Source organism: Taudactylus pleione, unplaced genomic scaffold (assembly GCF_031769625.1).
Source record: "Taudactylus pleione unplaced genomic scaffold, aTauple2 ptg000573l, whole genome shotgun sequence".
Taxonomy (NCBI): Eukaryota; Metazoa; Chordata; class Amphibia; order Anura; family Myobatrachidae; genus Taudactylus; species Taudactylus pleione.
The window spans coordinates 867,495-939,583 of NW_028284975.1; the positions used below are offsets into that span (position 1 = coordinate 867,495).

At 44.0% G+C, this 72,089-nt stretch overlaps 1 protein-coding gene across 1 annotated transcript; it reads right to left on the minus strand.

Annotated features, from left to right (window-relative positions):
- Positions 1-6,452: 6,452 nt before the first annotated feature.
- On the minus strand, positions 6,453-35,458 carry LOC148481556 (alcohol dehydrogenase 1-like). The gene is made up of 9 exons (XM_088453204.1): positions 35,330-35,458; positions 27,257-27,358; positions 24,763-24,904; positions 17,752-17,839; positions 15,213-15,432; positions 13,393-13,653; positions 9,863-9,998; positions 8,708-8,846; positions 6,453-6,823 (listed from the first exon to the last, which is right to left on the minus strand). Exons 1-9 carry the CDS (start codon positions 35,345-35,347, stop codon positions 6,799-6,801), a joined length of 1,131 nt encoding a protein of 376 aa, XP_088309330.1. The 5' UTR covers positions 35,348-35,458; the 3' UTR covers positions 6,453-6,798.
- Between the last annotated feature and the right edge of the window lie 36,631 nt (positions 35,459-72,089).

Below are 72,089 nucleotides of genomic sequence, written 5' to 3' on the forward strand. Positions count from 1 at the left end.
GACATTTTTATTCATACAATAAGGTGTTAGTAACAGTATAACTCAGTCTTGCAACAGTATCAGGACTCCAGACTCTAAAGGTGCCTACACACTTACCAATTTTTTACACAATCACCGGAACAACAGATCGTATAAAAAATGCCCAAATCGTGAGTCCACACTCACGATCACGATGCGTTGCGCGTCCCCGCTGGTCGCACATCGCATCATCAGATCTGCCGTGCTGTAGGGCAGATCTGGCAATCTGGGAAACAATGCACTGGAAAAAACTTATTCATGCAGGATAGATCGTTTGAAGATGGACCAAATCTTGTGCAGGACTGCCGGGGAGGAGTTTCAAGGGAAATCGTACACGATGTCGGATCATGTGCAGATTGGTAAGTGTGTAGTCACCTTAAGTTAGGGGTGAGCCGCTAATTGCCCACCCTTGCTCTAAGTAGATACAATGTTGCATACATGCAATGCAGCATATTGATTTTCATGCACAGCAAAGTGCAGTAAAGTAGTGTGTTTGTATAGTTTGTAAGTACACCAGTGTGTCAGCAAAAACAATGGGCCTGATTCAGAGCCGGTCGCTATTTGCGCTCGCTCGTCCAGAAAATAGGGGTGGCTATTCAAATGAACCGTTCGCTGTTTGCGGTCTGTTCACGCCTCTAGGTCTGAACGAGCGAACAAAACTTGCGGTCATTTTTTGGGAAACTACGCCCCCTGGCCGCTCGCATCCTACGTCATGTCCGCTATTTATTAGATTAATCGAGTACATCGAACAGGGTATGAGCTGCTCGCTATTCTTGTGGTTGGTTTTTGCTACCACAATTTTACGAGCAGTTCTGGCTAAAAAATAACCCAGTGACGTGGTCAATGACGCTGCTGTTTTAATTATGCACACCCATAAAACGCTCCTTTTTGACCTTTAAGCACGCCTGCGATCGGATCTCCACTCCCCGTTTTCAAGCACCTTCCCCTGTTACCACCCACATACGCCTCATCCTGTCACTCAAATTATCAGGCATTCGCTATTTTGCGAGCACATGAATTTCGGCCGCACTGACTGGTTCGCGCATGCGTATAACGATCTGTACGCATGCGCAGTTGGGCAAACATCGCTCGGAGCGAACGAGCGGCCGCTTACGAGCGGCTCTGAATCAGGCCCAATATGTGCTGCATGGGTAGACATCACAAATGCCTTGAGGCAATGGGGTTTACTTTGATGGTAAAAAATGTTTTGACACTGTTGTAGGAGCTTCAAAATTTTTTCTGATGAGCTTCTCCATTTCTTCTGGTACCTACTGTATATGTACAAGCAGTCATTGCATGAGAAGTCTGCTGGTCATTCCAATGTATCTAAGGTCACATGGACATATGAGGCAGTATATGACTTCCTAAGAGATAAAATTTAGTATTATTATTATTATCCTTTATTTATATGGCGCCACAAGTGTTCCGCAGTGCCTTACATAGTACATAAAACTACTAAGTGAACAAGAAACAAGTAACTTACAGTACATTACAGTGCAGGACAAGATTTATGTACATTGCTGCAATAGCGATTAAAGCACTCACAGTAAGCAGCAGGGAGTTGGCAGTCACGTGTTAGGTGCCCTTATGGGGAGTAAAGAGTAGAAGAAAATGTAAAGAGAATCACATGACAAAAGAGGTCCCTGCTCGTGAGAGCTTACATTCTAAAGGGGAGGGGCAGACAGACAGGCATGACACAGAAGGGGAAGATAGTGAGGAAAGAGCATGAAGTGGGTTAGGATGAGAGCTGGAAGGTCTTGATGAAGTAGTGGGTCTTGAGAACCCGTTTGAAGGTATGATTAAAGCTGTCCTCAAATTCTTCAGTTTTCATTGTACTGTATCAGTGATTTTTGTCATCTGGGGCAATACAGTAATGCCCCTTATAACACATTATGCCACACATTAATGATCTTTATAACACATTATGCACAGTAATGCCCCTTACAATACATTATGCCACAGTAATGCCCCTTACAACATATTATGCCACATAAATGCCCCTTATACATTAAGCCACAGTAATGCCCCTTAAACATTATGTCACAGTAATGCCCCTTATACATTTATGCCACAGTAATGCCCCACATACATTATACCACAGTAAGGCCCCCTTTACAATATGCCACAGTAAGGTTCCTTACACATTATGCCACAGTAAGGCCTCTTTTAAATTAAGCCACAGTAAGGCCACCATCTCCCTTCCTTACCTGCCAGGGCCTTGCAGTGGGTGAGCTCGGGCTGGCACTGGATGGGGCTGCCACATGCTTTGGAACTGTCCGTACTGCCGTCATTGTAATGTGGCACCGCTCATGAACCAATTGGAGCTCACGGACCGGTAGCCTCTGCTGATTGGCTGCCGGACCACGAGTACTGATTGGCTTGCGACCGGCACCACATTAGACTGACAGTATCTCACTGCCTCTCAAGGAGAGGATGTGTCTCCAAACTCACAAGAGCAGCAACCTAGCCTCCCGGCAGCCTCTCTCTGGCACCCCCTCAAGTCCGGTACCCGTGTCACATGCCCCCTTTGCCCCCCCTAGTTGCTCACCTGACTGTATTTTGGCACGACTTGCAGTGGACACAGCTTAGAAAAACTTTGAGTACAGTAGGTTGTCTAATGATTGAGTCTGATATGAAGTGACTATGGACAAGAATGTCCTTCACATAACACACCCATAAGACTGACCATCTATGTGCATCTAATTAAGCCATGTCCTAGTAATGCCCAGCACTTTCCAAGACATTTCTGATACCGTGCACCCATAGGCATGTGCAGAGCCAGCACAGGGGGTGCTGCTTTGTTACTTCCTCTTCAGTCGGGTCATGGTCTTCCCCGTCTCCCCCTCCCTTCGTGACATACACTACTCACCTGGACTCACCTGCACTGTAGGAGTTATTAGGGATTTTAATGCATCTGCAGTAGCAAAAAATCGCTAAACTCAATGAACAGTGGCATTGTGTGCAGCTCTGAATGAGACCCATCGTGTCTTGCAGTGATCATGGGCTAAGCTCATTTGCTCATTTGGTTTAGGTGGGACAATGGGCTGGCTTATGTATAAACATGCTGTGTTAGGCCAGGGCCACAACTAGGGGGGGGCTGGAGGTGCACGTGCACCGGGTGAGCCGCTGTACCTGGTGCCAGTGACCTCCAGCCCGGCGCTGCAGAGAGGCTCCAAGCCGGACGTCCGCTGGTAATATTTATTACCAGCGGGCGCCCGGCTCCTTCTCTGCAGCGACGCGGTGTAGCCGGAGGCTGGAGTTCTCTCCCGAACTCCAGCTTCCGGCTCTCCCCACGGGCACTATGGGGGAGACGTCATGACATCTCCCCCATAGTTCCAAGGAGCAGCCGGCGGACCGGACGCGACGCTGGATGCAGGAGCGGGGTTCAAGGTAAGTATTTTTTTTTTTTAATAAGCTGCACTACAGGGGCATTATTATGGGGGCAGGGGCATTACCACAGGGGCATTACTATGGGGGCATAGGCAATAAGGGGCATTAATAATGGGGCATGAGCACTACAGGGGCATTACTATTGGGGCATGGGCACTACAGGGCATTACCACAGGGGCATTACTGTGGGGGCATGAGCACTACAGGGGCATTACTGTAAGGGCACTACAGGGATATTACTATGGGGGCATGGGCAATACAGGGGCATTACTATGAGAGCATGGGCACTACAGGGGCATTACTATGAAAGCATGGGCACTACAGGGGCATTAATATGGGAGCATGGGCACTACAGGGGCATTACTGTATGGTGGGCACTACAGGGGCATTACTACATTACTATGGGGGTATTAACATATGGGCATTACTATGGGGGCATTACAATATGGGCACTACTGCAGGGGGAATTACATGGGGGGCGCCAAATTACTGTCTTGCCCCTGGTGACAAAAATCCTAGTTTCGGCCCTGGTTAGGCCTAAAAATTTATTTTATTTTCAAAACTGCATCGTAAAAATTGTTTTAACAGCAGACTTTGGTCTTAAGTTTTCCCAGCATTACTCCAGCTCCACCCTAAAATGAATTGATCATCATCATCCTAGTGTTATTCATTCTGCACAATATGTATTTACAAATGCAGATCAGAATGGTGAAGCAAAAGTTAAACTTGCAGATTGTAACACTGGAACTTTTCACTTGTGTAGTGGTCTGTACCACGAAACTCAAGTGGTCCAAAATTCTGCTCCAAATTTCACTCATCTTTAGTTGTCTTAATAAAAAGGTTGTGTCCTTAGTGGTGACGTCATCAGCAGGAGCAGCGGCTGGGGAGATCGTAGAGGTGATGGACACATTGGATGAGTAACATGATATTTAAACTGCACATTTTTATTATTTGCATGTCTTGATAAAAGCATTAATTTGCTGAAACGTTGATAGAAACACCGGCTCCATCTGGTTTATTTCTTCAAGCTGTACAAGTCCCGATGAGTGCCCTCCACTATTCCTGTATATCAACTCCTCGTTTGATGTGGCACCCGGGCAGGTTTGATATTTTTTGGAGAGTGTCAAACTCTGCTACTCTGCTACTTTTGTATATATGTATGTATATATACATATATATATATATATATATACTGTGATAGACAATGGCACACTTTAACTTTAGTCATGAATATATGCTGTGATTGTGGGTTATTTATGAGTTGGTGTGTACAGGATTGTGATTGTGGTTACCTACAAGGGCTTTGTGTACTGAGTGAAAAAAAGGACTGGAAAGGGCAGTTGTGTAAATAGCACAAATAAAATTGTACTTCCTAACATCATGTTAACATTACACAGTTTAGACTAAATATACTTTACATTATACTAAACACAATTATAATATGTATTTCATGTACACTTTGCAATACATTTCTTTATCAGTTACCCTGCCCTCCTGCACACATTTTCCCCTGTATACCAACATGACCCATTCATATATTATCCCCAGCACAACAAAATTCCGTCCCTGTGCAACAGCATGAGTCAGGCCTACCCCTACACAATAGTATGACCCCCTCTGCACACCAACATATGCCCCCCACTGTACACCAAACTGCCCCAACCTGCACCAACATGTCTCCCCTGCACACCACACAAGTCCCCCTGCCCTGCACAACAACTTGCCCCCCTACTGTACACCACACATGTACCCCTGCACAACAACATGCCCTCCCTGTGCAACAGCATGAGTCAGGCCAACCCCTGCACGACAGTATGAACCTCTCTGCATACCAACATATGCCCCCACTGTACACCAATCTGTCCCAACCTGCACACCAACATGTCTCCCCTGCACACCACACAAGCCCCCCTGCCCTGCACAACAACATGCCGCCCTACTGCACACCACACATGTCCCCCTCCTTTTGACCAACATGCCCCCCTCCTGCACAACAACATGCCCCCTTCTGCACAACAACAACAATCCCCCTTTCTGCGCAACAACAAAATGCCCCCTATGCAGCAACATGCCACCACTGCCCACCAGATTAGTCCCCACATCTTCTTGAGTGCTGTCAGAAGTTGAACCTGTCTAGAACACCAGAAGCTCTCTGTGCAGTGTGACTGCAGCGGTCACATGGCAATACCAGCAGGAAGTCTTCTGATCTGGGACTACTACACTAGTTCCCATCCGGCAGTCTATTAACAACAAGAGTGGGTCACCTGCTCCACCCACTCTATGCCCCTGAATGTACATTAGTGCAACAGCATCTGAGATATGTATTATATACCAGGGACATGGGTCTGTATTATACACTTTTATATACATATTCTACTGTATATACTTAATTGTCCACTTTGTCACAAGGGATTGATATGCACCACGCCACCAATAACCATGTTGTGTATTGTACACTTGGCTACCATAAACCAGGCATTATACTGCACATTAGCCATTAGGGATTTAACTATGTATTGTATATCTATCACCAGAAAATTGGCTCTACATTGCACACTGGCCACCAGGGAATGAGATTTTTCTTAGGATATGGCCATATGACTACATTATGTGCCATATATTATGCACTAGCCACTGACATTTGGCATTGCACTACATTGTATGCTGTTGGTCACTACCCTATGGGTTGTGTACTGTATGTTACTTACCAGTCAGTGGGTTTGCTTTGTATATTAGCCATGGTGCAATGGACATTGTGGTACACTAGCTAACAAGAAATAAGTGCAGTATTGTATACTAACCAAAAGTCAATAGGGTTTTTGCTGGTACTGTATACTTAGTGAGACATAACACTGTTCTGTTACACTGTGTGTGGGTTACTTTGGTATAATATTCAGAGTCACGTTTAATGGTAAATGGAGGCTGAGCAGGGGTTGACAACTTTTAGCAATTCTGCCCTGTGTAAGAGGCAGGACTACGCTTTATATATAGCAATGTTTTCCTGCTAGCAATTGTGCACAAATAATTTCACAATAAAGGAAAGATGTGTTATGTGGTTTCTTTATTACATGACAAATAATATTTCAGACTTTCAGAAGTGCATTCGTCTTGTTCAGGTGAAGATCTGCAGCGCTGACGTTTCAGCTTTCATACAGTGAAAAACCAAGATGCCCATTAGCCATGAGGTCTGCTCAATCCATAGAAGTCATCCATGATTACATTTTGGTTTCAATTTAAACAAAAAAGTTATAAAAAGCTAGCACCATTTATACAATAATTCAAGGTACATCAGCAGTATGAATCGTAGAAAAATAATTCAGTTTAAGTTTCTCCAGTTCCAAACACCACAAGGAAAATTATACAAATAGGAGCTTCCCCTGGGGATCTAAACTATAATTGCAAAATGGTCCGAATGCTGGAAAAAAGACAAAGTTTCAGCATGAGAAAGGAAATGTTCTGTAATACTGACATAACAAGGTAAAAATACTAATACTAATATAAACAACTTATTAAATACACTATATTGTAATATTTACAAAGGTTGGGGGCAAAATGTAGTTTATAGCACAGGATATAAATTTGCTTTAGATACCTCTGGAGGACATTACAGGAGCTGGTTAATTTCATTTATATTACTTTTTATATCCAGTTCTGCAAGTTGTGACATTTCTAAATAAAACCAGACATAATCAGCCTGCAAAGCAAATTCAGCCTGTTGTATCACAAACATAGTTAGAGACACAGACTTACAAATTTCTTACTTCATCAAACATGAAATTCTTAGTACTATTACACCCACTGATATACTGCTCAGCTACCTTATCTCCTCTTGCTCCCAAATGTCATCTCTTCCCTGACTTATGACCATGCCCCTTTCTTTACCCCCAACTGCATCCATTAGCCATTTCTTCAAACATTCATTTTCTTGCATATTTTGTGTGTGATGTATTAAATATGAATCACATTAAACTAGCCATCAGCTATGGCATGGCATATTAGACTTAGCACAAGTTATGGTTAACAGAATTATAAGGGGTATATTTACTAAAGTGCTGGATTTTAAAAGTGGAGTTGTTGCCTATAGCAACCAATCAGATTATAGTTATTATCTTCTAGAAAGTGTTAGATAAATATAAGTAGAATTTGATTGGTTTCTATGGGCAACATCTCTCGCTTCTAAAAACCTGCACTTTACTAAATATACCCCTAAGTGTATTGTAATTATGTCATAGTTTATTTTTTCAATAATATCTTTAGTATTCTAATATACAATACACGCCATACATATTTATTAACAGTTTAGTTTAATTTAATTTCTAGCTATTTTTTTTAATTTTAGCAATAATTATTATTGTAATTATGGTATGCTAGCCTAGGCAACAGATACTGTAATGTTTGCTGTACTTTTATGTATGTGGCACCAGATATAGATTAGACTGTTATACAGTACAGTATCTGACACCTAGATTTTGGACATATGTTTCTAGATCTCTTCCTACTGCTATTGACTTTCAAGCCTAGCTGTTTACTGATCTGAGGCTGAGCAAGCAAACGGCTGCTCATAGTGAGATTATAATAAGTGTAGTTTGGGTGGCCCAGAGCCGTAACTAGACTTTTTGGTGCCCTGTGCCAGAGAGAGCATTGACGCTCCACCACCCCAGTTTTTAAATATCAACATAAGATTCTGCACCTGAAAAAGGACCGTGGCCTTATGGGGAAGGGCCAGGGGAAGGGCCAGGGACGAGATAGGGGGGGACGGGGCAGGAGATGCCGGGGATAAAAGAAGAGAAAGATACAAGTGAGAATAATAATGAACAGGAAAATTGACAGACCCAAACAGTGCCCCCTGCCCTGCGGTGCCCTTGGCACTGGTTGCACTGCCATAGTTATGGCACTGGGGTGGCCAGTTTGTATTAGGTGCTCCAGATGACCCAATTTGCACCTAATTGAATCAACCCCAAAAAGAGAAAGATGCCAGGTGGAGCTCACAGCTACATCTGATGTGGATACTTTGTATACAGTATTGACAGGCACAAACATTCCTTTTCCACTGCTAAATGTTGTATGTACAATGATCATGTCCTGCACTCTGCCTGACCCTACAGCTTGTAGCTAAAATTCAGAAAAAAATATTATGAAAAGAATCTGTTTCCCTTGCATTTAAATAGCAATTTCAAAATCTTATTTACATTACTGTTTGAGTAAACCAATGAGAAAATGCTGGCCTTTGTTCCCTCTCATACATATGATATAGGATATTGCTCTTATCAACAGGACATATTACAGAAACAATACATACCTTTTTCCAGTGCGCATAAGATCAAAACCTTCATTAATTTTATCTAAAGGCAGTTTATGTGTGACCAGTGCGTCCAAGTCAATCTTTTTTGCATTGTAATCTGAAACCAGCTTTGGTACATACTCTTTGCTCTTCAGACCTGAAAATCACCTCAGATTTAGTTACACATCCATAGAACAGGTATAAAAGGGCCCAATACATCAGCAATCACAAAAGAATGATTCACAGATTCTGTGATTTCTTTCCCTAATCTACCAATCTGTGCCAATACATTACAGGTATTTTTTAGTGATTTAAAGATCATTTCACTAAGGACATCATCTGGCAATCATGAAAAGCTCATCATGTTACTGGTACCAGTCGGCAAATCGGCTGATCATTACCATAAACCAGCAATCTACAGCCCTGATTGGTCTGTGACAACTAACATTTTGTACAACCTGATTTACCGATTCCAATCACTTTTTGATCAGAGTAGGCGATTAGTGTACCCCATAACTTGGAAATTTTTCCCCCAATCATCTGCAAGACAGGGAATTTCCCCAATCCATCGCAGATTGGGCCTTTAAATATCTAGATGTTCAGCTGCCTATATGAATAATTACAAAATGTATGTTCCATTTCCAGGTCAAACCATTTCAGTGAAGTAATTGAACTACATAACATTAGAGCTCATGTGTCCTAGTTTTCCCAGGACAGGGGTCTTTGTCCACCCCAAATTCATTAGACACTCTTGCCTTACAATGTCTTTTTGTGGCCCTATTATTGGGCTCTGACACTGAAAGATAGTCTATGGTATTTATTAGTAACCAACTAATTTGAATCCTGACCTCTAAATATGAATGGGAGCATTGTGTTCACAATGCAGAAAAACCTGAGTATTAGCTCAGGTGGGTTATTGGAAAATCTGTGACATTACTATGTTACTATGTTTGCAGAACCCATAAATACCATGCAGAAGGTCCATATTGGATCTCCCCTAACACTATCAAGTTTTGCTATGATCTCATAGCATTTTACATGTACGCCACAATAAGACCCTTGTAACTTTACTGTGCAAGGAAAATCTACAGCTGTAAGTATTGTATTTATGTATGGCTTGCAGCCAATGTTGTTACCATAGGAGACCTGTATGCAGATCATAGATTACATTACCTCCAAAGATTGAGCTTTTCAGTGTGCGTCCAGTCATCAGTATCATTGGGTCATAGGTGATGGTTTTTGTTTTTCCTGAAATTCCAACTAGTATTGTAGTTCCATAGGCAACATGACTTGAATATATGGCAGAAAGCTGTGTAACACAAGCAAAGTAACAATTTTCAGACACTTATGTTTTGAAATTATTAGCATCAGTCTGGATTGGAGCTTTCAGCAACTCACAACTTATGCTGGGCATACACGGCAAGATAAAATGTCTGTCAGACCGACAGACATTTTATCTGGACGGCTGCCAGCCGCAGATGTCCGCGGCATACACTGTGAGAGAAATCTCACAGTGTATAGCCCGACATCTGCGCTCCGCCCCCGGGGGTGGAGACATTTCCCTGTTCCTTCCGTAGGAAGGAACACAGGAAATGTCTGTCTGTCGGCCGCGCTGGGCATACACTGCCCGATGCGGCCGACAGTTACCGGGTAAATATCGCATCGGACGGGCATGCTGGACAATCCAGCATGCCCGACCGAGCAATATTTAACCCTCGGTCACCCCCCCACGCTACAATTATCGCGGCGATCCGCCGATATCGGGCAGATCGTCCCGATAATTGCAGCGTGTATGGCCAGCATAAGTAACACAAATTCAACAATTGATTCAATAAATTGGCATACTATTGTATATATATATGGATATTTGTATAATATAGCAGATATAAAACGTGTAACCAATACTCTCACATTAAAAAAATATATAATTTAAACAGTGAACCAGTTGAAATAATTGCTTTCATTGGAATATTATACTTTTTCATTTGTGACAAAACAATTGTCTATTAGGATATATGGATAAAGTGTTAAGGAGCTTGCAATCATCACAGCTACAAGAAACACATTGGCGCACAATACATAGGAGTTATATGGTACAAGGCCAACGTAAGTATATGGTTCCAGAAGAAACAGGGAAATGTTCCAAGTGTCAAAACTTAAATGTATCATTTTACCATCATTTCTGGCAGTGTCCAAAAATCACAAAATTTTGGAATAAATTGATATCTTTTTTAAATAGAATATTTAAGATTAGGCTCAAGTTGGACATGGTGGCTTTAATATGCGCAAATTTTAAGCATAGGGGAATAGAGTTAATGGAAAAATATTTGGCACCTGTGCTGACTGTAATAGTGACAATAGCTAAAAAGTGATAGTTAGTAAATGGATTGAAAGATCATTTTTGATTACATCCGCTATAATGCAGACAATCGATTTAGAGAGACAGGCCACATGTACACATCTGAAAATAGGAGTAGAAAGGTTTTATAGGAAATAATGGGACACCTATATTAAGACCTTGAATGTATCCTCTCAGAAACAGATAATGAGTTTCTTTGAATCTACCAACTGGTATTTAGTTCATAAAATTAAAACATTTATGAAGTGGTAGTGGAATATAGGAATGATAGAGGAAGTTGTACGATAATGTTGGGGTGTGAATGTATTGTGATTAGGGATGTTAATGAGGCTTGAAAGAGTATAAGAGATTAATATTCTGATGTCAGAAGGGGAAGAGGAATGTTGATGGATAATAGCATTTCTTTAGTTCCCTGAGATAGTATTTATGTATAGGAAAAGGAATTGCAATAATATTTGTGGGTTGTAAAGATGTGAATATGTACAAGTTATGTCTAAAACTCTTTCAAGCTGATTATGCGTTATATGATATTGGAAAACAATAAAAAAGATTGAACACAAAACAATTGTGCTTTATTTGGCAACAGGAAAAGAGTTCAAAGCTAAGTATGTCATGCAGGAGCTTAATTAGTGGAGGGCGCATGCCCATAAGTGATTGCGGATGGAGGTGCCAGCAGAGGAGTCAGAGCCACACCAGTGATCCCGAGTGATTTAGGAACCAGTATTTTAAAATCATCTGGGAGTGGGGTGAGCACAGAGGAGGGCAGTTGGCTGCATTATTTATCCCCTCCTAGGGGGGTGGGTGTGATCAACAGGAAGATAATGAAGGGGGTTAATTACTACTCTATGTATAGTATAGTAATCACTTATACTATGTTATTAGTATGACAGTCAATGGTGCTCCCTGTATTGTATGGCAGTCACTGATGCTCTCTGTATTGTAAAGTGGTCCTGGATGCTCTCTGTATTATGTGGCAGTCACTAATGTGCTCCATATTGAATGGTGGCCACTGATGCTCACTGTATTGTATGGTAGTCACTAATGCTCCCTGAATTGTATGATGGTCACTGATGTTCTCATTTTTTTATGGTGATCACCAATGCTTTCTATATTATATGGTGACTGTTTATGCTCTCTGTCTTGTGTTTGCAGTCACTGATGCTTTCAGCATTATATGGTCACTGATATTCTTTGAATTGTATGGCATCTACTTGCAATGCTCTGTAGTTACTAAGGTAATATATTACAAGGAGCAATGCTATCTTTACATAGGATGCGGATAAAATACTGATGGAGGAGATTCTGGTGGAGAGAATCCCTGTGCTGGCATCCCAACTGCTGGAATCCTGAAGGTAAGTAGTGGGGTTACATGGAGGGTTAGGATTAGGCACTAGGGAGAGTGTTAGGGTTAGGCAGTAAGAGGGGAGGGTTAGGTTTAGGGTGCAAGAAGGGGGAGGTTAGGCTTAGGCACTAGGGGGGAGGTTTGGGTTAGACACCGAAGAGGGACGGTTAGGGTTATGGTATGGGCAGGGAAAGGGTTAGGATACCGACTGACAAACTGTTGGTATTCCAACCCTGATGGGATACCGGTATCTGGTTTCTGACAGCTGGGAGCCCAAACGTCGGCAACCCATACCCATCCCCTTTAGATTGTAAGCTCTCACAAGCAGGGCCCTCTTTCTTCATGTGCTTTTCCTTCTCTCACTTATACCATAATTTCCTCCTCATTGCGACTGATGGTGCTTCTTAATACGCATAGTGACGTATTAGCTCCACAGCCAGTGGGCGTCTCAGAAGTAAACAGTCAACTGCGGCATTAGCATAAAGATGTACTAAGCTCTGGAAAGTGATACATTGGAGAGTGATAGACTACCAACCAATCAGTTCCTAACTGTCATTTTTCAAACACGGCCTGTAAGATGACAGAAGCTGAGTGGCTGGTAGTTTATGACTCCCCAATTTATCACTTTCCAGAGCTTAGTACATCTACCCCCACAGTCACAGCTGCATAAAAACCTGTTGCAGCGGCAGCAAATGAAACCATGTCTGAATGAGAAACAGAAGGTGTAGTGAAAAAGGAAGCAAACCAGGATAATGCAATCCAAATTATTCTAAATTATGAGCGGGTTTGAAATTAATTCCATAGAACGAAAACATATAGAATGGATTCCATATGAGGATAGCGAATGGAATGGCATAATGCTGCAGATGGATCTACAAGAATCAGCAGGGATATTAACAAACATAAACACAGAAGTGGATTGCAGAGACTGGAAATGTATATCTTCTGGTGTTTGATGCAAAAATAATGCCCTATACAGTTATAATCTTGTTATATACTTACCATAGTTTCAATATTGCCAATGCATTCAAAAACATAGTCTACTCCACCACCAGTTTGTTCAAGCAGCAGCTGGGCGATAGGTTTGTCACACTCTGCAGAGTTAATACACTCAGTTGCTCCAAGTTCTTTAGCTTTCTCAAACTTATCTTTGTTGATATCTATTCCAATGATTCGTGATGCACCTGCTATCTTACAGCCCATAATAACGGAGAGTCCAACCCCACCTAACCCAAACACAGCGCATGTGGATCCTGGTTTTACCTATACAAATATAAAACACAATGTTGATTAAATATTGCAGTGTAGGAGGTTGGGGGGGGGGTTGAAGGGAATACAGGAGCTCTAAACTACTGCTTTCAGTTCATTCTGAAGACTGTGCATCACCTTTCCCTATACGACCAGTTTTGTCCTCACTTAGGATATATGATATAACCCCATGCTTTGGAAATGTACAATTTGCAGCATGATATTTCTAAATGTTAGTTTATTCATAGTTACTGTGCAATCTTATGTGTGCTGCAACCTCTCATCTCTCTGTTCAGGCTGTCCAAAGACTGTCCCACAAACTACCCACATTTTATACATACTTGCCTACCTTTCAAGAAAGTGCGGGGCACTCCTCATTTTTTGGGTAGTCCCCTTCATCACCAGAAGAATGGATGGATCTCCCACATCCCACCCACTTCCTAGTAAAGTTGGCAGGATGGAGAAATAATGTTATACATCGTGGTCTGTATGTAGGGGTCGGGGCTAACATGACATGATTTGCATAATTTTAGTCCTTTCCCCAGGGACTCGTGATTAATGGCATTTTGCAGTGATTGGGAAAGGGCTTAATGATGTGTAAGCTCTACCCCACCCCCGAAATGGTCAGTTACATCTCATATCTTGACCTCTCCCTGAGAGGTGCAACTAAAAGTCAGCAAGTATGATTTTATATGGTAGCCTCTGTGACATCACTGTCAACTGGGTGGCAAGCCCACGTAAGAAACCTGAATATGGCCTCCTATGCAATGCATTACTTAAGTATGAATGGTATATAGAGTATTAGAGCTAGGTCAGCATGCATATCTGCAAACATTCCTTATTACAAAATGAAGATATTTAGGTCACTCCTTAATATACCCAAACCACACCCATTATCTTTTCATTGCCATCATACTGGCAACAAAAAATGCCAGTATGCAGGCAAACAGAGGCGGGATGTATTTCAATGTATTTATGGGACTTGATACATCTTGCTCACAGGGAGAGAAAGACCTGGGTTTAAGACCAATTAAATAGGCTATAGCTTGGGTGGAGTTTATGGTTTTAAGAGGTGCTGTATCCTGCATACGGGGCAATCAATGTTAGACAAGCTGGCCAATTTAATAGAGGTCAAATCTGGATATGTGCTTAAATGCTGTTTGTTTGTTTGAAGTCCTGACAATAAGTAAATTACAAGATTATGTATATATGTGTATAATATCTATATATAATATTGATATAAAGAATGGAAGCAATCCAGCTGAAAGCTTTGAGAGAAGTATGGGATAGAACCCTAACAGCCATCAGGGACTTCAGCAGTTCAATGAAAATTGCTTCCAAGGACACTATGCTTTTGTTTTTGTATTTTTTTTTATATTAATTTTTCACACTCAAAACTAAAATATTTGTTTTTCTTATATTATTTCTTAAGATTGGTTGTACACTGAGCAATAATCTAAAATGGAATGTTTAAGCAATTAACTTTCTAATTTTAAATTTATTTAAAAGTATCTTGTTTTATACTAGTTCATTCAAATAGAAGAAACATTTAGAACACATATATTGTACAGTACCTCAGCAGTCTTTATAGCAGATCCATAACCAGTAGCGAAGCAACATCCTATAAGGCAGACACTACCCATAGTTGTGTCATCTTCGATTTTAGCACAATTAAATTCACTAAGGACAGTGTATTCAGTGAATGTGCTGGTGTTTATGAAATTATTAATTTTCTTTCCTTTGCAAGTAAATCTTGTAGTTCCATCGGACATCAGGCCCATAGGTCTGCCTATGCTAGTGTGAGACAGAAAACAATACAAGCATGGGAACATATTCAGTATTATTTATTTATTGTTTATGTTAGGACTCTAATATGCTGCAATTGTTCACCAGTGACAGCACAGAATTTCATCATCTGGATCAATGACTAAGGGCTTGATTCAGCAAGGATCGCTATTCTGCTAATACGCATGCAAAGCAGTTGATAATATCAGTGGTCTCATGCAAATGTTTGAATTCGCATTGCAATCGCAACCTAACATAAGGACGCCCACTTCCCCTTACTCACATCCGGAAACTTTGGCAACATATCAAAATAATTGGTAACACCGAGTAACATCGGACCCATACACACATGTAAGGCAGGTCAGACCTCACTCAGGAATTGCTTACTTCAGTGCACGCTATGAGGCTTCAGGCTGCGTATGGTACCGCAATGGATAATTTATGCACGCCCATGCAACAACATTGAAACGCACTGGCACGTCTAAAATAAGGACGCCCGCTTCCCCTTACTCACATCCGTAGACTTTGGCAACAAAGCAAAATAATTGGTAACATTGAGTAACATCGGACCCATACACACAGGTAAGGCAGGTCAGACCTCACTCAGGAATTGCTTACTTCAGCGCACGCTATGAGGCTTCAGGCTGCGTATGGTATCGCAGTGGATAATTTATGCACGCCCATGCAACAACATTGAAACGCACTGGCACGTCTAAAATAAGGACGCCCGCTTCCCCTTACTCACATCCGTAGACTTTGGCAACAAAGCAAAATAATTGGTAACATCGAGTAACATCGGATCCATACACACAGGTAAGGCAGGTCAGACCTCACTCAGGAATTGATAACTTCAGCGCACGCTATGAGGCTTCAGGCTGCGTATGGTACCGCAATGGATAATTTATTGAAACGCACTGGCGCACCTGCATTTCTCCGACCACCCTCCATCACCACCTACAAACAGCACTTCCTGTCAATCACTCTGCAATGGGTCTGCGTAGCCTCTGTGATCGCAGTCCTGATCGCTATAGCTAGTTCGTTCATGAGCACTGCGATGCATGTGCAGAACACAACAATCGTCCGATTGCCTGCGTATTAGTAACTGCAATCCTTGCTGAATCAGGCCCTAAGTGAATACTGGTCACTAACTGAATACTGCTTTTAGGTATGAGAACAAACGTTTTTCTCTAAATCTGGTTCATGATAAGAGAATAAACAACACTCCTATTTATAAATATAACCTTCTGGGCCTAGAATTTTGCATTAAAAGCATGACACAGGCATGTGCCTCACTGTACTATTTGAACAGCATAGAAAACATGTTTAGTGTGGTGCTCAGTATTTAAAACTTAACTTTTATTATTTTATAGGGCTATAACATTATTTTCATTTTAATAAAATCAGCAGAATACTATAGGCAATAAATAATAGAAGAATTGTGCATCATAGAATGGAAATGGTGAAAAAAGTTTAAAAACAAAATATGTTTTCAATATATCAGCCCACATAATGAAATAAGATAGCATCACAGAACTAATGTGTTTCTTGGTGACGTGTCATAAATGGTGCTGTGGGGATCTATCAAATTTCTATATTATAACACTTGTGCACCTTCTCCTTATAACTGGGATTAGTACAATAGAGAATGCTGTGTAAAATAAATGATGTAGGAGATTAGCCACTTCTGTATAACACAAACTGTAATATCCTATCAGTACTCAGAGTAACAGTGATATTTTTTATATATACAGTATATAAATATAAACTGTTTGTTGTACTTTCCTGGATAATTTCTAGAAAAACAAAACAGCAATATTAATGTTTTGTTGTTTGTCATCCAATTTATTCAGAGTTTGTATAAATTGAACGTTGAAATCAGTAGCCCATGGAAATATTACTATACCTAACTTTCAATTTTACTAAAGGGTATGGGAGGAGCCCTTTCAGCACAGGAACTTTTTTTAGGGAGGGTCTGGAATTTTTTCTGCAGGCCCACTCACACCGGGCAACACAGATCCATGCTGACTGGGCTAGGGCTAGGGGATTCCATGACTCCAGTATCCCTATTATTGTGGCACCATTTTTGGTATTCTGTAGCCTAGTGCTGTATTGACATTTTGGCTTTTTTGCCCCCCCCCCAAACTTTGCCGATACCAGCATAGGCTGGCAGCTCTAGTGCTCCATTAACTTTTTTGTAACATTCCAAGAATGTTCATTTTACATAGGCTAGTACAATTGATTTTAAGGATGTGATAAATGCTTGTAATTTTTTTATGAGAAGGACACAAACAAGATTTTCTCCATACAGTACGTGACTGTATGACTTACTTTGCTGCAAGGCAGAGATTGCTTCTTGGGTCTTTGCACGTAGGGCACTGATCACACTGAGAAACAAACAGTGGAATGACCTTATCACCTGAAAAGTAAAATAAAGCTTTAAATGTCACATAAACAGCAGTATGGCTACCTTCCTTGCTGCCTGAACATGTCCCTTCCCCCCACCCCACCCCCTCTCTTGACATTGCTGCATCTTCAGGATCAAACTCAAACCAACCAATTTGAATAAATGTTACCACACAAAAAAAAGCTTTGCTTGTATGTTTTGCTCTTCCCAACATTCCATTCTCTTATTTATATGTGTTTTGTCTACCACTATAACCTCAGTCTTCTTATATTGACTGCAGGATGAAGGGCACGGAGATTGATCAGTGCGTGCTGCTACCTGCATGGCTTGCGCTGCTATAATGACAGCAATGCTGCATAATTCACAGCATTCCAAACTGTAAAATTATGACAAAGATATCAACATTGGTTCTGTCTACCAGTATGTAGAGCTATGGTGTCAACAGCATTAAAATGTCAATATAATAAATGTTGACGCCTGGAAAATGTCAAAAGGGACAAAATATCGACATTACTGTTAGGGTAATGGGTTAGGGGATGGACAAACCTGGAAAAGACTTTGTCGACACTCTGGCCATGTTAACATTTCATCAGTGTCAACATGCTCAAAATGTCAACAGTGTCGTGTCAACATTATGAATGTCAACATAATATACCGAACCCAATCTGACAGTGTTTCTCCTGGGAGGTTTACTAGCTGGTAACCAACAATTCCTTGTTTCTCAGTATTAACATAATTCAGTGTCCCCTGCTTGCTAATCCTATGATTCTACTACTACTGGCAAGCCTTACTTAAGCACATATACATTTTAAAGACATCCGTATGATAATAGTACTGTAGTAATCAGATATTGTTGATTACAATGAACATTATATTTTTATTCGTAAGAAACAAAGTTGTATTTAAACAATACAATGTCTAATGATTTCTGGCTTGAAGTATAAAGATTACTTGTTTTTCTTATAAAAAGAAAATTCCATATGAAATTATACATCTCTCATTTTAAATTCCCAAAACATGCTTTATATTGGGGATAAGTACATTTGAATGTGTATTCATTATAATTCTGTAAATTAGGGTATATCAGGAGAAAAAATTGTATGAGAATAATTATTCTGACTAAGGGGGGAATTCAATTAGTCACAGTAATTTAACACTGCTAATTGATCCCCCGGGGGCTATTCAATTGGCCCTGAAGTCAGCAGTCATCTCGGAATTTTTTCACCTGCCCCCAGCAGGCGAAAATAAATCCCCAATAATCAGCCCTGTTATTCCGTTCGCGGACGAAAAAACACATAGGTCCGTGATCTTTTCACGGCTTCTATGTGTTATCGCCCGGTAATAGATATTTTTTCAGGTGCAAAAAACGGGGAGTAATTGAATAGCACGTAAAAAAAAGTTTTTAAAAATCGCAAAATTCCCTCCTAAAAGTTTTCCAACTGCAAAAAATAAAGCTGCCATAAAAATATCTATTTGATTACATTTGTAAAATGTAGACAGTGATTGTCATTACAGGCATTAATTGCACACAGTGTGGGTACAGGCAGAGGTGTAGCATGGTGCCATGTTGCCTGCCTATACTATGGCACACCCCCCTATTACCGAAGTTTACCAAAGTGGGCGTGGCCAGAATATGAGGCTAAATTGACATTTTAAAAAAGTCATAAATGGTCTACAGAGACCCATCTTTTGCTGTATAATAAATGCATCCTGTGCTGACCTCAACCCTTCCCTGTCCTCCCTGTGACGTTCTGTACCCCACCTCTCTCTGCCCAGTGCATGTCTACACTCCCTAGTTTCCACCCAGGGGTAAAGGTCAGCTCACCTAACAGATTATATACTGTATATAATCTCTATTCTGTTACTAAGTGACCTGCCCCATAAACATGTAAGTTGGTTACAGGTAAAAGTGATGATATGATTGAAGAAGATTTGCAGTACAGAAGTACAGAGTCGCAGATTATTATATAGAGGTAGGGACCTGCTACTGAGGGCAGGAACCAGGGATGTGGAGATTTCATGTGATGTAGGGACCTGTTACTGAGGGCAGGGCAGGGATTAGGGATGTGGAGAGGGTTTAGCTGGGAAGAAATTACCTTGATTGTGCGCTTGGTGTATCAGCTTCTCACCTCACCCCAGTTAAATGTGATTTTTTTTTCCTTACTCGGGCTTAGAGGGGGCATGTCTGGGCAGGGAGGGGTCGTGTCTGGTAGGGATGGGGCGTGTCTTACAGGGAGAGGTTGTGCTAGGGCTGCAGTGTGGTTGTAGCACTGCCTCTCACTGCTGATATCCACAAGCTACTGCTGCTACTCTCTCTCGGCAGTGGAGTAGACAAGCTTGGAGGGAGACAAACAGCAGGGAGGAGCCCATAACTGCAGACTGTTGTGGGCGGCTGTGTGCTGCAGCTAACAGACTGCACCCGGCAGTCTGTTTGGTATTAAATAAATGCCAGAGTCGGACTCCAGCTGCAGCCAGTGCCCTCTGATCTGTTTGGTGCCCAGAGCTTGTGCTCCACTGGAACCACCCTCCATATGCCCCTGGGTACAGACAGGGCCATCATCAGGGGGGGACTGCTGGGACTGGAGTCCCAGGCCTGGACACTTAGGGGGTCCACCCCTTTCTAGACCCTGCCGCCGCACAAGCCCAGGTAAGCCCTCCGGGAGGACCCCTCCCACTCTGGGTGTGGTATAAGAGATAGACAGTAATTAGATTTACAATGTCTAGGTAGACCCCAGATGTTAGACAGTTAGTAGGTCGACAGGGAAAAAAGGTCGACAGGGTCAATAGGTTGACACACTAAAGGTCATCATGTAAGAAGGAGGACAAGTACAAATGGTCGACATGGCCACAAGGTCAACATGAAAATGGTTGACAAAAAAATGTTGACACATGATTTTTTTTTTTTTAGCCCTAATCTTCACCCTAGACCTAACTCTCCCTTTGGTGCCTAACCCTAACCGTCGGGGTAGGTGCCTGACCCTAACTGTCCCTTCTAGTGCCTAACTCTAACCCTACGGTAAGTGCCTAACCCTAACCCTCCCTCCTGGTGCCTAACCCTAACCGTCTGGGTAAGTGCCTAACCCTAACCATGGGGGTAAGTGCCTAACGCTAACCCTCCAGTAAGTGCCTAAACCTAACCATAAAAAAAAATGTGTAGACTATTTTTTGTCGACCAGTTTCATGTCGACCTTTAGACCCTGTCGACCATTTGTACCTGTCGACCTATTGACTGTCTAACATCTGGGGTCTATCTAGACATTGTCTATCTAATTACTGTCTAATTACAGTCCGGAACCCCCCACTCCACCTCCTTTCAACGCCATGGCTGGACACTCTGGGAGCCCTCCTTCTCCTAAACCCTGCCACTACCAATGCACAAGCCCAGGAAAGCTCTCCCACTCTGTCTTCCATATAGCAGTATGGCGTACCATTAAATAATTGGCAGCCGGTATGCCGTACCATCCATCGCCATTATGCAGGAACTGCCGCTGCACTGCCAAGCAAAACCATGTAGCTCGGTGGTGTGACAGTTCCTAGTCCTACCTGCAGGACTCCTGGGAGTGCACTGCTGACCTTGTGATGTCACATTGTGCTCCTTGCCAAAGAGAGGAGCTGACGGCTGCACGGGAGAGCCTGACCAGCTACCAAAGAACCATGCAAATTGTAAGAGTGGGGGACACAGGCTGGAAAGACAAGGGGGCAGAAAGGGGGCAGGTGGCTTGAAATATGGGGGAAGGTGGCTGGATAGACAAGGGGGAAGGTGGCTGGATAGACAAGGTGGCAGAAAGGGTGCAGGAGGCGAAAGACAAGGTGACAGGCAGCTTGAAAGACAAGGGCAGGAGGCTTGAAAGACAAGGGGTCAGGAGGCTGGAAAGACAAGGGGGTGGAAGGCTGGAAAGACAAGGGGAGAAGGCTAGAAAGACAAGGGGACACGTGGCTTGAAAGACGGGGCAGGAGGCTGGAAAGACAAGGGGCAGAAAGCTGGAAAGACAAGGGGGCAGAAAGCAGGAAAGACAAGAGGGCAGAAAGGGGGCAGGTGGCTTGAAAGATGGGGCAGTAGGCTGGAAAGACAAGGGGCAGAAAGGGGGCAGGAGGCTGGAAAGACAAGGTGACAGGTGGCTTAAAAGACAAGGACAGGAGGCTTGAAAGACAAGGAGGCGGAAGGCTGGAAAAGGCAAGGGGGCAGGAGGCTGGAAAGACAAGGGGGCGAAAGGCTGGAAAGACAAGGGGGAGGCTGGAAAGACAAGGAGGCAGGTGGCTTGAAAGATGGGGGTTGAAAGTGGGCAGGAGGCAGGAATAACAAGGGGGCAGGTAGCTTGAAAGATGGAGGCAGGAGGCCTGAAATACATGGGGCAGAAGGATGGGAAGACCTGGGGACAGGTGGCTTAAAAGATGGAAGCAGGAGGCTTGAAATACAAGGAGCGGGAGGCTGGAAAGACAAGGGGGCAAGAGGCTGGAAAGACAAGGGGGCAGGAGGCTGGAAATACAAGGGGGTGGAAGGCTGGAAAGACAAGGGGGTGAAAGGCTGGAAAGACAAGGGGGCAGGTGGTTTGAAAGCTGGGGGTGGAAAGGGGGCAGGAGGCTTGAATTACAAGGGGGCAGGAGGTTGCAAAGACAAGAGGGCAGGTGGTTTGAAAGATGGGGCAGGAGGTTGGAAAGACAAAGGGGTGGAAAAGGGGCAGGAAGCTAGAAAGACAAGGGGGCAGGAGGCTGGAAAAACAAGGGGCAGGAGGCTGGAAAGACAAGGGGACAGAAGGCTGGAAAGAAAAGGGCAGGAGACTGGAAAGACAAGGGGCAGGGAGCTGAAAAGACATGGGGTCGAAGGCTGGAAAGAAAAGGAGGCAGAAGGCTAGAGTTCCATAAGGCAGGAAGCTCAGGTGACATGGGGCAGGAGGTGACACATGGATCAGAAGATTAGAATGACATGGAGTAGTAGGCTTGAATGACACAGTGAGCTGGAGGTGAAACAGAGCTGGAGGCAACACAGGGCAGGGGGCAGGAGAGATACTGTACAGGAGGGAAGCTAGAGGGAATATGGAGAAGACACAGGGAGCTGGAGGCGATATAGTGCAGGAGGCTGGAGAGACCCAGGGGGCTGGAGGGGACATGGAGCAGGAGGTGACACAGGGAGCAGGATGCTGGAAGAGACACAAGGCAGGAATCTGGAATGTTGCAGGGATCTGGAGGTGACACAGGAAGCAGGAGGCTGGAGATGACACAGGGTATGTAGTTGGAAAGACACAGGGATAGATGGGACATGGAGCAGAAAGCTAGAGAGACACATGGGCAGGAGGCCGGAGGGGACACAGGTGGTGAGTCTGGTTGAACCTTTGATGTATGATAATGACATTATCTATATTCCTACACGAACAGGCATCTTCTGGACAATGGGATTTCCTACATGAATAGTGAATACCAACTGAAGACACTGTCTGCCAAGGGAGAATCAATTTCTTCAGAGGTTTCCCATCACAGAGAAACCACCATATAGGTAAGGTCAGGTGTATTTTTTACTTTGTATTCACATGCTGTGCCTGTACCAAATATATTAAAATTACACATAGTAACCAGCCCACTACCTCCATCTAACTGCCTCTCAGCAAAGAACCCCCCCCAGCCAGTCCAGTCACAGTATCCCTCCATCATTCAGCCCAGTGCACCCCTTCTCCAACCTAGTGTTCCTCTCTTCCACTACCATCTCAGTGACCTCTTTCCAACCAGCCCAGTGCTTCCCTATATATTAACCACTGCCTCTCCACATTATCCTCTAGCTGTCACCCATTGCCTTTCATCCTCTACCTAGCACACCCACTGCCTCTCCTTTTCACCCTCTCCCTGTCACCCACTGCCTGGCACCCTATCTCTCCCTGACACTCTATCCCTGGCATCACCCACTGCCTCTACCTCACACCCTCTCCCCGTAACCCTCTGCCTCTCTCCTCTGTCACTATCTCCCCATCACCTTCTCTCTCCTGTCACTCTCTGCTTTCTACAAGGCATCACCCTCTCCCCGTCACTCTCTGCTTCTCCCTATCACCCACTGCCTCTTCCCCTCACCCACTCCCTTCACCCTTTCCTGTCATCCACTACCTCTCCATCTCCCACTACTTCTACCAGTCACCTATCTCTCCTGCCAGCCACTGCCTCTCCCAATCATACTCCACATAACCCACTGCCAACCCCTGGCATCACCTTCTGACTCCCCCATCGCCCATACCCTGGCATCACCCACTGCCTCTGCCTGTCACCCTCTCCCTTGCATTACCCACTGCCTCTCCCTGTCACCATCTGCCTGCCCCTGCATCACTATCTCACCATCACCCTCTCTCTCCTGTCACCCTCTGCCCTCTACAAGGCATCACTTTCTCCCTGTAACATTCTGCTTTTCACTATCACCCACTTCCTCTTCCCGTCACCCTCTGCATCCCTCCTACATCACTGTCTCCACATCACCCTCTCTCTCCTGTCACCTTCTGCCTCCTACCTATGTTGAGCCTGTCCTGTACAATAAAGTGTTTCTTGTTAACCGACAGGACATCATAACGTCACGCTGTGCCACTGAATAAGAGAGGAACATGTGAGGACTGGAGAGCAGCTAGAACAGAATAAGAAGAAAAGTGAGGTAACTAAGGTAAGTGTCTGGGGTTGTGGGGGGGGGGGTTCTGCCTATTTTGGCAGTCCCGGGCCCCATAATTTCTGATCACAGCCCTGGGTACAGGATACTTTAATTATTCAAAATAGGTCATAATAATCCCTAACCTAGGTCAAACAGTTCCACTTAGCTATGTATATACAGTATGTTACAAAAAGTAGCATACCAGGTACTATCATTCTCTCAATATTTAGTAGAGACATATTTTGCAGATAAACAGAAGATGAGATCTGTCACTGTAGGTACCTTCCAAAAGCCAAAATGAATACTCAGCATGTCATACCTGCTTTGAAGCCTGTCACTCCCTCTCCAACACTTTCTACAATGCCTGCACCTTCATGACCAAGAATAACTGGAAATACCACATCTTTGAGATCACCGGTGACTCCATGTTCATCTGAACGACAGATTCCTGTAGTCACAATCTGAAACAAGAGACCCAAATGAGTACAAAAACTCCAGAGCAGTTTCCTTGGGATCTCGCTAGTATTTATTTTCACCAAGGATTTCCTTAAAAAAATGTTAATATAGCTTTAATGTTAATTATATTATTTTATTCTTATTATTTATTTTATTATTCAACACTTAGGAACTCATTTAGAGTTATATATATGAATGTATTTTATCTTGTTAAGGATGCATCACAACATATGCAGTTTAAAAACAGTATCTTTTGCGCTAGACGTATGTCAGGCATAAGTGTACATACCTACCACCCATTATAGTGTAAAGATGTGGTTGACAGCAGTAAATGATAGTTGCATTACACTGTAACGAAGTGTCATATGCACAAAGGAGAATATTGTCTTGATAGTTATTAATAAATGCAAAAATTGCAATTTTAATATAAAATGTAATTGCATTTAAAAATGATATCTTTAAGGTCAAGAGGTTGTATTAATGGTAAAACCATGCTGAATTGGCAAATTATGCCTAGTTTATTACACACGCAACTGTGCCAAGGGTTATTTACCTCTAATGTCATCCTGACTTTTTGCAGCTTGATAAGTAAAGTAATTTGCCATTAACATAGAGGTCTAATAGGACGGTGGTAAGCACAGGTAATTAGGTTAACATTCCCTGATTAGTGATAACATGAAGTAATGTAAAAGCCTTTTTCTGGGATTTAGGGCCTGATTCAGAGCCGCTCGTAAGCGGCTGCTCGTTCGCTCCAAGCGATGTTTGCCCAACTGCGCATGCGTATGGATCGTAATACGCATGCGCGATCCAGTCAGTGCGGCTGAAAATCGTGTGCTCGCAAAATAGCGAATGCCTGCTATTTTGAGTGACAGAATGAGGCGTATGTGGGTGATAACAGGGGAAGGTGCTTGAAAACGGGGAGTGGAGATCCGAACGCAGGCGTGCTTAAAGGTCAAGACGGGCGTTTTAAGGGTGTGCATAATTAATACAGCAGCGTCATTGACCACGTCACTGGGTTATTTTATAGCCAGAACTGCTCGCAAAATTGTGGTAGCAAAAAACAACCACAAGAATAGTGAGCAGTTCATACCCTGGTCGGTGTACTCGATTAATCTAATAAATAGCGGACATGACGTAGGATGCGAGCGGCCAGGGGGCGTATTTTTTTAAAAAATGACCGCAAGTTTTGTTCGCTCGTTCAGACATAGAGGCGTGAGCAGACCGCAAAGAGCGAACGGTTCATTTGAATAGCCACCCCTATTTTCTGAACGAGCGAGCGCAAATAGCGTCCGGCTCTGAATCAGGCCCTTAATCCCAGTCTCGCCAGACTTTGGTCTCTACACCACTTAATAAACAAACCCCATAGCAACAACAGTTTCAATTTATGACACTCCTTGTTGCTGTATTAGTGAGAAGCTTAACTGTTCTAACTGGATGTCTAACACAGGGGCCTAATTATCCTTAAATATTTGCAGATAATTCCCAGAAGCAGCTGTTTTCAGGGGATACTCGCAAATATTACGTATCCCCCAGACGTACTAAGGAGAGATCGCAGCAGATATCGCGGTCCTTCCATTTCTGACAGCAGCCACAACCCCCATAGAAACCTAAAAGCTGTCAGATTTACCAAGCTCTTCGCATTCCGGCCCCTGCAGCTTATGCCATCTAAAGATGGTATTGTGTTGCAGTAGCCTATGGACTACACTTTGCAAAATTTACCGGCAATAGACACCGCACATGAATGGTCTGTAGATCGTGAATGCCTTGGAGCCCCTATAGAGGAGTCAAGAGACCGCTGAGGCAGTCACTTCATTCTGAGCATATCACAGATATGAGCTACGGTTGCTTTTTGTGCTGCTTAATACATTTGTGCGCTATTATCATAATGCGATCGTGGGAGCTAATACTGCGCCCAGATCACATTGAGTATGTGACTATTGTTAAATGGGCCCCACAATCTCTAACTGCATGGATGTTTCTGAATTATTATGTGCATGCTAATAACTTTCTCTTATAGAATATATAAATGTTTAGTTTATTTATTTTATACAAATGTTTACTACATTATTATATACCTTATGGAACATTTTTCTATATTTTGCAACCCATGCAGCCTCTAACCCCTGGCGGAGGTGATGTCATGATGTCACAGAACAAGAAACGCTACGGGCCTCAACCTGCACCTTCAATGCAGTAGGACACCTCTCCAGGCACCCCACATGCTAGAGACAGATCATTTCAGGGCAGTGACAAACAATGAATAAATAATCTAAACTTCATAATAGTTCAACTTATTCTTCAAATTTCACTCTACTATATAATATTTATTATAAATAAGGAGGAGGATGAACACTTACTTTAACGCGTATCTCATGGGCTTTAGGTGGATCCACTTCTATTTCTTCAACAGAAAATGGTTGATTTGCTTCCCATGTCACTGCTGCCTTGCATTTGATCACCTAATGATGTGATTAAAACTCATTGGCTTTAATGTTTTGATAAGTAATCACAATAAACATTATATTATACCTAGTTTTAACATAACTATAAAGTCACTTTGGCCCTAATGCAAAGCTGAACTCAAGATGGCCGTAATCACTTTCACATTGTGCAATTCTTATATTTGACCAAACGGTATGCAAAATTGTAGGTAGAGTATCTCTGATGTCAGTCTACTATTTCCCTGTGCTCACTTTCTTAGCCATCGTTACCCTGAGTGTGCATTTATATCAGCCCTATCCTTGACGCGCCTCTGAATCAGGCCCTAAGTTGCGTAGTACTCTGTATAGGCCATATTTGCATAAACTTGGCTCCAGGGCATATGCAGTGCAAAAACAAGTTACATCCACAAAACAGACGTCAGTTCTATTAGTGCATATGCATAGCATACATTATTTAGTTTTGGATTTGCTGAAATGTTTACATTCTTTAAGAATATATTTTTACATATTTGATACTATTCACATATATAATTGCCACAAAAAATCAAAAATTTGCAGAGATACTAAAAACCGATGAAAATACAGTGAATGTAGACTAATATAGTTTTGCATCCATCTAATGATATTTTTCATATGTAAGTGTGCATCAGACCCAAAAGAAGAACACTGTAGAAACAATCAGAGGTCCGAATCAAACTACACTCAGGTTAGGCTTTTTTATTCCACCACATATTTTATTCAACTTTTTTAAATGACTAGAAAGGGGAACAGCATTTTTCAAACAAAAATTAAATAAGTTATATTTCAAAACAAGATACAACTTTGTTTCCTAAAAATATAATGGACCAACACCCCCACTCCAGGTGCACATGACGTCATAGCATCACAGAACAGCTGCTGTATACCAGGAAGGTTGGTGGCCTGCACCTTTCTCTCCAGGCACCCCATAAGTTGCGAAAGGTTACAGTCAAGGGGCAGCTACTGTGCCCCCCTGGCCTTGGATGGTATCACCAGTCGCACACCCCATTTCAAAGCCGTTGGTTATTGCCACTTAATAGTATTGCTGTTTTACATTCGGTAGATGAAAATTCATATAGTCGGTTGCTATGAAAGCAGAAATTTTGTCAATAAACCCTTTGGTCTCATACAGCATTTGTGGTCAACAGAGTCTAAATACGTTCTTAGGAGGAGATGTATCCATGATCGCATTTATAATGTGATCTTTAAAGTCCATCTTTGCCATACATACCTTCGGTAAGGTCTGCCAATATGCTCCTTCACTTACGCATGTGATGTAATGCACAGCCATTAGGCTGAACAAGCACTCATGGCCACCATCGGAGTGGAATTCTATGGATCGCTCTCAGGGCCACATTATGGAATTGTAGCCAGGGCCGGCTCCAGTACAGTTAATAGCGATCAATACTCGCATGTGGCGAAGCAGGGCGCGACCGAAACTGGGGGCATGGCCTAATTACCATAGGCCATGCCCCTTAAGTGACATTATTTGGAGGCATGCCCGCATGGCGTGCCTCCAAATGACCTCAGGCTGAGGGTAAGCACAGCACTCCGTCACTACCTGGGCTTCCCCCAGCTCTCTCCCGGCACTGAATGGATGCCAAGCGCATGCGCGCAGCATCCATTCAGCTACTCCGGGATCGGCCACCGCCGCAGGCAGTGGGGGTCCCCAACCTTCCGATTTGACCACCAGCGGGCCACTTCGGCCCATAGGTGGAGCTGAAATCGGGATGTTGAGGAGGGGTACGCCCTCTATGGGGTGGCGCCCCTGTTCGACCGCACTGGTCGAACAACCCAAGAGCTGGCTCTGATTGTAGCTAATAGACTACAATGGCTTACGCCATGTAATGATGGCATTAGCTATCAGGCACAAGCTCTAGAAATGTACACCTGTCAGAGTTTGATACATATGGCCATATCACACCCCATTAGAAACTTATAGGGAACACTGGCCCTGATTCAGACCCACTCGCAAGCGGCTGTCCGCTCGCAAGTGGGTCGATGGTCTGCACTGAGCATGCGCACGATGGAGGGAGCTCCGTCGTGCGCATGCGCCAGACGCGACGAGCGAAGGAAAGTCCTTCGCTCGTTGTGTCTGATCAAAGGGGGCGTGCTGTCGATGTTGATTGACAGCACGCCCCCTTTGGTGGGCGTGCCGGGGGCGTGCCTCCCTGATGGGGGCGTTCCCATGGGAACGCCTCCCGTCAGAAGCCGGCCCACTGACATCACTAGTGATGTCAGTGGGAGTGATTTTGGCTCTGATAGAGCCAAAATCACTCCGGGGCTTGCGGTTGAAAACCTCAACCGCAGGCTCCGGCTCGCAGTTTCGATGGTCACGACCATCGCGGCCATCAAACTGCACGCTCGTATAGGCTGTGGGTGGTGACCCACAGCTATACGAGCGTCCAGGAGGACGCTCCATTTTTATGGAGGGCGGCCCTCATTCAGAGCGTGTGCTCTGCTCAGAGCGTACGGCTCTGAATGAGGGCCACTGTGCTGCAGGGCCACAGCAGATATCTCCAGCATCTGCTGCAGACCCTATACATACATATGGGAAACCAATATAGCTGTGGTAAAACCTCCGAAAATTGCATTTTCTGAAAATTTACTGTCAAAATTCTTTGATACATCTAGGGACTTAGAGGTTTATTTACTAAGCCTTGGATAAAGGTAAAGTGAACGGAGATAAAGTCCCAACCAGTCAGCTCCTAACTGCCATGTCACAGGCTGTGTTTGAAAAATGACAGTTAGGAGCTGATTGGTTGGGACTTTATCTCTGTTCACTTTATCAGGGCTTAGTAAATAGACCCCTTATTCATCATAGAGCAACTAAAGTCCCCAGTTAGTCAAGTATCAGTCTCGCTGCAACATGCTGCAGCATATACTAAGCTAACAGAGCAATTCAATATTGCACCTGTGCGTGGACAGCTGCTTCAAAAAACAGATGTCTCCACAATCCCTACCACTACTGATTCCACTGATAGAATTAGTTTTGGAGTTTGATGAATGAAGTTCCCCATACTACAGTGGATGGCGGACCATATTGGGAGTGAAATGTAAGCAGGACATATCAGTGATATTTCCTGCATTGTATAAGGAATATGGATCAGTGCCCTGTTTACACAAGGAGTCATATACAGCAGTGACACGCCTCCCCAAAGTGACATCCGCTGCGGGGAGGGCTGTGGTGTACACGGCTAAGCTGTGTGCCTGCAAAAAGGGACTTGGCCTCACAGGTAGGGGGCGTAGCCTCGCGGACTGAACCCCCATTGTAATCACTTCGGAGGGGTCCCGTAGGTGCGAACTGCCCCCAGAGACCACTGTGTGTGCAGTGCCGGCTCCCTCAATGTGTCAGGAGCCGAGTGCTGCACATAATGCTACAGTGCAGCACCCGGCTCCTGTCACTGAGGAACTTTGGTGTCACCCCTCGGCGGGTGTCACCCGGTTGTGGCCTGTACCCTCCCGCACCCTCCTTGTGACACCACTGATATCAAGTCATTTGGTGATGTTTGCTGCCTTGAAAGGAAAAAAGAGGAATCCAGAACCTCTCTCTCAGAATCCAAACGTGAACAAAGGGGGCGATTCAGACCCAGATGCTTAGCCGCGATCGTTCACTATGGGCGATTGTCGCCCATCTGCACATGCGTATACAGCAAAATACCCATGCACGAACCAATCTGTTTGATCGGGAAGTGCTCGCTCGAAGCCCACAGATGTGCCGCTCCTTTGAGTGACAGATAGTGCCGTTTGTGGGTGGTAACAGGGGAAGGTCCAGGAAAATGGGGGAGTGGATGTGCGAATGCAGGCATGTCTGAGCGTCAAAATGCCGTTCTTTGGGCGTGCATAATTAGCATGGAGACATCATTGTACACGTCACCTGGTTGTATTTCAGCCTGCAGTGATCGCAATGCTTGCGGCAGGGTAGGGTCTACCTGAGGCGCTGCGAGCAGCTCCGATGGCTCTCGATGTTACTGATTAATCATACATTTCCTGGAGATGACGTGTGCTAAGAAAGAAAAGTGGGCGTCATTACACTGGCGTGAGAGCACTCTGCCGTCTTTCTCTAAAGCTGGCCACACACACAGTGATCTGCACATGATCAGCAGATGTGTACGATTTCCCTTGAAACTCTCCCCGGCAGCTCAGCACACGATCTTCACACGATCTGCACACAATTTGATTCCAATCTTCAAATGATCTCTCCTGCATCCAGACTTTCACAGTGCATCGCCTCCTAGATTGTCAGATCTGCCCTACTGCACGGCAGATCTGACGATGCGATGTGTGACCAGCGGGGACGCGCATCGCATCGTGATCGTGAGTGGGGACTCACGATTTACTCAGGAGTTGACCCATATTTTAAACGATCTGTTGTTCCAATGTGTCGGAATCGGCCAGATCGGGTAAAATATCGCTATGTGTGTGGCCAGCATTAGCCATAGAGGGTGTCCTTTAGCCTGGCTGTGCGATCACAGAATTTGCATATCCGGCTGCGAGCCACAAGCGTTGCGTATGCATCTGATGGTACCGATGGTTGCATACAGTTCCTGGAAATGACGTGCATGGGCGTCTTTAGACTGGCTGGTGGGCATCTGCATACACAAAGCGATCACACGCCAAGACATAGTGGGCATGCTAATGTCTTGCCGTGTGATCGCCTTCCTTCCCGAATTTGCATACGCATCGAGCGAACGCATCTAGTGAGCGGGTCTGAATCAGGCCCTATATCTGCAGATCGAGTGATCTGCAGATATATCTGTAGATGATGGTCGTTCATACACACTGAATGACCATCATCTTCCAGGAAGCCGCGGATCCCCGCGGCTGCCGCTGCATGTGTACGGGCAATCGGCTGATCGCCCGTACACATTAGCCGATGGACAGATATATCTACAGATATATCTGCCATCAGCTGTGCAGCACAGCCAACGCGATATGTCTGTGAATGACGTAGTTCATAGACATATCGCTTGTGCACACTAGCCGACGGGCACCCAAATTATTGGCCGATCAATTGCTTAGTGTCTGGGTCTGAATGAGCTCCAAAGTCCTTTCTGGCACAGGTTCCCTCAATTGAAAAATCAGTAACACTTCTTAAAAACCAGTAGTTTATTGAGTAATTGTCACAGGTCTTTAATTCAAACACATCCGTATCATATAGGTGACCATCAGATACATCATACATCAGGCCCCCCGGAAAGGCAGGCAAGCCTCCCAAGCACCAGCGATCCGTTTGCACTTACTGTAAAGTCCCGCTGAATCGCGTCAACAAGGCCCCGCCCCCTGCCGCACAATGGCATTAGTAACGGCATTGTGAAGAGGGGGCAGAGCCGCGATGATGGGATCGCAATGTCGCGCCCCATGCTCCACCCCCATATACGTGTCACCGCTTGACCACGCCACTTTTCACCGCGATCCGCCCCCCCGCCGAGAATGCCTGACAACTCCCTCCTGGAAGGAAGGAGTGAAATGTCGGCATGTATGACATCAGGTCTACAGAGTGCCAGCACTGTGACAATTCTATATAGAATCAAAGCAAAGTCTCCTGCTTTACCTTTGTAATGAATAGGTCTGTTACTTCAACAATAGGTGAAAAACAATCTTTGCATCTACTTTAATGAATGATGAATGACCCCAATGACTGAAAAGTAAATGCTTTAACACTAAGGGCCCGATTCAAACCCGCTTGCTAGGAAGCGTTTGCACGCAGCCAGCCGATCTTTTGCATTCTGTGCATGCGTATGCATTGCAGTGCTCTGCGCGAACCAGTCTGAGCGATAGGGAAGTGTTCGCTCGCTGCACAAAGACAGCCCGGCAGAATGAGTGACAGGAGAAGCCGTTTGTGGGTGGTGACGGGCTGGCCGCTAGAAACGTTGGAGTGGAGGTGCGAACGCAAGCGTGCCTGAGTGTCTTAACGCCGTTTCAGAGGTAGCGTCATATTACACATCACATGGTTGAATTTTACACTGATGTGCTCGCAGTGCTTGTGGTAGGCCACAAGCGTTGTGTATGCATCTGATGGTACCGATGGTTGCATACAGTTCCTGGAAATGACGTGCATGGGCGTCTTTAGACTGGCTGGTGGGCATCTGCATACACAAAGCGATCACACGCCAAGACATAGTGGGCATGCTAATGTCTTGCCGTGTGATCGCCTTCCTTCCCGAATTTGCATACGCATCGAGCGAACGCATCTAGTGAGCGGGTCTGAATCAGGCCCTATATCTGCAGATCGAGTGATCTGCAGATATATCTGTAGATGATGGTCGTTCATACACACTGAACGACCATCATCTTCCAGGAAGCCGCGGATCCCCGCGGCTGCCGCTGCATGTGTACGGGCAATCGGCTGATCGCCCGTACACATTAGCCGATGGACAGATATATCTACAGATATATCTGCCATCGGCTGTGCAGCACAGCCAACGCGATATGTCTGTGAATGACGTCGTTCATAGACATATCGCTTGTGCACACTAGCCGACGGGCACCCGAAATATTGGCCGATCAATTGTTTGGCGAATATAGCTGTCAGTGTGTTTTTATTATCCACTTCATTAAGATATTACAATTTTATTATTATATGTCAACTACATTGGAACAAACACATGCACTAATATAACTAGAGGTGGATTCGGAGGAGATATATATATTATTTTATTACAAATATACATTAAAATTATATTTAATCGGTGATATTTAGAATATTGTTTAGCCTCTTATTTATAGTCTCATTACGTTATTATGGTGAGTCTGAGAAAATACTCCCCAACCCTAGAATGGTTCTGATATAATGTATTACATAATGGATGAACAAAAAAAACCCCGAAAACTTCAAATTTAGTGAATGATACCAGTAACTCATACATACTTCTGTTGAAACAATTGGTACTAATAACAAAATGAAAAAACACATCCAGTTAGTTTTTGAAATAATTTCTAAGGCTAAAATGCTTCTACAGCTGTTCCACAAACATTCAACACACACTTGGTCTGGGCTGTGATTTCCCTACCTGAAAATTATATATATTTGGGTAAGAAGAACTAAATTATTACAGGCAAGCTTTTTACTGCACCATTGCTCTAATGCTTATAATGGAGTAACTTATCTCTCTGTGGTTCACATCAGACTATATTTACGAAAGTGAGCTTTTAGAAGTGGAGATGTTGCCCATAGCAACCAATCAGATACTAGCTATTATCCTATAGAAGGTGCTAGTTAAATGTTAAGTAGAATCTGATTGGTTGCTATGGGCAACATCTCCACTTCTAAAAACTCTAACTTTAGTAAATATACCCCCAACTCATGAAATCTCTCTGGCACTGTAAGTAAGTTCCTAATAATAGTGTATTAATATAGGACAGACTGTCATAATCAGACTATTTCTCTCCTCACCAACTGGAACCTGTTCTACTTATACAGTATTTAAAATAGTGAGTCAATTTATTATCAACAATAGTCAACTTAATATCTACTGTATTTATTGACATAATTGTAACTCTTGTAGCCAAGTACTGTACTAGTATGCCTTGTATTTTTTATATTTCTTGTCCATTTTATTTGAAGGGTTTTTTTAAGTAATTTTAATATAACCGTTCATATTTTTTGCATGTTTTGAAATTTGCATGATTCAGATCTCATTAATGTTGGTACAAATGGTCTTAAATAGAAACATTTGTTGTACAATTGGTCCAACATAGCTGACAGTGCAGTATACTCTAACACAATTAAATAATTTGCAAGGAGCAATATAAATAGTAAGACTGGTAGAGCTAGGTCTATAACCTATCAAGATATAACTGACATTTGGTCATTAAATAAAAGTATAGTATAGTCCGAAGACTTACTGTATGATTGTGCCTGAAAACAAACACATGAATCGACAGTATGTGTAAATGTAATAATAGCATAATAAACAATGGTCTACCTACAGTAATATGGTAATGGATAGAACACATATCTGCTCTTACCTTGCCTGCTGTCTCCATGTCTGGTAATGCTGAACTAAAAAAGTAAAATGAGGAAATCTGTGAGTTAAACTAGTGCTCTGCCAAATGTTTCAGTCTGCCTTATATGAGTGTTTATGTAATACATGTGGTTAATCATTCTACTATGCTGTTATCCTTCAAATCTGAGCTTGGTCATCGGTCAAAAAACATGTGATTATACTTTGTAAAACATTCTTATCTTTCCTGTCTTGCAGTTACATTCTGTAATGAAATGCCTTATAATAATGTGCAAAGCACTACTTGTCGACACTAGAAAAACTACATTCCTAAAACCTATTAGCTTATGTATGTATATGTATAAAAGTGATCTTTCACTTTGATTACTTTTTTTTATAAAAACACAGTTTAAATCAGCAGTAAAACACAAATAGTAACACATATACAAGACATAAAATATACAGAGCTTATCTGTCCATGGGCGAAGTTCAGGGTACATTGTTGGCCCGAACACGTTTCATCTCGTATGGGAGATATTATCATGGGGAAGTCTCCCATATGAGATGAAAGAGTCATTTTTTGGGACTTGATCAGTCCTAATGATTCACAGTGTACATTGCCTTGTGTCCGATTTGCAGCATTTAAACAGTACACACTACAGTATGTTGCATTTCTTCTCTGTTTTATCCTATATATCCTGATTCAATTGGTAGTTATATGACCGAAGGCAGTTGTATCAGATAAGTTGTTGAATCTATTCATTTTATTTTAGTACACACTGAGTATTTTTTAGTTTAGAGACACACACTCTTAGGTGCTCTTTTTAACCTTCATGTGTCTTATTTGTTTTATATATGTGGTTCAAGAGCACACACTTCACTGGTAAATATATATATGGACCACTGACATATGTTTGACATGATTTGCAGCCATGGGCATAGCTTTAGTGGGTACATGGGCCATGGGGCCCAGAGGCTCCCTCTCAGCAAAGCTCTACACTGTTATGAACCATCTCCCGCACTCCTGTTTCATTATAACAGGCACAGCTGTGTTAGTCAGTAAGCCCAGCACTGTCAAAGAGTAGGTTCTCCTTGTTTACAGCCTTTGTGCAGTTGGGGGGTGGTAATTGAGCTCCGAGAGTAGGACTGTCCCAGAAAGGTACAGTGTGACTAAATGAAGATCTCCACTCAAAATTTAATTTCCTGCATTAGGAAGTATCCCCTCAGGTAGGAGCTGGTTTGTCCCCACCCCCTGTATGACATAATGTGAACTGGAGGCAATGTGTGGTATAATGTGTACTGGCAAAAGTACAATGTGGCATATTGTTAACAGGGGGGAATACAATAGCCTAGTATGTACAGGTGGCACTGTGTGGTATAATATGATATAGGGCACTTCTATATGGCATAAAATGAACTAGGGCACTACTACAGGACATAAAATAAACTACTGTAGGACACTATTGTTATATGGTGCATAAAATGAACTAGGTCAATATTATAGGGCAAAAAATGAACAACCACTGTGGAAAAAGTTGTCTCTCTAGAAGCTTTGGGGATGGGCCCTTTCAAAATGTTGCCATGGGGCCCACAAAGTTCTGGCTACATCACTATTTGCAGCGCTTCATACTCCAACTCTTGCTGTCCACTATGAAGTAAAAAAAATCTAGGCCTCCATTTTGGCGAGTTAATATAACATCGCATTAAACTTATACATACTGTATAACAGAGATGGCATAGTAATCTACTGCCTGTAAAAAAAAAAAAATACAAAAATATATTTTAGATGCGTTATCTGTATTGAAAGGATGAATGAGCGGTCCGGTTTTGGCTTGGATCTTCCCATCAGGGGCCTGATTCAGCAAGGATCACAACTGCGATTACGCACGCAATCGGACAATTATTGCGTTCTGCACATGCGTATGCATCGCAGTGCACGTGCGCAGAGACTCCACTGCAGTGACTACGCAGACCCATCGCGGAGTGATTGAAAGGAAGTACCGTTTGGGGGTGGTGACAGGGAAGTAGTCGTCGAAATGCAGGCATGTCAGTGCATTTCAATGCCGTTGTATAGGCGTGCATAAATTATCCACTGTAATGCCATATGCAGCTTGAGTACTCACAGCATACGATGAGGTTAGCAATTTCTGAGTAAGGTCAGAGCTTGTGCAATTGTGTAAGAGGATGCGATGGTACTTAATTTTACCGATGATTTCACAGTTTTGCTAAACATTACAGATGTGTGTAAGGTAAGGTGAGCATCCTTATGCTGTGCTGTGATGGCATTGCGATCACAATGAATTAGCATACTGACTGCTAATCCAATACACAGGGACGCCCAACTTAACTTACACACATCCGTACTGTGTAATTAGCAAGACTATGAAACCATCTGTAACATCGAGTACAATCGCAGCCTCAGGCACACTTGCACAAGGTCAAACCTTACTCAGAAATTGCTAACTTTATCACACACAATGAGTACGCAAGTTGCGTATGGCATCACATTGGATAATTTATGCATGCCCATGCAATGGCGTTCAAATGCACTGGCAGCCTACGTTTTGCCTACCACTCCCCATCATCAACCACAAATTATACTTCCTGTCAATCACTCTGTAGTGGGTCTGTGTAGTCACTGAAATCACAGTCATGATCGCAGTGGCTAGTTCGCGCACGAGCACTGCAATACATACGCATACTCAGAATGCAACAATGGACCAATTGCATGCATAATCACAGTTGTGATCGGTAGTGAATCAAGCACACAGCTCAGAAACATCACAAATCTCTAAAAAGAGTCTAAGTGTGTCCACGGGTGCAATGTGTGTGCCTGACCTTTCCAGTACTGTACTCAAAGAGGAGCCTCCTTCCGCCATTTGTGTTCCCACTGCAAATGTGGGGAAGAGCAGCACAAGTCAACATGATGAGCTGTGGAAGTGCACCAGGATAAGGAGGATGTAGTCCAGCGTCAGCTAGCTCCCTTCTCTCTGCTAGATTCAAGCACCTGCCATCTCCACCACCAACACCTTCAACAACAATATCCTCAATCATGATTGGAAGTAGTTCTATATCCAGGGTCGGTGCTAAGTTTCTCTGCACCCTAGGCAATATTTTAGCCTATCGCACCCCCCCTCCTAAAAAAAACTACTTTTTAGTTGCTCATACATGACTTTTGGAATATAAATATAATAATTATTGTCTGCTCCTGGCTGGCCAGGGTGCAGTCCAGATACACTGATGTCTGATTAAAAATGATGTCTAGACTCCACCCACCACTGCTGCCAGATTTCTAGATGGGGTCTGGGGGAGAGACTAAGGAGCCTATGTATCAAACTGATTTTTACATAAAATTATGCAGAAACTACAGTTTCTGCTTATTTTTATATATTGTTCCTATGTACTAATAGCACAATGCAAGAGATTTCACAGAAATCTCAGGCAAAGTGCTAATTAGCACTTCAGATTGCAGTCCCCATTATTGTCAAGCTTTTCGGTGTTTAGTCCCGGTAGTTTACACCATCTACAGATGGTGTAAACTACTGTAAGCCTATGGGGGCTCCAGAGTTAGGAGAGAGATCTTTCAATCTCTCCCCCGCAGCCCCTGGCCAGTGCTGGAAGCTGACGCTGTGCACAGCTTTTCAGAGCATTTGGCTTAACGAGTTTGCTGGTAGCCTCAGTGCCACCTCTCAGGTGCTGGCGCCCTAGAAAGCTGCCTAAAGCTGACTAATGATAGCATCGGCCCTGCCTGCATCCAATTTGATAAGGTTAACAGAGTTCTCCCTTATCCAGGACTCCTCAAAAGAATCTATAAGCACTATGCCTGCTGCTGCTGGGAGTGGCACTTCATCCCAGAAGGGGACCAGGAAGACTACTAGTAGTAGTTTCCAAAACAATTGACTGCTAAACAATCCTTTGCAAGGGGGAGCAAGTATGACAGCAGTCATCCAGTTGCACAGCAGATCACTGACGCCATAACATCTACTGTATGCTAGTATTAGATATGCATCCAATATCCGCCATTAATGCAGTCAGTTTTAGACAGTTAATTGAGGTCCTGTGTGCCTGCTACCAAATCCCATCTAGATTCCACTTCACTAGAAAAGCAATTCCCAGCCTGAAAAAAACTTAATTAGTATCCTCCAAAATACCTTTGTACCCACTGTCCACTTAATGACAGATATGTGGACAAGCGGAACAGAGCAAACTAAAGATTACATCACTGTAGCAGCCCACAGGGTGGGTGTATTGCCTACAGTGACACCAACAGCAGCAGCAGCAACAGCATCTAAGAAACAGCAGCTGATTCAGAGGCAGGCTACTCTGTGTATCACCGGTTTCACCTCAGGGAAGTCATTGCAAAATAGCTTACCCTGCTTGGACTCTCTTTGGGATTTGTGATTTCTGATGCCACCAATATTGTGAGAGCATTACAGATGCTCACTCAATCAACTTGGTGGTGCACAATTTTTAAAAAAATGACAGGGCCATGCAGGAGATGCTGTCTGTGGCCCGAAACATTTCTGAACATTTTCACCATTCAGCAGGTGCATGTAGAAGATTGCAGCACCTGCAAGAAATGTTGAATTTGCCCCGCTACAAGCAGAAGCAAGAGGTAGTAATAAGGTGGAACTCCAAGTTTTATATGCTTCAGTGGATGGAGAAACAGCAAAAAGCCATCCAAAGCTACACAACGACAAAGAGGAGGGGGAATGTACCCTACTCAAGCTAAGTGAAGAATACTTTCCATGTTGTGCAAAGTGCTGAAACCCTTCAAAGTATTCACCTATGAAGTGAGTTGAGACACTGTCAGCTTGAGTCAGGTAATTCCCCTAATTAGTCTTTTGGAAAAGCAGTTTGAGAAACTGAAGGAGCTGAAACAAAGTGATTCCGCTAAGTATGTTGGACTTGTAGATCAAGGGCCTGATTCACTACCAATCACAACTGCGATTACGCATGCAATCGGCCGATTGTTGCATTCTGCACATTCACATGCATCCCAGTACGCGTGCGCGAACCTGCCACTGAGATCAGGACTGCGATTGCAGTGACTGCACAGTGACTACACAGACCCATCACAGAGCAATTGAAAGGAAGTGCCATTTGTGGGTGGTGATTGCGGTTTGAATGCTGTTGCAGGGACGTGCATAAATTAGCCACTGCAATCCTGTATGCAGTCTGAGGACTCATAGCGTGCGATAAAGTTAGCAATTCCAGAGTAAGGTCAGAGCTTGTGCAAGTGTGTGTGAGGCTGCGATGGTGCTCGATGGTGCCAATGGTTTCACAGTCTTTCTATACATGACGGATGTGTGTAAGGTAAAGTGGGCATCCTTATGTAGAGCTGCGATGACATAGCGATCGCAATGGATTAGCATACTATCACAGTGAGACTGTATGCATAATCGCTATTGCAATCGCAGTTGCAATCAGTAGGTAATCAGGCCACAAGCCCTTTATGCGCTTCCCAAGATCCAAGGGTTGTCAGGATCTCACAATTGGATCAATACATTTTGGTGACTGTGCTTGATCCTAGGTTTAAGTCATACATTGTGTCTTTCTTCCCAATGGATACAGATCTGAAGAGATGCAAAGAGCTGTTGGTAAGCAAATTGTCAGCTCAAGTGGCACATGATGCAGCGATAGCTCCTCCAGCAAGTATGGCTGCCAGGGAAAAACGAAACTTACCCAAAAAACCCACTGGTGATGCAGATGAGTTATCACAACCAAGTTTTGACATCTGGTCAGGTCTAAAACAATTGCCTACAGTTAATAAGACCTCTACCGTTGCTCCATCTGATACAGTCACCATTCAAAGAATGGTTGAGGACTATTTTAATGATAGCATCCAAAAAGGCATGCCAGACAGCCTGTTTGACAACTGGCTGAACAAAAAAAAGGCAATTTAGAGGCCCTTGCACAAACTGGCTTTGCTCTACTTGAGCTGCCCACCCTCCAGTATGTACTCAGAAAGAGTTTTCAAAAGAACCGAGAACCTTGTCAGCGATTGGTGTAGGAGACTACTTCCTCAAAAAGTGGAAAAGATAATGTTCATCAAAATGAACTACAAATTCCACGAGGAAAACCTTTACCGCCTATTACATCCAAAAAATACATAGAAACCTGTAATGGTGGATTCCAGCGGGGATAGATTAACATTGTGTGAAGATAATGTACACACTGATGAGAGTGAGGAATTGGATTATGATGGCAACAACATCATGCCTCTGTAGAGCCAGTTTGTGAACGTAGAGAGCAATGTCAGCTTCCCATTGGTAGCTTGTTTTGTTGGGGCCCTAACAAACCAATCGCTTCATCCACAATTGGCAGTCCCTGTCACTGAAATGATTGGTTTGTTAAACTGTACATGTCCTGTTTAATATATACAACATAAGGGTGGGTGGAGGGTTCCAAGGACAATTCCATCTAGCACCTCTTTTCTTTGCATTATGCGCTGTTTGGGGCATTGCTGACTGTCTTTTTGCGTAGACAACAAACATTTTTATAGTTTACTAAACTGCCACCCTGTCTGCCACTTCAGTGCCACTCATGTTTCTTTGATGTGCAGTGTTGGAAGTCGCATTGCCACAGTCACTGAAATCTTCTATATGTGGTTGATGAATCCCAAAAATGTCCAGAAATTGCTATGGCCACAGAGAGCATCCCCTGTATGACCTTTTTATTTTTTTAAAAAATTTTGAACCAACAATTTGATTGGGTGGGCAAAACATGGTAGATTTTCAAATTGACCCTGTTCTTTTAATTGCTCCCACCCCCCAACCCCAGCCGATTCGCCCTGAACCCTGGTGAATTGATAGGCTGGTATAAATAATGGTTGAGCTCTATAAACGCATGCCTCCTTTGTATGTAGGTGACTCTAAGCGAAAAAACTGGATAATGTAAATGGTGGGTGTCATGCTAGACACCAAAAATATGATCAGCAGCACAGAGCATCTTCCTGTCAGGTTGTGTGCAATAAAATGCAAATACGTTTAATACAAAAATTACTTATGTATATTGGTCACATACTGTACATACATATTTACCTGGTACATACAAAGCAGGCTGAGGTAACATGAGGCACGCCACCCATTGTTGACAAACAACTTCCAGCAGGCCCGGCAAACAGCATGGGTGCTGGGAGTTGTAGTTCAGCCAGAGAGCTACAGGCTGCTTGTAACCAGCAAGTCTTGGTCCCAAAATCCCCAACAACCTCCCTAAGCACAATGTAAATGTCTGTTTACAGTGTGTACTATTTAGCACCTCCACAAGCAAGGCCACGCATTTCTACTAGATGTATACAAAATATACAGCGTATGTGGGCTGAATCAATATTCAATCAGGTTGTTAGCAACAGGTGCTCTGTAAATGTCACTAAGGTAATCAGGTTTTAAAATGTCCCATTGCCTGTGTGCCAAAGCTATCAATTGATACACTCGATGATGGGTGCACCCACCAGGGGTTGGAGCACTGCACGGCACTACAGGACTTTGAAGCATATAAAAGATTTTATTTCCAATCTTTTATATGTTTCAAAGTCCTGTAGTGCTGTGCAGTGCTCTAACCCCTGGTGGGCGAACACATCATCGAGTATATATATTTTATATGATATGAAAATGTGTATCTATCTCAATGGGAATATATATTATATATATATATATAATTTCCAAACAGCGGCAGCACTGCGCGAGTCTTAATTAAAAGATTAAATAACCAGGCAGACACATCAGTGTCAATTTCAACGTTTCATGATAAACATCATTTCGTCTGCCTGGTTATTTATTCTATTAAGCTGAATATAAGGAGGAAAAACAAGAAAATTATGTAAGTGGCATGAATCAGGAACTCACATATAGTGCTATGGATTGTTTGAGGAAGGGGGGCCCCAAACTGGCATCTTGCCTAGGGCCCATGAGGTCTAAATCTGTCTCTGGTTAGAAGAGGGGATTTGTGTATGGGTAGATCACTTTATAGGCTGTGTAGTGTTGCAGGGCTGAACAGAAGATTATTTATATATTACTGTAGAAGTAATGGTGATAGGTACCGGTGACAAGTAGTGCAGCAATGAAAGCACTGCCATACTGATTGATAAATTATGTTTCCCTTGCAGAAGCATTGGGGCCAAATCACTGCAGCCTATTGGAATTTTTAAAATGAGGAAAGCTTAGACTTGTGCACAAGGTTGTCTAATTACAAGAGCACATGTTGTCCATTTGGAAGGCACAGCAGGGATTCAGGAGGGTAACCTACCTACTTGAGAGTTCAGGTCTTCACCCAATATTTTTAGAGCCTCTCACACTTTCCGGGAGTGTAGGCACCAATTTTTTGTCTGATAAATGCCCACTTCTGCCTCTCAATGCAGTTAAGAAGTCCTCTGATCTACATTGAGGACATTAATAATATAGTGGTATTTGTGGAATTTACTCTAGTGATTATATTGTTATCGGTCAGACATAGATTTTCTTATTGGTGTAACCCCCCTTTTATCACTAAAGGGTCACCAGGTTACTACCACCTTTGTTACTCCTAATGTACCCACCCTTAGCATTCCTCTAAGCGGTGTACATCCCCATTGTCAGTGCCTCCACCCAGGTTAATTATTTTAAATGTCAAAAGGCCTATCACTGGGAAAACCCAGTGATAGAATATATAGTGTCAGTATAAGTTTTCTTTGACTACCATGTATGTTGCGTGTATATATACAATCAGGTGCATAAATATTGGGACATTGACAGAATTTTCATATTTTGGCCTCTATTCACCACCACAATGGCTTTGAAATGAAACAAACAAGATGTCCTTTAACTGCAGACTTTCAGATTTAATTTGGGGGTAATTACATCCAAATCAGGTGAACGGTGTAGGAATTACAACGGTTTCTATATGTGCCTCCCACTGTATATATATATATATATATATATATATATATATATATATATATATTAGGGGTGAGCGGGTTCGGATTTCTGAAATCCGAACCCCCCCGAGCCCCCCCGATCCGAGTCCGATCCGAGTCAGGCTCGACTTTTCCCGCCTGACTCGGATCTGAAATCGAGGCAAAACGTCATCTTCCCGCCTTCCGAGTCTCGCGGGTTTTGGATCCTATATAAGGTACACACGTCGGCGCCATTTTCTCACTCGGCTGTGGACAGTGAAGAGGGAGGGTGGGAGTTAGGGCTGTGTAGTGTAGTGTAGTGTAGTGCTGCTGTTGTCCACTACTTCAAAGTCCATAGGGGCTGGCTGTGTTGTGCTGTGCTGCTGTTGTTAATAGGGGCTGTGTCCACTACTTCAAAGTCCATAGGGGCTGGCTGGACTGTGTTGTGCAGTCAGTTCTCCATAGGGGCTGTGTCCACTCCAAAGTCCTGTGCAGTGTCCCAGTCCTAAAGGAGTGCTGTAGTGTTGTCCAGGGGGTGCTCTGTCCATCAGGGGTGCTCCCCCCAAGTGCTAAAAAAATAATATATTTTCTGTGTTTGTGAATTGTGTGCGCAGTAGCCGCACGTGCATCAACAAAGTAGTGCCAAGCGTGCGCCTGTGTCATAAGTAAAGGGCCAGCTGGCTTGACCGTTAAGGGTGCTGTAACCCCCGAAAGTACACTCCAGTCCAAACCAAAAAAAAAATTATTTTCTGTGTTTGCGAATTGTGTGCGCAGTAGCCGCACGTGCATCAACAAAGTAGTGCCAAGCGTGCGCCTGTGTCATAAGTAAAGGGCCGGCTGGCTTGACCGTTAAGGGTGCTGTAACCCCCGAAAGTACACTCCAGTCCAAACCAAAAAAAAAATTATTTTCTGTGTTTGTGAATTGTGTGCGCAGTAGCCGCACGTGCATCAACAAAGTAGTGCCAAGCGTGCGCCTGTGTCATAAGTAAAGGGCCGGCTGGCTTGACCGTTAAAGGGTGCTGTAACCCCCGAAAGTACACTCCAGTCCAAACCAAAAAAAAATTATTTTCTGTGTTTGTGAATTGTGTGCGCAGTAGCCGCACGTGCATCAACAAAGTAGTGCCAAGCGTGCGCCTGTGTCATAAGTAAAGGGCCGGCTGGCTTGACCGTTAAAGGGTGCTGTAACCCCCGAAAGTACACTCCAGTCCAAACCAAAAAAAAATTATTTTCTGTGTTTGTGAATTGTGTGCGCAGTAGCCGCACGTGCATCAACAAAGTAGTGCCAAGCGTGCGCCTGTGTCATAAGTAAAGGGCCGGCTGGCTTGACCGTTAAGGGTGCTGTAACCCCCGAAAGTACACTCCAGTCCAAACCTAAAAAAAAATTATTTTCTGTGTTTGTGAATTGTGTGCGCAGTAGCCGCACGTGCATCAACAAAGTAGTGCCAAGAGTGCGCCTGTGTCATAAGTAAAGGGCCGGCTGGCTTGACCGTTAAAGGGTGCTGTAACCCCCGAAAGTACACTCCAGTCCAAACCAAAAAAAAATTATTTTCTGTGTTTGTGAATTGTGTGCGCAGTAGCCGCACGTGCATCAACAAAGTAGTGCCAAGCGTGCGCCTGTGTCATAAGTAAAGGGCCGGCTGGCTTGACCGTTAAAGGGTGCTGTAACCCCCGAAAGTACACTCCAGTCCAAACCAAAAAAAAATTATTTTCTGTGTTTGTGAATTGTGTGCGCAGTAGCCGCACGTGCATCAACAAAGTAGTGCCAAGCGTGCGCCTGTGTCATAAGTAAAGGGCCGGCTGGCTTGACCGTTAAAGGGTGCTGTAACCCCCAAAGTACACTCCAGTCCAAACCAAAAAAAAAAATATTTTCTGTGTTTGTGAATTGTGTGCGCAGTAGCCGCACGTGCATCAACAAAGTAGTGCCAAGCGTGCGCCTGTGTCATAAGTAAAGGGCCGGCTGGCTTGACCGTTAAAGGGTGCTGTAACCCCCGAAAGTACACTCCAGTCCAAACCAAAAAAAAATTATTTTCTGTGTTTGTGAATTGTGTGCGCAGTAGCCGCACGTGCATCAACAAAGTAGTGCCAAGCGTGCGCCTGTGTCATAAGTAAAGGGCCGGCTGGCTTGACCGTTAAAGGGTGCTGTAACCCCCGAAAGTACACTCCAGTCCAAACCAAAAAAAAATTATTTTCTGTGTTTGTGAATTGTGTGCGCAGTAGCCGCACGTGCATCAACAAAGTAGTGCCAAGCGTGCGCCTGTGTCATAAGTAAAGGGCCGGCTGGCTTGACCGTTAAAGGGTGCTGTAACCCCCGAAAGTACACTCCAGTCCAAACCAAAAAAAAATTATTTTCTGTGTTTGTGAATTGTGTGCGCAGTAGCCGCACGTGCATCAACAAAGTAGTGCCAAGCGTGCGCCTGTGTCATAAGTAAAGGGCCGGCTGGCTTGACCGTTAAAGGGTGCTGTAACCCCCAAAGTACACTCCAGTCCAAACCAAAAAAAAAAATATTTTCTGTGTTTGTGAATTGTGTGCGCAGTAGCCGCACGTGCATCAACAAAGTAGTGCCAAGCGTGCGCCTGTGTCATAAGTAAAGGGCCGGCTGGCTTGACCGTTAAAGGGTGCTGTAACCCCCGAAAGTACACTCCAGTCCAAACCAAAAAAAAATTATTTTCTGTGTTTGTGAATTGTGTGCGCAGTAGCCGCACGTGCATCAACAAAGTAGTGCCAAGAGTGCGCCTGTGTCATAAGTAAAGGGCCGGCTGGCTTGACCGTTAAAGGGTGCTGTAACCCACAAAGTACACTCCAGTCCAAACCCAAAAAAAAATTATTTTCTGTGTTTAGCCGCACGTATATATCAAATCGATATAACATAAATGGAGGACCAAACTTTCTCCGATAAAAATAAAATAGAGAAAGATCAAGAACCACTTCCTCCTAGTGCTGAAGCTGCTGCCACTAGTCATGACATAGACGATAACATGCCATCAACGTCGTCTGCCAAGGCCGATGCCCAATGTCATAGTAGAGGGCACATACAATCCCAAATGGCAAAGTTCAGGAAAATGACCTTGAAAAAGACATTTAAATCAGCTGAAGAGAAACGTAAACTTGCCAATATGCCATTTACGACACGGAGTGGCAAGGAACGGCTAAGGTCGATCCCTAGTATGTTCATGACTAGTGGTTCAGCTTCACATGACGATGGAAGCACTCCTCCCACTAAAAAAATCAAAAGAGTTAAGCTGGCAAAAGCACAGCGAAGAACTGTGCTTTCTAAGAAGATATCACAAATCCCCAAGGAGAGTCCAAGTGTGGTGGTGGTTGCGATGCCTGACCTTCCCAGCACTGGACGGGAAGAGGTGGCTCTTTTCACCATTTGCACGCCCCTTGCAAGTGCTGAAAGGAGCACCCACAGTCCACTTGCTGATATGCAAATTGAAGATGTCACTGTTGAAGTACAACAGGATGAGGATACTGGTGTAGCTGGCGCTGAGGAGGAAGTTGGCGAGGAGGATTCTGATGGTGATGTGGTTTGTTTAAATCAGGCTCCGGGGGAGACAGTTGTTGTCCGTGGGATGAAAAAGCCCATCACGGTCATGCCTGGGCAGAAGACCAAACATTCCACCTCTTTGGTCTGGCAATATTTCTATCCAAATCCAGACAACAACTGTCTTGCCATATGTACCATATGTAAAGGTGAAATAAGTAGGGGTAGGGACGTCAACCACCTAGGAACATCCTCCCTTATACGGCACCTGCAGCGCGTTCATAAAAAGTTACTGTCAAGTTCAGAAACTTTGGCTCAGACCGTAAGCAGTCCAGGGACACCTAAATCCCGTTGTCCTGTTGTATCCAAGCGCCTGCAAACCACACCGTCAACTCCCTCCTCGTCAATTTCCTCCTTAGTCAGGATCGGAAGTAGTCCTGCAGGCCATATCACTGGCATGACTGACTCTCCTATCCGGGATTCCTCCGGAGGATCCTGCATTGCTACGCCTACTGCTGCCGCTGCTGCTGTTGCTGCTGCTGGGAGTCGTTCATCATCCCAGAGAGGAAGTAGGAACACCACTACTTTTACTAAACAATTGACCCTCCAACAGTCCTTAGCGAGGAGGATGAAGTACAACAGCAGTCATCCTGAAGCAAAACGTATAACTGAGGCCTTGACTGCTATGTTGGTGTTAGACGTGCGTCCGGTATCCGCCATTAGTGCAGTGGGATTTAGACAATTGATGGAGGTAGTGTGTCCCCGGTTCCAAATCCCGTCTAGATTCCACTTCACTAGGCAGGCGATACCGAGACTGTACAGAAACGTCAGAAAAAGTGTCCTCAGTGTCCTGAAAAATGCCGTTGTACACAATGTCCACTTAACCACGGACATGTGGACAAGTGGAACAGGGCAGACTAAGGACTATATGACTGTGACAGCCCACTGGGTAGATGTATCACCTTACGCAGCAACAGCAGCAGCGTCACCAGTAGCAGCATCTCAGAAATGCCAGCTCGTTACAAGGCAGGCTACGCTGTGTATCACCGGTTTCAGTAAGAGGCACACCGCCGACAACCTCTTAGAGAAACTGAGGGAAATCATCGCCCAGTGGCTTACCCCACTTAGACTCTCCTGGGGATTTGTGATATCTGACAACGCCACCAATATTGTGCGGGCATTACATCTGGGCAAATTCCAGCACGTCCCATGTTTTGCTCACACAATAAACTTGGTGGTGCAGAATTTTCTGAAAAGCGACAGGGGCGTGCAGGAGACGCTTTGGGTGGCCCGAAAAATTTCTGGCCACTTTCGCCATTCAGCGACTGCGTGCCGAAGACTGGAGCGCCAGCAAACACTCTTGAACCTGCCCCGCCATCACCTGAAGCAAGAGGTTGTGACGCGGTGGAACTCAACCCTCTATATGCTTCAGAGGATGGAGGAGCAGCAAAAGGCCATACAAGCCTATACATCCACCTATGACATAGGCAAAGGAGGGGGTATGCACCTGACTCAAGCGCAGTGGAGAATGATTTCCGTGTTGTGCAAGGTTCTCCAGCCCTTCGAACTTGCCACACGTGAAGTCAGTTCAGACACAGCCAGCTTGAGTCAGGTCATTCCCCTCATCAGGCTTTTGCAGAAGCAGCTGGAGAAAGTGAAGGAGGAGCTAAGACGGAGCGATTCCGCTCGGCATGTGGGACTTGTGGATGAAGCCCTTCATTCGCTTTGCCAGGATTCCAGGGTGGTCAATCTGTTGAAATCAGACCACTACATTTTGGCCACCGTGCTTGATCCTAGGTTTAAAGCCTATGTGGTGTCTCTCTTTCCGGCCGACACAAGCCTGCAGAGGTGCAAAGACCTGCTGGTGAACACACTGTCAGCTGAAGCGGAACGTGACACGTCAACGGCTCCTTCTTCATTTTCTCCCGCAACTGGGGCTGCCAGGAAAAAACTTAGGTATCCTAAGCAACCCGCTGGCGGTGATGCAGGGCAGGCAGGACCAAGTTTGGACATCTGGTCCGGACTGAAGGACCTGGCAACAATTTCTGACATGTCTACTGTCACTGCATATGATACTGTCACCATTGACAGAATGGTGGAGGATTACATCGGTGACAGCATCCAAGTAGGCATGTCAGACAGTCCATACCTGTACTGGCAGGAAAAAGAGGCAATTTGGAGGCCCCTGTACAAGCTGGCTCTATTTTACCTGAGTTGCCCCCCCTCCAGTGTGTACTCCGAAAGAGTGTTTAGTGCAGCCGGGAACCTTGTCAGCGAAAGGCGTAGGAGGTTGCTTCCACAGAATGTGGAGAAGATGATGTTCATCAAAATGAATTATCAGCTCTTCCAGGGAGACCAGCCTCCAGAAGGTACAGAGGGACCTGTGGTGGTGGATTCAAGTGGGGACGAGTTAATACTTTGTGAGGATGAGGATGTACACACTGAAGAGGGTGAGGAATCGGTGGATGAGGAGGATGAGGATGACATCTTGCCTCCGTAGAGCCAGTTTGTGCAGGGACACATTAATTGCCAGCTTGTTTTGTGGGGGCCCAAACGAACCAATCATTTCAGCCACAGTTGTGTGGCAGACCCTGGCGCTGAAATGATTGATTTGTTAAAGTGTGCATGTCCTGTTTATACAACATAAGGGTGGGTGGGAGGGCCCAAGGACAATTCCATCTTGCACTTCTTTTTTTTCTTTGCATTATGTACAGTTTGGGGCCTAGTTTTTCTAACTGCCATCCTGTCTGCCACTGCAGTGTCACTCCTAGATGGGTCACGTGTTTGTGCCGCCCACTCGTGTCGCTTAGCATAGTCATCCAGCTACCTCGGTGCAACCTTTTGGACATGAAAACACTATTGTGAGGTGTGAGGTGTTCAGAATAGACTGGAAATGAGTGGAAATTAAGGTTATTGAGGTTAATAATAGCATAGGAGCAGAGAAACCAACAAATTCTGTGATTTTAGCTGTTTTTATGCTTTTTAAAAAAAAAATACAGATCCAAAACACAAAACCCAGAACCCAAAACACGGAAGGGTGGTTTTGGCAAAACCAATCCAGATCCAAAACACGAAGAAAGATCCAGATCCAAAACCAAAACACAAAACACGAAAAGTGGCCGGTGCACACCCCTAATATATATATATATGTACATACAAATATTCGACCACATGTTATTTCTTTTTTTTTCAGGTCTCTCAATTCTCCACTGGTGATGCTGTTCCAGTTCCTAAAAGGTAAGTACTATGCACCACTCTTGAATAGGTTAACACTTTGTATTATGTAATTCATTAAGCAAAATAACTCATATCATGACATGTTGCATAACAAACACAATATACTTTGTTTCCATATGCAAATGGAATATTCAATTACAACATAGTCACTTAACTCTGAATAATATGCCCAACACTTAGCCTTTGCCTACGAGTCTGTTAGCGTAGAGAATACTGAGTGCTTAAAGGTCCAGAACCCTAAAGCATAAGTCCTGATGTACTTAACAAAGTAAAAGGAAGTTCATATATTTATTCCAGTTCAAGGCTGTATTCTCTAAGTGCTGGGGTGAATAAGTATTGTATATTGACACTGACAAGTATTCTAACAACTTACATGTGAGTCTTAAAAAATCCTTACAGCTAGAATATGCTGTTTTCAGATAGTTGTAGTAAGAATATATATCCAATATCTATATCCTATACTGTAATCCTCAGGTATAAGTTAAATTGCAGAATTATGTATTTAATTGTATCCTTCCCTTATGCTGAAAGCTATCTCCTTTGGATATAATAAAATGTCTCATATAGACACTATGAATTCCTCTCTTTTTCCTTTTCTGTTCTTCCCTGAATGTAATCTAAAGATGACTGTAATGTTCCTTGAATGGCATATACTTCTTATTACCACTGCCACTATTTAGAGCATCATCCACACAGCTGACATGCGCTGAAACTCTCTCTCCATATGAATGTGAGTACCATAACCAAGTATGTACTCCTTGTGGACAGAGTATATGGGATATTACTGCTATTCTGTCCTCAACAGCGGTCTCTATATATGGGCTATATGTAGCTGTGTAGGTGCCAAGTACTATTTACTCACAGTCCCCTCAACATTGCTGCTTGTATAAGCGCTGCTCCTGCTTTCTCCTTGTCACCGCTGCTACCTCAGCACTGATCCCCCTGTCAGTGCTGCTGCTGCCATCCTTTACACTGACACGGCCCCGCCTCCTGGCTATCTCTCTCTCCCACTGGCTGCCGGCCGAGCTCCCATGAGCCAAAGGAGGAGGCTTGTAGCTGACATCCTCCCTGTAACTATGGAGGTGCTGCCCTGCACAACGGGGACTCACCAGGCACTCTCACCCACACTGGCCACGCCCCGATCAGCGCGGGTCCCTCCGCTCCTCTCTGCCGCCGGGACCACCTCCCGCGATACCGCCTCTCCTGCAAAACAGGGTGAATACCCCTGTCCCACCTTCTTCCCCAGCTCCGGCTGGGCTCCCTCTCCGGCTCTGTCCCCCTGCGCCTGGCAGCATATCGCTGCTCACTGGCTGCCCGGGTCACAGGAGGGCAGGCACTGGAGGGAGGGACCTGCAGACTGCCTCCCAGCTGCTGCTAACTGCTGTTATATTTATCCTCCCCCTCACTGGATCCTCTTTTCCTGACAGGAACCAATTCACTCTCATCTATATTACTCCGCCCCCTTCTGCAACTATCACCAATGTCAGTGAAATGTATATTTGCAGCATGAAACACTAAAGTCCACTGGCATCATAGATATCTAACATGCACAGGGTACATACATTTCCACATGTTTACTTATATTTACATCACATCACATATATCCCTACAGTATATTTAACATTTACCTCATAAATGGCATTTTGCTGTAAACAGATGAATGAAAATATATACCTGTTTCAATTGTATATATGAATTATATTTATATGTAATATATCTCCGTAACCCTAATCAGGGTTACATTGGCAAGAAATCCTTGCATTTTCCTACAGAAATAAGATACTGTTATTCTCCAGAAATAAAATACTGTTATTCTCCACTGCCTGGTTTTCAATCGCATAACAGTATTTATTTGAAAAAAAAAATCCAGTAGTGTTTCCTATAAATAACTGACCTCACAGATTGTTCTGTATATAGACTAGAACTATTTAAAATAGTTGATGTTTTTACTAGAGATGAGCGTTCGGATTGTTTGGAATACGAACCCACCAAACTCCTGGTATCCAAGGCAATCCTAGCTGTGGCTCGGGTCTTCCCGCCTGATTCGGATTCCACTTTGAGGCAAAAAGTCATCCTCGCAGCGTCGGATTCTCACGGGTTTTGGGTTCTATATAAGGCACCATGGACAGGACTCGGCACCATTTCCCTGTCAGGCACGCTGCTGTATGCTGCGCTGTACTCTGCAGTATAAGCTGTGCTGTGTCCAGACTCATTCACAAGGCTGTACTGCTCTGAGTCAATGTGTATAGGGGGTGCATGTTGCTGTATGCTGCGCTGTACTCTGTTGTATATAGTCTGTGCTGTATCCAGACTCACAAGTGGCTGTGTTGCTCTTAGTCAATGTGTATAGGGGGTGCACGCTGCTGTATATAGGGTGTGCTGTGTCCAGACTCATTCACAAGGCTGTGCTGCTCTTAGTCAATGTGTATAGGGGGTGCAGGTTGCTGTATGCTGCGCTGTACTCTCTTGTATATAGTCGGTGCTGTGTCCAGACTCAGAAGTGGCTGTGTTGCTCTTAGTCAATGTGTATAGGGGGTACACGCTGCTGTATATAGTCTGTGCTGTGTCCAGACTCACAAGTGGCTGTATTGCTCTTAGTCAATGTGTATAGGGGGTGCACCCTGCTGTATATAGGCTGTGCTGTGTCCAGACTCACAAGTGGCTGTTCTGCTTTTTGTCAATGTGTATAGGGGGGGCACGCTGCTGTATGCTGCGCTGTACTCTGCTGTAAATTGGCTTTGTTGTGTCCATCAGTAAAGACGTTCACATGCATATACAGTATAAGCCCTGTGATTCTACGCAGCTTGAATTGAGCTGCGACATCAAAAAATCTAAATAAAAAAATAATAGTTAAATTCTATTGTTTGTACTGTTTGGTGTGCTTTAACCTAGTGGGCTTTGTTCACGTACATACACTGGTGGCCAACATTGCGGACGCATTTTGAAATTTGAATTTTTATCAACTTCGAATGCTTATAAAAACTGTTTCACTTCACGCAGTGCAATGATTCATATATCAAATGAAAGGAAATTTAATGCTGAATTCAACACAATAAACAGAGGTTAAATACTTGCATTACAAGGGAAGTTATGCCGTGAAAACAACACTTAGGGTGAAAATCCCTGTGTTCTTATGATGTTACTGTCCTATCAGTATTTCGTTGGGTATCCTTTATTTTTCAAGACAGCAGCACAGCGAAGTGATCCAGGATTGTGGTGCTGTGAAAATGGTCTTTCATATGCAGCAATTGCGAGAGAAATTGGTGGGAATGTGACAACATCAGGAGTACGAAAGTTTTGTTTACGCTATCAGGAAACACAATCTAAACAAAACAAAGAAGGAAAAGGCCAGAAAAAGTGCACAACAGCTGTTGATGATAAGAGAATAAAAGAAATTTGCATCAGGGACAGATGGATGTCATCTATGGCCATTAGGAGTGAACTGAGTGCAACTGGTGTTTTTGTCAGTGCAAGAACGGAATGGAGAAGACTAACGGAGGTTGGCCTAAAAGGTAGGATTCCATGAAAAAAGCCATTGCTGAATAAAAAGCAGCAGCAGAAACGAATACAGTGGGCAAAAGAACACATTGCATGGACAGAAGGTCAGTGGAAACAAGTGATATGGAGTGACGAAACTAAGATATCGATATTTGGTAGTGATGGGAGAAAATATCGGAGACGTCGCATCGGGGAAGAGGTACATCCAGATTTTATTCAAGCGACAACAAAGAATCCTACAAGTGTTATGATCTGGGCATGTATGACAGCATATGCTGTAGGTCGCCTTTATGTCATAGATGGCACACTGAAAAGCAGAAAGTACATTGACACCATCCTACAACCAAATCTTCTATCTTCTATCAGGGATCTTTTTCCAGATAATGCCCCATTTTTTTTCCAGCAGGATTCAGCTCCCTGCCACACTGCACGGATATGCAAACAGTGGTTCACGGAGAATGACATACAGGTGCTGGGATGGCCAGGAAACAGATCAGACCTGAACCTCATAGAACATTTGTGGTTCTGTTTGAAAAAACTGGTACATCTGAGGCGTCCATCCAATAAAAGACAATTAATTGAGGCTATAATTGTCTCATGGCACCACATAAAAAAGAAGGAAGAGCTCCAAACATTGGTTGGCTCAATGACACATTGCTGTGCTGCTGTCTTGAAAAATAAAGGATACCCAACAAAATACTGATAGGACAGTAACATCATAAGTACACAGGGATTTTCACCCTAAGTGTTGATTTCACTGCATAACTTCCCTTGCAATGCAAATATTTGACCTCTGTTTATTGTGTTGAATTCAGCATTAAATTTCCTTTCATTTGATATATGAATCATTGCACTGCATGAAGTGTAACAGTTTTTATAAGCATTCGAAGTTGAAAAACATTCAAATTTCAAAAAGTGTCCGCAATTTTGGCCACCACTGTATAATGCATAAGCCCTGTGACTCCACTCAGATATAACAGTTCTGCGCTGGAGTCTACAAAATCATACCAAAAACGATTATTTAATAATACATATCTCATAAACAAATATATTAATGAATTCAGTCAGTTAAAAAGTAGAACAAATAGAAACACAAATACATACACCTAGCAGCCAACTTGTACAGTATATAAAAGTTGCTTAACCACAACCGTATAAATCAGCAGAAAGCAATTGTAGTAAATTGTATCATATTAAATTGCAATGACAAAGTGTCCACGACCATATATTGATAGATTATTGCTATAGCAGCTTAATTTCAGTTTGTGCTTTTTCCTTTATAGTATTTAACCATTCATGATTGTTTTTATAAGAACCATCAGTTGTATCATATTAAAATGCAATGACAAAGTCTACGTGCACACTGATTATAACGTGATTATAACGTGCCACTCTGCATCCGCCAGCTCACGTCTTCTGCTACCGGGTATTTTACACAGTGTCATTAGCGTCTCTGTCCGGTCCGGAGCGTCTGGAGCTGCATATACACTAGGAGAGTCCTGTAAATAGGAGCAGTAGTTCAGCTGGCTGAAGACGCAAGCCGGCGGATGCAGATTGGCACGCACTGGTAGAGACCCTTTTTCCAGCATTCGGGTACTTCCAGCACCTGTGTCTTGGACAAAATAACAGCACACACTTAGACGCCGGTAATTGGTTCGGGAACGAGGACATTCATACACTAGTAGAGACCCTTTTACCAGCATTCGGGTACTTCCAGCATTATAACAGCACACACTTAGACGCCGGTAATTGGTTCGGGAACGAGGACATTCATACACTAGTAGAGACCCTTTTACCAGCATTCGGGTACTTCCAGCATTATAACAGCACACACTTTGGAAGTCATTTTGGTTCTAATAGCCCAGCCAAAGATATAACAACTATGCAGCTACAAGTGCGGTCCTTACATCTTCTAGAACCTAGAGTGCAATTGACTGTGCTCAAATTAACATTTACAAGTACAACTGATGGTTCTTATAACAACAATTATGAATGGTTAAATACTATAAAGGAAAAAGCACAAACTGAAATTAAGCTGCTATAGCAATAATCTATCAATATATGGTCGTGGACACTTTGTCATTGCAATTTAATATGATACAATTTACTACAATTGCTATCTACTTTTTACAGCTTGTTTCTGTTGTTTATAAGTGTAGGAAGAACAGATAATCAGGAGAGTACACAGCTGATGCAGACAGGGGCCCATGTGCATTCCCCGTCCAGGGCCCCCTTCTCTCTCTCCGGAGGCCGGCAGCAGACTGACGGCTGACCACAGCAGCAGTAGACTCTGGGCACTAGTCTGTGCCCAGAGTCTACTGCGCATACACAGGTCACCGGAAACATGGTGCGGCCGCCATTTTCCTGACGATTTCCTTACTGCGCATGCATAAAACACCAGTAAAATGGCTGCAGTGGCCATTTTCCGTTGTTTTGTGCAGGGCTGAGACACCTAATGTGGAACCTTGGAGAGGTAAGTATTTGAAAATATGGGTGCAGGGTGTGTAGTGTGGGCCCCCCTGGACCCAGCGGCCCGTGTGCACTGCACACTCTGCAGCCATTATAAATATGTCCCTGGGTTCAGCATATTGCATGTGTGTCAATTGAACTGTGTACATTAGAAGCAAATGAAGTGTTTGTGCAGCATAGCTGCTGTGACCAGGACTGTGCATTGGACATTAATAGGACATTATATTGATAAAGCTAAACATGTGGTTTTAAATGTAATAGTCCCTCTTTTTATATAGCTGTGTTGTCTCTGTCAGTTATTAATGTATTCTGGTTTGCAATGTCTTGATGTCTAGTGTAACATGTGTGCAGCTGGGTGTACTATCATGTGTGTCCATTTTTCTCTGCTGCTGGGACACGCCACAGGAAGTCCCAAAACTGACACCCCACGCAACCCCCTCTATCTCTCTCCATTCCACATAGATAGCCATGATCAGCTTAATGGCCTGTGATATCACAAATGACTACAAGGGGTTAAAGTAGGTATTTTTATGGCACCCAGGATGCCAACCCCTATTGTCAACATAATGGATTGGGTGTTATTCTAGAGGGGTTATGGAAAGACATCTGGGTGCCAGTATCCACAGTAAGCAGTGGGGGAAGACAGATCCACCGACTGAACTATAGACAGCCCCTTCATTTAAAACACCCAATACCAGGGCTAAGAGTGTTGTACTCCACATACAGGGGTTGTCACCTCATCTTGAGAAAATTAGAGGTCATAAAATGATAAGCACAGTGCTTTTTAGAGTTCTCAGTTCAGTTCCTGTCATGACATAACCTGATAGGTTGAATCTTCCTAACAGGTAGCCCCAGCAGAAGTGGGCACCATCTCCATCGGGGGAAGCCCATGGAACTGTGAATCCTGTGTACACAGAGGAGCTGGGCTGACTGGTAGCTGGTCACTATCAAGATTGGTAGAAGGCACATCAGGCCATGTGGCTGGGCGCCTGAGAAGCCATGTCCACAGAAGCGCAAAGTCACTAACGGCATCTCTCTCAGCAACCTCCTTCAAAGTGTAGCTTTTCCCAGCCCAGGAAGGTAAGTGTGACTACAGTAAATAACTGTTTCTATTTCTAATACTGAAGGTCTAACTGTTTTAGGGACATGGTAAGGACTTCAAAGTGTGGCTAATTCTGCTGGCATGTCACATATCTGGATCTTAGCCCCACTTATCATGTTCGATGGTGCTGTCTCCCTGCGATCTGTGCATCTCCTGTCTGTCTGCAACATGCCTAAGCACTGCATCATCAGATGTATACAAACTGTCTGGCTGCATGGGCACAAACATATTGTATTTTGTTATGTGATCTCTCAGTTTTACCAGTTCTCAGCAGCCATGCTCACATGACCAGCTCAGCCTATGGCCTCTGATAGCACCCTATTTAAGCCATCTCTGGAGTACAGTCCATTGCCAGAACAATGTGTTTCCTTCCTGTGGACACAGTAGTTCTTGGATCCAGGCTTTAGTGGCATCCTGCTCTGTTCCTCTGTATTGCTTTAGTGATCTCCTTGTACTTAACACCATCGCGTACCGGGAAGCAGTCGGGAAGCCGGCGGTTGCAACTGCTTAATCCCGGCAAGGTACAAATGACAGGCATCGAAATCCTGACGCCTGTCATTAGACCTACGCCGGGAGCCTGACACCCGGCTTACCGATCGAAGGTATGCCGGGCGCCGGGAGCAGACAGCCGCAGGGGAGGGTTAGTTTAGGGGCTCCCAGGGGGACTTATGGTTAGGCACCCCCCTGGGAGGTAAGGCTTAGGCTAGGGGAAGGGGGGGTTAGGGTTAGGCACCCCAGGGGGAAGGTTAAGATTAGGCACCCCCCCAGGAGACTTAGGGTTAGGCTACAGGGAAGGGGGGTTAAGTTTAGGCACTTAGAGGGGGGTTAGGGTTAGGAACTTGGGCGGGAGGTTAGGGTTAGGCACCCCTAAAGGAGGGTTAGGGGGGGCATTAGGTTTGTTATACTTACCGTAAGGACGATCAGGATTTCCTCTTCTGTTGGGCTGCCACTGTCAGGATCATACTGATTCCCCTGTACCACTGCTCTGCAGTTTCCAGCCTCTGCAAAGTACCTTTGTGCCTGTCTTCACCACCTGCCTCTGGTCTGTCACCATCGGGCTTGCGACGAGACCCTTGCGGTAGGGTCTCGTTGCCGCAAGCCCTGGAGTGATTTTGGCTCTATCAGAGCCAAAATCACTCCCACTGACATCACTAGTGATGTCAGTGGGGCCGGACCCAGACGGTAGGCGTTCCCATGGGAACGCCTCCGTCTGGGCAGCCACGCCCCCGACACGCCAACCAAAGGGAGCGTGCTGTCACTCACCATCGACAGCACGCTCCCTTTGGTGCGAGACCTGGAGCGACGACTTCCCCATCGCTCGCCGGGTCTCGCGCATGCGCACGACGGAGCTCCCTCCATCGTGCGCATGCGCACTTGGGCACCATCGACCCGCTTGCGAGCATACAGCACTCATATATGTACAAAATGCCTTTTACGTTATGTATTTACACAGTATGGTATGCAAGGAAGCCGTTAATTCCACATACAAGTTAACCCCCTCCAGCAGAGAAAATGGAACCCACTGCTCACTCAGGGGGTCATTCAGACCTGCTCGCGAGCAGCAGTACGCTCGCAAGCGGGTCGATGTTCCCCACTGCGCATGCGCATGACGGAGGGAGCGACGGGCTTTCCATCGCTCCAGGTCTCGCATCAAAGGGGGCGTGCTGTCGATGTTGATTGACAGCACGCCCCCTTCGGTGGGCGTGCCGGGGGCGTGCCTGCCAGACGGAGGCGTTCCCAGACCGGAGTGCTGCCAGGGAAAAGCCACTGCTGGGACCGGTGCAGGCAGCGGGGATCGCTGCTGTCAGGAGATCTGGGTGCGGAGCAATCAGAGTACTGCAAGGACACTGCCGAGAGGAAACAGCATCAACAGGGACCACCCCCGAGAATTCCCCCTTCAAAGAGATTGACAGCCGGGGAGTGCAGAGGGCTGAGGTGCGGCTACATAACACGTAGCAGTGAGTAACAAATCCAGCCCCTGCTACTGTAGTTCACACCCACCTGTCAGAGTCAGCTCCAGGCCAAGCAGGGACAGCAGTTGGGGAAAGCATTCATAGACAGTGCAGCAGATCATCCTCAGTGGGTGGCACAGCATGAGACAGGCTAGCTGATCTGTATGACGAGGGGAGAGCACCAGCAGCTGCTTCAGGACAGCTAGGTCAAGCATCAGAGTGAGGTGTGTAATAGATGGTCTAACACAGCCCTGCATTACAGTTCTACACTTCAGTGACAGCCCAAATAAAGTGCTAGGCTCAGAAGAATGTGAGCAGGATAACTAACCAATATAGGTACTACTTCTGCCATCCACATTAAAAGCATATTCTCATTCAGTAGCAGTTGTAAAATAGTGGGAAAAGTAAATACTGCAGCAAGTATTTCAGGAGACATTTCAATGCTAATTTTATTAGTTTGCTAAATCAGATACATTGCAGCAGATATACTACAGTTACATTCGAAGGGATATCGTTGCATTCTACATTGTATTCAGGCAAGTTACCTAGTACTATCCAGCAAGAGAAGGCAGAGACGTTTAACTTGTGAATATTTATACCTGCGACAAGTAACCTTAATCGTTTAAATAAAACATCAGTGCAGGATATTGCATAATATAAAAGGACACTTTGTTTTCATCCTCCAAACATTATTCTTCAACCCGGGCAACGTGTCACAAATACTGATGACTAGATAAATAATCTCTTGCATGCATTAAAAAGACTAGAAACTATTGTATTCTGTTGGTTTGGTGCACCAAATAATTATTGGGCACAGTTCATACATTTATGCAATTACACCTAAATGTGAAGCTATATGTATATATACTGTTAACCCAACTTTTTCTGTAGTCGGAACGAGGATCCAGAGTTCCAGCTATAATAAAATTTACGGATCCCAGTGTATTTTTCTGGTGTAAAGTTGTGTTACCAATTGTACCTTCATTTATTGTATTGTGGTGTTGGTGTAGAGGTTGTTACTCTGCTACACTAAAATAGTTGAATAAATATTTAATCTGTGCTCTATTGCCTGTATCTATAATAGTCACCATCTGGAAGGTTACAGAACTATCCAGGGTTGCGGATTGGTAAGAAAACACCCTAACTCACCACGTAGAATGGTACACCCTTAGCAAGGTGTGACACAACTACTCTGAGTGTCCTGCCTACACTGTCAGTATTTTCGGCCATCCATAGAGGCCATCAGTTAACACACTGTTTGGCTGGTTAATGATAAGTTTTTCTGTTCAGGGTGTCTGTTAGGATTCGGGTATATCAAGAGAGCATGAGTCCAGCAACAGCCTTGAGGGCTGGAACACTTGGCTAGCTACGGCTGTGGAGCAGGCCTGAGGGCTGGTAAGTCTTTGACTAGTCGTGGCCAGAGGGCAGTGATATAAGATGCCATGCATCAGCAGCCTTGAGGGCTGGAAAACCTTGGCAAGCAGTGGCCTGTGGGCTGTTGAGCAAGATGCGGCCTTTGGGCCATGTAGCAGCCTTGAGGGCTGGTAAGCCTTGGCAAGCTGTGGCCTGTGGGCCATAGAGCAAGATGCAGACTTTGGGATGTGTAGCATCTTTGTCAATTTGTCGCTGATGTGAGACCTGTGCCGCCGGGTTGACACAAGCGATGGTATGCTGTATTGGGTACTTTGGACGCTGGATTGCGGCCTGTGCCACAGGGTTGACACAAGCGATGGTACACTGGATTGCATACTTAGGACGCTGGATGCTGGAGTGTGGCCTGTGCCTCCGGGTTGACACATGCAGCTGGACACTGAACTGCGCACTCTGGACACTGAGTGCAGTCTGTGCCACCTGGATGACACAAACGTCAGAGAGCTGGTATGCGGACTGTGCCACCTGGATGACACAAACGGCAGAGAGCTGGTATGCGGACCGTGCCTCCTGGATGACACAAACAGCGGGTAGTAGATATTTGGACCATGCCACCTAGATGACACAAATGGCAGGTAATACAAAACTGACAGGAGAACTGGATACTCAACTGGAAGCAGGAGACAAGCCAGAACCGAAAAACACATGAATCACTATCACCTGCATCGGAGCAGCCTTCGCACCAGCAGGAAATAGCCACAGGAGCCAATCCAGGACAGACCAAGGATGATGGACAGGTGATGGGGAGGAGTTCAGCGAATGATTGCCCAGCGTTTGACTCGCCCTGCATTCTCAGTGTGGTGGCTTGTGACAGTGTCATGTAGGTGGGGCTGGCTCTGCGTCTCATATGTTCCAGTTCCACTTCTGGGGTCAGGGTGAGGTTCCATTGCTGTGCAGGAGAGGACAGTTGGCAGTACTGAGTTTGTCTTTGCTGATTCCCACTCTGAGTTCTAAATTTCAAATCCAGTTCAGTACTATATATTTCTAAGTGTCCGCAGCAAGGTTACATGATTTCCCAGTCATGAGTTCTAGCTCTGTGTGCCTCGGTTCAAGTCCATGGGGTTGATATAGTCACAAATGGTTCCAGGGATCCCTGTTTTCAGATTCCAGTTCTGTATTCTGGCACAGCTCCTGACCAAAGGATTCCATCCAAACCACTTGTGTTCTCTGGCTATCTGTATTCACTCCGTGAACAAGAATCCTCATCTCACCTATGCTGCAATCAAGCCCAAGGGTCCTGAGACAGTCATCAAAACCTTAATTCCGTGACATGGCAATTCTGTATATATTGTATATAGGGCACCATTTAACAACGATCCGAAATACCAGTGGCATATTTTGTTTAGTATCACAGAGATACAAATGAATATGCCACTGGTATTCATAATTACTTACCTCTCCAGCGAGGTCCAGCAACGTCCTCCCATAGGGACTCCGTAAGGACTCATGAAGGAGCGGGTGCATTGCAAGATTTATAGGTGAGATTGGCTTGCGCATAGACATGGTATCATCATAGTACTCTCAGTTACAAATCTGTAAACATTTATTAAAATGTTCCTGGGCATACTTGCAGTATTCAACCTCCGTAAAAAGACATGGAGGGTATTCAATTAGCCACAGGGTCTACCCCTCGACTAATTGCCGGCAAAAATACTTGGGGAGAAAGGCTATTCAATTAAATAACCTTTTTCCTATGACGAAAATTTGGGATTCAGATGCGGAAACCCACCGATTCTGCACAAACTGCTGAATCAATGGTTTTTTTCCTGCATGCGAAACTGATTTTGTATTTTTTATGCAGACTTTACCTCACAGCTCCATGAGGTTTAGTCAGACTGTGGTAACTCGTGCGTGGGGTAATCCCCACTAATTGAATACCTCCCAAGGTGTTGCTGTGCCTTTCCTACTGCAGAAGAGATGTGAGTAGCCCAAGTAAGGTCATCTGTAATGTTTACACCCAAAACTTTAACTCCTTCACACTCTCCACTTCTACTTTATGTCATTTATACACTGTGGGTGTAGATAAGTTCTTTTTGCCCTTCTAAAGTCTAAGACAACCTCTTTCATTATTATTATCAAATCTGAGTTTGCAGATGAAAGACAATCAGAAGTATATAAAGAATATAATACCAGGCATAAAACAGAACTAACGGTAATTTATGGTGATCCTTTATCACCAATTCTAACAGACTGGGTACGCTCTGATACAAAATCCAACAACCATTTGCATACTGGAGCACTGTAGTCAATATTACTTAATTTATTAATCAACAATGAAGGGACAATGGTATTAAATGCCGAGCTATAGTATACAAATCAAAAAAGACATCAAACCATCAATTTACACTGGAATTTACAGTGGCTTCCACAAAAAATAGGTCCTAGATTTCCTTGAAATATCAAAACCTATGGTGAGGCTTTGAGTATGCCACTCAAAAGTTTATCAATGATGGACAATGAGTTATATACTGATCTATCAAGTTCCCTGTCATTGATTTACACATTGAATGTAAGTGATGTTTATACTCCTTCTATTGAGTATGTTATTCTTCTATTATACATACATAATTAAAGTACATAACTGTGGAATTTAAGTGATAGTTTTTAGAGGTGTGGCTTTATCACCTTTACAACAAGGCACAGCTTGTTAATGCTGCAAAAGGGAAATACAGTACTTGAATAAGTTAAACATCTCTGTCCCAATATCAATTATTTTACATAAATAGTGAACAGAGCTGGATTTAGACCTCATGGGGCTCTAGGCAAAATACCTGTTTGGGGCCCCCCCTCCCTCAAATAATCCACAGCACTATACCTTGGCATGTGTGCAGTGCCATCATGGTGCGTATGCAGTCTACCAATAATCGCTCAGCCCATAATTATCAACTATTCAATTTTAAATCAGATTGCACAACATAAAACTACATAAATCAATCTATAGTACTACTATAGATTGATTTATGTCGTTTGTATGTTGTGCAATCTGATTTCAAATTGAATAGTTAATAATTATGGGCTGAGCGATTACAGAGTAATTGAGAATAAGGCTGGCTACGCACTTGCACAATATCGGGCCGATTTGGCCACATCGGAACGACAAATCGGACATATCGTGCAAATTGTGCGCTCCCACGGTCGCATGCGATATCGTGTCATTGGCTGTGCTGCACAGCTAATTACACAATATCACATACGGCGCCATACATATTAATTAAGGACGGAACAAGTGATCATTCCATTGTTCATTAAATCGTGCATTGTGTACCGGCAATCATGCGATGCCCAGGGTGAAGGCAAATCGCCCAGAACATCGGCACAATTGCCGGTTGCTCAGGTGTGTTTGTACCCTACCTGGTGGGCTGCTGTGCTTCCCTGAGATCTGGGGCCTCTGCAGCTCTGCCTGTCCCTCTGGCCTCTGCGTGCTGCTGGTGGGCGGTAGCAAGCCTAGCAGTGGCACTGTGCAGAGGCTGATATGCATGATGGGTGGCTTTCTAAATATATATATATATATATATATATATACATACACATATGTGTATATATTGTCGAAACTGGATTATTGGCTGAGACAAGATCAGTTTAAAATTGAATCTCAGCGACACCATCTTGCGACTGGCTGCAAGACGCCATTTTGCGAAATGGCTGCCTAAGCGCCATTTTGGATAAACTCACACTTTAGTACATGTGGCGATAATACTATTAGCATCATGCAAATGCATCTGTGACCATCGCCATAGGTTACGGCAATTCACCAAAAGCCTATTTCATTACTTTACGTATTATAAAGGATATACATTTCAGAAATGGCTTTACAGTATGCCAAAATTGCATTGCATGAATAGAGCAAATGGCCAAGTGACAACTAGCTTGTGTAGATAAGCTTCCTGGAATAACGTCTGCTCTCACTCCAGGTGGTCCGGCTAGAATACACACCTTACATTAGCAGGCTTCCTGCAATGACATGACTTCAAAGACTAGAGTGTTATCTTAGGTCTGTCTCTTGTAGCTGGGCTATTTGCATTTACACAAGAGACTGGAAGAATAAAGAGTTTTTCTTTTGAAGCCTGGAACAGGTGGGGAGGGGGGCTGCTGACAGAAGGGGCATGTGGAACTACCAGGCTCAGCATGTCACACTGTTAGATGTTCACTTAGCGAGATTTAAGTGCATCATTCCTCATACACACATTAATATGCACAATTGCACTGTTAACTAGTCGCATATTAGCGAATGCATAAGACTTTGTATGAAACCGCTGTTTTTATTAAGCTTTGTGCACACGCATCTGCCTCAAGTTAACTAGCGTCCTTATATCAAACCCTGCATACTCACACACTACATATTCACACATAAGCTTTAAAGTATAAGATTTAAGTTGGTTCAGTTAGTTTAAATGCTGTGAAATAAAGATATTTGATAACTAAGGTTTTATACATGCTAAGAAAGCTGTGTTTGGGTTCGTACTGATGCATACTCTTTCAACAGAATTCCGTTACTATCGGTGTGGAGATCGCATCATGCATTCTCAACTTATGGACCGCAGAAACTACAAGCAACAAAATGTATATTTTATGAACGACTGTTAGGATGCAGCATGGGGGGTGGGAGGGAAAAGACCACCAGTTGTTAGAGGCTGGGTGAGTCTATTTGAACCAGCCTGTTAAACGCTCTGTAACAGATGCTTCTCCCCTGGAAACCAATGGCATAAGCAAGAAACTTCTCTATTGTCCTGTCTATTCTGGGGGGGTATAAACATGTGTGCTCAAACACTGGGTCTTTAGTCTTCTTGCTGAATGCTGATTGATGGAGGTTTTCTTTCTGAATGCCGGGATCTGGTCCAGAGCGCATGTGTATGTATACTGTACTTGGGGTCCGTATAATTCCTTTGCGTCTAATTGTGTATGGATCAATAGCGTGTAACTGACTGTGCTTTTTACTTGAATTATATTTTGATCTTCGGAACCACATGTTCTGAGTCTGGAGTCTCTATTTACTGTATGACTGCGTACGCAAATTAAGCGTCATCCTTAGAGGTTTACAGGTAGGATTTTAGAAGGTACAGGCAGGGGTATATAAATTTTAATATCGTCAGATGGGGGCTCGTAGAGTGAAGTCACTTACCTACTCACACAGCACATACGTTTATCAATATCTCAGCAAAGGGTGGAGTGGCCACATACAGGGTTTTCCTGTAACCGCTTTGTGCTGAAAAATCGCTATCCATTTTCGTGTGAGCAAAGGAAGCTGACTAGAACCTAACGTTTAAAAGGGGTGCCGCAGTATTAAGTACGCGGCTGAGTCGCAGTTTTGCGCACAGTAAAAGACGCACTTTTGCGTACGCAGCTAAAAAGTCATTATACGGTTGTGTGGTAGTCGCATTATTTTGTATGTGGCTGGTCGCACAATAGCGTATACGTACTTCTGGTTGTGCTGCCATGGTGTTTAAACAAAGCCATTGAGGTTTACATTTTTCAATTGTTAGCAATATCTGGGTTAACATTTATTTTTCTGCGCAGGAAAAAGTGTGTAACAGTGAGTATTTGTTGGACAGTTAAGGGTATCGTATGATCCTTAAGGGCTAGGTGCAAGGGTTAGTCTAGCCACTCGGTAAGCAGCTTACCGTTCAGTACACAGAGCAGGTGTATGGTTTGTTATTTTTGTTACGGACCAGCTCTCAGTGTGACTGCAGTGTTCAATAATATTTGAGCATTGTAGTTGAGCCACAATAGGTGTGATTGTTAGCTGAATGATAGTATTTGAGCGTGGGCATCTAGAAATTTCTTCCGTAGGTGAGCGGGGGCATCTAGAATTTCTTCTGTAGGTGAGCGGGGGCATCTAGAATTTCTTCCTTAGGTGAGCGGGGGCATCTAGAAATTTGTACCCTCTCTTAAGCAACCATAAAGAAAATGTTTATGATGTGGATGATGAGCCTATTGTAATGTCTGCCATTTCCCATGCTGTGCATATGATAGATGCTGCATCACCACAATCACGGGTGGTGCCGCCATCTTCATCGGTAACAGCAAGGGAAGTGATAACACACTCTGAACCCGTAGAGGAAGTTGTTAATACCATACGTAGCAGCAGCAGATTAAACACCCAGCCAGGTAACCAGTCCAGAGGTAGCAACGCTGCCGGTCTGCATCCCATTCGGACGATAACTGTTCCGAATGGAAATGCAGATGTGAACGGTGTAGTGCCCACGAGGGAAGTGGTAATGCATTGTCCTTGGACAAGAGCAGAACAAAATTCCATCATAAATGATTTCCCCGATCCCAAAAAGGAACTAGCCAAATGTCAAAGATTTTTGAGAAATTTGGGTAGTTCTCATGAGCCAACTAATAAAGATTGGCATGTGGTGTTAAGGGCCTGTCTGCCACGCAATACCGACGTGACAAAATTTATCACAGATTGTGTATTGGATGGTGACGTTCCCTTAACAGACCAAGTAAACCAAGGTAACATTTCCCGCATTGTAACTCAATTGGGTATATATTTTCCAGTAGTAGTTAACTGGAACAAAATTTTCACAATCAAGCAAAAGGAGAGTGAAACTGCAGAAGACTATTGCGATCCAGCTCTGCAGGCTATCACCCAGTACACTGGGATAGAAGATATTAAAGATAGCACTCACCACAGGGGAATGATAGTCACGGTACTCATGGACGGTCTGAAAGACGACTTAAAGACTCGGGTTCAGACCTCACAACCTGGCTGGAGGGGAGTCACAATAGAAAAACTCATAGAGTCTGCCATAGAACATGATAAAAATATCATTAAGAAGAGAGAGACCCAGAGCGAAAAACTAATGGCTGTCAGTATCCAAGCTCTGGAAGGAATGACAATAACATCACAGCCAACCTACACACCTGCACCCACACACACACCTGCACCTGAACAATTACACGTCCTCACCAATCCCACACCACAGCAAACGCATCCTTACCCCACATATCATACACAACCACAGGCCTCATACTACCCACAAACTTCATACCTCCCACAATACCCTTATCCTTCACATCCTTACCCATACCCACCATCTTTTCCTCTAGCTCAAATCCCACAACAATCCTTTCATCCACCCCATTCAAAATTATATTTTAACTGTCACCAAGTGGGACACATAAGTAAGAACTGCAAAGTGAAGAACACCACACAGGAACACGAGTTTCCCAGGGGTCCATAGGTAACCCCAGTATCTTCTCCCAGGCCTTATATGACTGTTTACAATCTTTTCAACCTATCAATGGATCTGATCTAATGTAAAATGTGGACGATTTATTGTTGTATTTTAGGTCATGTTTAAATGATATTAAACTGTTGTGCTTTATCTCCCACTCCTAGGACACAAGGTTGCTAAGGATAAATGGCAGCCATGCCAGCTAAGGTCGACTACTCGGAATACTATCCAACCCAGTGGCCCAGACATTGTTTAGAGCAGTAGCTATTAATAACAAGATTTAATTGCAGGAACCTGTATGCAGATACTATGGGCCTCATTCAGAGGCAGTCGGAGGATGCAAGCGGTCGCTCAGAAACTGGGCGGCCACTTGCATCCTCACCGCCCGCCTCTGTTGCGGTCGTTAGGCTGTGGGTTAACACCCACAGCTCTAATGACCGCTCCGGTGATGGTCACGATGGTCAGAGACCATCGTGACCATCGGGGCTTACGACGAGACCCTAGGGTAGGGTCTCCCTTGTCGTAAGCCCCGGAGAGCTTCTGGCTCTGTCAGAGCCGGAGGCTCTTCACTGAAATCACTAGTGATGTCAGTGGGGCTGCCCCCAAACGGTAGGCGTTCCCATGGGAACGCCCCTGTTTGGGCTGCCACCCCCCCGGGCCGCCTTCCAAATGGGGCGAGCTGTCAATTAACATCGACAGCTCGCCCCCTTTGGATCGAGACCCGCTACGACTGGCGCTGTCGGTCATAGCGGGTCTCACACATGCGCACGACGGCGCCGGCGCCGTCGTGCGCATGCTCTGTGGGGGGGCCATCGACCCGGTCCGAGCACATCAGCGCTAACGGTTGAGTCTGAATGACCCCCTATATCCCTAGAATTATTAAAAATGATAGGGGGGCTCATTTTACAGGTGACGTTTCCAAGAACATGTGTAAGGTGATGGGTAACAACACTAAGATTATCCCAGACTGTCTTTTCCTTTATTTGCCCCCCTTTGAGATACTGTTCAAACAGGCTGCCTCATGTGAAAATATGATAATGAGGTTACTGTGCAGGGTCTCATGAAGATGAATGAGAATAACCGAAATTGAAAGTGTTATTAACTAACATATCTAATGCAAACTGTCATGATGTCAAACCTGGAGAATTTGTTATGATCCAATTTTTGTTTAGCTCAGGCTGTTTGACTGATCGGTGGAAAGGTCCGTATCTGACGATACAGTATCCTCAAAGGGTGGCCGAGGAAGATACGTGGGTCCATTCCACTCACTATTGGAAGGTTAACCAACCAGTGGAGATACAAGGCAGAGACAAGGCCGATAACGTGGACCTATCGATTGCGAGCTTGTGCCGGAAGGATTAAAAAGGTGATGGTGAGATATCTGAGCTAAAGAAATGAGATCAGTGCTTCCAGCTATGGAGTGGTCTGCTGTGGTCATCCTAGTTCTTTTTTTTTCCAGAGTTTTTGTTGTGATGATCTGTTTGGGGATACTCAGTGTCTGTGATGGAGGACCGATTGAGGAAATGGGAGCTGATGGCAGTGCTGATGGAGTGGAGTCAGGTGGAGTGCAATGCCAATCAGGGGAGTATCTGACCAATTTTAGTATTGTAATTGTTATGTTATTTGGGAAGAATACTTCCAGAAGTTATGACCCTCACACATGTTGAAATGCTTGGTATACATAAAAACATACCATCACCATATCTTCACACACAATATGAACACAGAGGCAAGAGAAATATGATACCTGGTGATGTGCATAAAGCCACTCAGTTAATTAGTGAGACAACTGGCTTTCAAGTTTTAGTCGCACTGGATCCCACCAGAATTGCTCAGGGTACATAAAATTTTAGATATATTCAGGAACTTGCTAAATTGATAGATAATATCACCGAGATGTACGATGACACATTCAGGTATACAGGGAGAGAATTGCAAACGTACAAGAAAGAAGTGGTGCAACACAGGCTAGTGTTGAATTATTTAACTGCGGTTACTGGAGGGTATTGCGTAACGTTAGCCACCCAATTTGGAGTAAAATGTTGCACCTATGTCAACAATGATACCAGCGACCCTAAGGAGGTGATAGACCGGAAGATGGATGAAATTCTGCAGCTAAAGTGGGAATTTCACAAGAACCATAACGCTTCAGTGGCTGAAGTAGGGGAGAAGATAGAAGGATGGGTTTCATGGCTGAACCCAGTGAAATGGTTCTCAGGTCTAGGGGAATGGGTCCAGGAAGTGATCGCCAGCATAGGCAAATTCTTAATCCTTATACTGATTGTCATCATAATAATTGGCATAGGCGTCCAGTGTGTTCCTATTGTGTTGAAGTGTGGAAAATGTAAAAATAGAATAAAACGAAAGAATGAAATTATGATAGTGGCCAGTATGAATACCGAGGTAAATACAGAACTGCATTACAACCCTGAGCTAGGAAATACCATCATTTAATGTATTATATTTAGCCATGCATAAAAATGTATTATTGAAATGTTATTTTTAAAACACCTCAGATAATATAAAGTCTCAATTCCCCTTCAAGACTGCTTTTATAAGACTGGTGCATCCCCACACCTTTCACATGATCTTCCAAGACCCACGGTGTGCGTATAATAGTAGTTTTATGTCCCCACTCAGAGACACATTATTGATGGATTAAGAACCACCTTGTGCCATCCCATAATAACACTAAATAATATATAAATGTAAGCCTAAATTAAATTTTAAGATCAGATTGTGATAGCATGTTGTTCGCTATCAAAGGGTGGACTGTTGAAACTGGATTATTGGCTGAGACAAGATCAGTTTAAAATTGAATCGCAGTGACACCATCTTGCGACTGGCCGCAAGACGCCATTTTACGAAATGGCTGCCTAAGCACCATTTTAGATAAACTCACACTTTAGTACATGTGGCTATAATACTATTAGCATCATGCGAATGCATCTGTGACCATAGCCATAGGTTACGGCGATTCACCAAAAGCCTATTTCATTACTTTACATATTATAAAGGATATATATTTCAGAAATGGCTTTACAGTATGCCAAAATTGCATTGCATGAATAGAGCAAATGGCCAAGTGACAACTAGCTTGTGTAGATAAGCTTCCTGGAATAACGTCTGCTCTCACTCCAGGTGGTCCAGCTAGAATACACACCTTACATTAGCAGGCTTCCTGCAATGACATGACTTCAAAGACTAGAGTGTTATCTTAGATCTGTCTCTTGTAGCTGGGCTATTTGCATTTACACAAGAGACTGGGAGAATAAAGAGTTTTTCTTTTGAAGCCTGGGACAGGTGGGGGGGCTGCTGACAGTGGGGGGATGTGGAACTACCAGGCTCAGCATGTCACACTGTTAGATGTTCACTTAGCAAGATTTAAGTGCATCATTCCTCATACACACATTAATACGCACAATAGCACTGTTAACTAGTCGCATATTAGCGAATGCATAAGACTTTGTATGAAACCGCTGTTTTTATTAAGCTTTGTGCGCATGCATCTGCCCCAAGTTAACTAGCATCCTTATATCAAACCCTGCATACTCACAC

Coding starts and splice junctions, on each gene's coding strand:
- LOC148481556 (XM_088453204.1), bottom strand. Junction 15,433..17,751: donor AATCTCTGCCTTGCAGCAAA/GTAAGTCATACA, acceptor GTCTCACACTAG/CATAGGCAGACCTATGGGCC. Junction 9,999..13,392: donor TTGGCAATATTGAAACTATG/GTAAGTATATAA, acceptor TGTGTTACACAG/CTTTCTGCCATATATTCAAG.